The sequence below is a fragment of the Pleurodeles waltl genome, chromosome 1_2 (genome assembly GCF_031143425.1).
Source record: "Pleurodeles waltl isolate 20211129_DDA chromosome 1_2, aPleWal1.hap1.20221129, whole genome shotgun sequence".
NCBI classification, from domain to species: Eukaryota; Metazoa; Chordata; class Amphibia; order Caudata; family Salamandridae; genus Pleurodeles; species Pleurodeles waltl.
In genome coordinates this window covers 186,640,203-186,712,291 of record NC_090437.1, presented here as the reverse complement: position 1 = coordinate 186,712,291, position 72,089 = coordinate 186,640,203, and positions in this window count along the sequence as shown.

Genomic DNA, 72,089 nt, shown 5'->3' with positions numbered 1-72,089 from the left:
TTCCTTGGAAATGAAAAGAAAAGATTCCTTGGAATCCAGATTTGTAGATAGGGCCCAGTGCTCCCTCACATGCATGCATACTTTTTTACTATTTTTATTATTAATATTCCCCCCCACGTCACGCACCACCCCACCCCTTTTAGCCCCCACAAGCTGCAACTGTTTGGAACTTAGTTCCACCTCAGGATGTGGTAACTCCACTAATCTTATGGCTGATTGCAAATGTTGTGTCCCATGTGATAATTACCCATAAATCCAACACCAAATTGTTTTGAACACATCACGCAATAATTATCGCCTATTCTGAATTTTTGAGGAGTGTCATGTGCATTTCAGTGCTTATTGAATTAAAATACAGATATCCCAGTAAATATTGCCCATTTCCACCATATTAAATTCCTCAGTTTTGACTTGCTGAAAAGTTAATGAAGGGTGTGAGCTTTATCACACTGGTAATTACCAGGCACACTAAACAGTGCACCACTTCTAATTGCGATTTCTTATCACACAGGTGTTTGCACAGTAATGCAAATTGAAATAGCCAGTTGGAATCAGACTGTGTGTCTTTAATGACATAACTGGTCAAATGTTCAAAACAACAGGAGCAGAACAAGCCTATGTGTTCACTCTGTGTGGAAAAAGTCCAAATTTATTGGAAAATACCTTTTGAATATATTTTCAAATGCCTAAACAAGATTTTCTACTTGAGTCTTAGGCCCTGATTTATACTTTCTGGTGCAAATCTGCACTAACGCAGTTTTGCATGAAAAAGATTAGCACCGACTTGTGCCATTTCTGTGCACCAGCCGGGCACCATATTTATAGAACGGGGCAAGTCAGTGCAAAGGGTAGGCAAGCATAAAAAAAATGACGTTAGTCGGGTGGGGTTGGAAGTATGGAAGAAGGAAATTTTGCACCAAAAAGTGACGTTAGGCAGTGAGAGTAAAAAAAATGACTCTAACCTTCCTAGAGTCATTTTCTGACACAAAACTATCCATACCACATGGCTCCTGTCTTAGAAAAGACAGGAGTCATGCCCACTGCCCCAATGGCCAACACAGGGACCAGGGTACCCTGGGCATGGCCATTGCACCCAGTAAGGGGCTCATTTCAGGGCCCCCAATGGCACTTTGAAAAATAAAATAAAATACTTACCCATGCTTACCTGTAATGGGGTCCCCCATCCTCCGCTGTGCCTGTGGTGTGGGTGGGGGCGTTCCTGGGCCTGGGGAAGGCACCTGTGGGCTTATTTCATGGTGTTCTACCATGGAAATAGGCCCACAGGTCCCCCAATGCCTGCCCTGACCCAGGCGTTAAAAAATGGTGCAAAGCCAGCTTTGCACCATTTTTTGCCCCTCCTGTGCGTGATTTTGGCACGGGATAAATATGGCGCTAAGGCCATAGAGTCATGTTTTGCATGGGAATGCCTACTTTGCATCTCATTAATGCCAAATAGGTTTACATGTCCAAAAATGACTTTAACTCCATAAATTTGGCGCGGGCGAGTCTGGTGCCAAAGTATAACAATGGAGGTAGTTTTGCACCAAATTTGCGTTATAAAAAATGACGCAAATTTGGCGCAAAGCAAGTATAAATATGTCCCTTAATATCTTAGGGATGAATGTGGGCATGATCAACGTGTCCTTCAGTAGATAAAACTACCATATATTCAGTTTATGTGCTGCATATTATCATTGCTGAAAATCACCTGAGTGCCACATTTCTAACCTAAGCGCAATGTAAAGAAGTCTTTCTAGGTTATGCCTGCATAGAACAAGCAATCACATTGTGTTGGGGAAACAAAACCATCAGCAACTCACCCTGCATATAAAAATGCAACACATATTTTTGAGACTCGTTCTTCTTTCCCCGGTTATCATTTTTTAGGTCGAGCGTAAGCGTTCGACCTCTTGTATACTTTTAGTATATTTCTTACGGCTTAAAGCGATTTCATTTGTTGGTTACAGTGTATTTTAAATATTCTTGCTCGCTAGTGGTCAGTTTTGCCATTTTCGACCTGCTTTTTCTGTTTCAGAGCAGTGACCAACTATTGTATTATTCCACTTTGGTTTCTTTATCTTTTGCTGTGATGGACTTTTTTTTGTTATATCTTTGTTGCTGCCTTTTCACTGTGGGTGTTTTTGGCTGGCGGCTGCCTGTTTTATTGCAGCATTCTGTTCCTTCTACTACCTCCTATGTCACTGAAATTAGTTTTGGATTTATTCCAGTGCTGTATTTTTTACCTCCGGCTCCTAAAATAAGCTTATTTTACAAAAGAAACACATGGTTGTTTAGCTCACTGCTCACAAAAGCCACAATATACCCTTTCTGGTAGAATGTAGCTAAACCTAGAAGCAATGATGTGAAACTTGCTTTGCCTCGCAGAGTCTCTCTCTCCAGGGCCCATCTCTGCCAGCACCCAGGACATCGCACACAGTGCATTGCTTATCTCCTTTATTGGGGCCATAATTTTTCTCAGGCTGTTTCTGCTATTGTTAACTTCATTAGAGCTTTGTTGAAATGTGAGGCAAGAACTCTTGCAAGACTTTTCATTCTGTTAAAATAAAAAGAAAATGCTTTTCCTGCCTCATTTTCCAATTTCTGTTTAGACGTTTCTGATGTCATTAGCCACCAGTGACCATCAAAACATGGCAGGAAAAGATGAAATTATGAGACAGGGTTGACTAATTTATGTTGCAAGAAAAATCCAGTTCTGAATTCACAATACCAATAGATCCAACTCAAGAAAATGCAAGACCTATTGCATTGCAAATGCTTTTTATTTTCTTCTGGTTCTCTGTTTTCTGGTCCTTTCTAAATGTTACTTCCTGACATCATTTGTTTCCACCTCTCCTGTCTGGTCCTCTAAGTTATTTTCCCAAGTTCTTTAACAGTTGTACAGATGAGAAATGGCCATAAAGATGTAACTAAAATGTTCTCTTGTTTTCTTTTATTCTATTATGTTATTAATGTATTCCATGTTTCTCTCCTACACCATAGATGGTGCATTGCTGTGCTACACAATTAGTGACATTGGGGGTGGGATGAGTGAAAAACACAAAGGGCTCAGGAGGCATGGGTTATTTCCTGCCTTTAGTCATATGAATCAGACATTCCATCTTTTGCAGAGGACTGAAGAATCATAACACACATTATAAATAAGACATGGTTGACATCTGTGAAAAAATAGTTTACTGATTGATGGTGGTGAAACCCTTCTCAAGCAGCAACTGCAAATCTTCTCACGGTGAAGTCAAAGCAAACCCTGAATTAATCTGGGGTCAACGCTCGGGTAGCTTGGCACAGAGTAGTCAGGCCTAACTCAGAGACAATGTGCAAAGTATTTGTGCAACACTCCAAACAGTAACACTGAGAAAACACACCACAGAAGGACGTCACAACAGATTCAGAAACATAGAGTAATCCTTAATAAATAAAAAAAGACCATGTAGGAAAGTACCCACTTTCTTGGTATGGTTACCCCTTTTTCTGCCTAATGTCAGTGTGCTTGAATGTGTTCTTTGGGATCCTGCTAACCAGGACCCCAGTGATTATGCTTGCTCTCCAAAAACTCTGTATTTCATCCCACAATTGGCACACTGGTACCCCATTATAAGTCCTTAGTATACGGTACTGAGGTACCCAGGGCACTGGGGTTCCAGGGGATCCCTATGGGCTGCAGCATATATTTTGCCACCCATAGGGAGCCCAAGCAAAGGGCTCTGAAGGACTGTCATTGCAGCCTGCGTGAAAAGGTGCAAGCACCCTTTCACTGCCACTTTTCATTGCACCAGGTCACTTATAAGTCACTCTTATTGCAGGCCTTCTAGCCCAGAGGGTAGGGTGCAAAGTACCTGTGTGTGAGGGTTCCCCTACACTACCAAGGGCGCCCCCACAAACTCCAGGCCCATTGTCCTGGACTTCATGAGTGCGGGGACACCATTTTACGCGTGTACTGGATATAGTTCAATACCTATGTCCAGCTACATAATGATAACTCTGAACTTAGGCATGTTTGGTATCAAATATGTTGGAATCATACCCCAATGCTTTTTCAAGCATTGGTTGTATGATCCCATGCATGCTGGGGGCTCCTTAGAGGACCTCCAGTATTGCGGTTACAGCCTTCTGAGGGTTTCCAGGCTGCTGCCACCTCCCAGCCAGGTTTTGCCCTCCTGTTGCTTGAGAAGCTAAAGCCTAGGAAGGCAAAACAAAGGATTTCCCTTGGGAGAGTGGTGTTACAACTTCTCCCTTTGAAAATAGGTGTTACAGGCTTGGGAGGGGTAGCGTCCCCAACCCACTGGTAATGCTTTCTAGGGCACAATTGGTACCCTCCTTGCATAAACCAGTCTACACTGATTCAGGGACTCACAGTCTCTGCTCTGGTGTGAAACTGGACAAAGGAAAGGGGAGTGAACACTCCCCTGTTCTTCACCACCCCAAGGGTGGTGCTCACAGCTCCTCCAGAGGGTTTCTGGGTTTTGCCAACTTGGATTCAAGGTTGGCAGGGAACTCTGGGAGCATCTGAGTGGCCATTTCCAGCAGGTGACATCATAGCCCCCTCTTGATAGGTGGTCACCCAGCTAGGTGACTGATCCCTCTTTCAGGACTATTTAGGGTCTCTCTCTCTTGGGTGTTTTCTCAGATTCAAATGGCAAGACTCCAGCAGGATTCCTCTGCAACCTCCACTTCGACTTCTGACCGACGAAACTGCATCTGAACACCCCAGGACCCGACAATCTGCAACAAAGAAGCAAGACACCTCCTGCAACATTGTATCCATGGCTCCTTCCAGAAACTGCAACATTTCCCTGTTCGTGAATCCTAGGAGGACAGCCTGTATTCAGCCTGCACCAGAAGGAAGAAGGAATCTCCCTTAGAGTAAAGGAGTATCTTCACTGCTTCTGCAGGCACCACCTGCAATGACGACAGGTTGCGTGGATCCCCTTTCCTGCTGAGCTGCATGGATCCTGCATCACGAGTGGTGGACTGAAGTGGTCCTGATGGTTTTCTTTTCCAGTTGTCCAACTTGGATGGAGGAAAGCCCTTACCTGTCCACGCAGGACAGTACCCCTGTGCACTGCGTCCTTTGCAGCTGCCAAGGCTTGTTGGCATCTTTTCCAAGAGTTATTCAGGCTTCTTGAAGCTGCTGCCCCCAGCACTCCATCCTGTGACGCACAGCTCCCTGAGTGGTTCTCCAGGAGCATGGGATCACTTTTTGTAGTGCTGCGTGGGCTCCTTCTTTGACTTTTGTGTCGCCGTCCTGTGGGACTCCTGTTGGTGCTGCCTGTGCTTCTGTGGGGTCTCTGTGTTGCTGAGGGCCCCTCTGACTTACCCTCCTGGGTAGAGTCCACCTGAGCCTTCCTGGTCCCCGGCAGCTCCACTTTTTGCTAACCCTGAGTTTTCCGAAGACACAAACTTGACTGCAATCCTCCTTCCAGCATGGGATATCACCTGCATCCTACGGGAACTCGACTTCATCTTCTTGGGTGTAGTGCTGACTCTTCTTCCTCACCGTCAACTCACCTCTTGCACCTTCAGTCTGGTGGGTACGGGCTCCTGCCCTTCCTGGACTCTGCTGTGCTTTTGGACTTGGTCCCCTTCTTCCACAGGTCCTCTTGTCCAGGAATCCACTGTTGGTGTCTTGCAGTCTCTTCTGGGTTTTGCATTCTTCTTCTTTTCTTCCAAGAGCGTGTTCTGGGGATTTTACAGTGACTTACTCCTGCTTTCCTGGTCGCTGGGGTGGGTTGTGGTACTTACCTTTGGGCTTTCATAGTACTTCCAACTCCCCTCTACACACCACACTTACCTAGATGGGGGACCGACTCTCACATTCCATTTTTTTTGTATATGGCCTGTGCCCACCCCTGCCTCAGGACTATTTCTCTCTATTGTGATTTTCACTAATTGCACGGTTTTCTAACTGTTTTTGTGCCTATTTCTCCATTCTAGTACATATAATTTGTGTATTACTTACCTCCTAAGGGAGTTTAGCCTCTATGGTATTTTTGGTATTTGTGCCACCAAAATAAAGTACCTTTATTTTTGTAACACTGAGTGTTTTTTGGTTCATGTGTGTAAGTATGTGACTACATTGGTACTGCATGAGCTTTGCTAGAGATTTTACTGTGGATATCAGGTTGAGCTGGACCATGACAAAGTCACAAGTTCAGGCTGACTGCAATGGAGTGTGGACTGGCTACAGGAACCCATTTAGGCTTGTTGAACAAAGTACCTTAAATCCTGGTTTGCGGAGCATTGTGAGGATCCATGTCAAATATGCGTCATGCAGTCGAAGCAATGCCTCAGTTCCAAGATACGGCGAGGCTGTGATGCGAGGTCATCATCATTGTCAAGTATCCCAATGATGAGGGCTTGCGGTGAGAAGTCCAGCTTCGAGGACGCATCACGCAGTTGGGGTGATGCATCAATTCTGAGGAGTTGCAAGGCTTCGATGTGGAGTCCGGCGTCATCGCCGAGGCTCACATTGACAAGGGATGCTTGGGCTCATGATGAGGATGCATTGCACAGCAGCGGATTAGATGAGGTGACAAACTGCGATGAGATGCATGCTTGGCAGCAGTACCGATACGTTCAGCAGCAGTGATGCTTCAGTTCTGCTCAGGGTTTGCACTGCGCAGCAAAGGAGATGTGTTGGTTCCACTGGACACACAGAGCCTGGCAGAGCACCATATGTCCACTTCTAATGGTCCAGGACTGGTGTGGCACCGCTTGGCAGGGTAGACTCGCAGATGGTGGAGTCCATGTGCTGGGGTCGACATTGTTAGAGCCTCCTGTTCCTGAGGCTCAACAAAGATGGCCAGCCAACTAGCCCTTAGAGTCACTCTGGTGGTCCTGGGTTCAAGATGCAGATTCAGCCCTTCTCATGGCAGCAGGCGGCAGGTCAGAGTGGCAGGGCAGCGATCCTTCAGGGCAGCAGTCCAGCAGAGTATCAACCCTTTCAGCAGCACAGCAGTCCTTCTTACTGGCAGAGTATCCACAGATCCAGAAGTGTATTGAAGGGGTGGTGTCTGAGGTCCAATATTTACACCTGGTGCCCTTCCTCTGGAAGGTGGGAGGAGTTTCTGTAAATTCCCTTTGAAGTCCCCAGATATCCTGCCTTCCTTGCACTAGCTCTAGACTAACTACACGGGGTATGCAGTCTTTTGTGTAGAGGCAGGACACTGCATAATCAAGTGTAAGTACGGCTGGGCCCAGCTCCACCCTTCCATCATGCCAGTGGTGGCCCATTAGGGCACACCTTATCTCCTTACTGCAGAGGTCTCCAAACTATTTAATGCCGCGCCCCCCCAGTTGAAAAATAAAAATCATTGGGCCCCCCTCAGAATTTTTCACAATTATTTTATAAACATGGCAATGTTTAAATATGTCTAAACCTATTTAACATTGCACTTAGGTACTGTTACCTTTTTAAAACTGCAATAACATCCTCCTGCTTAAAATAAAGGCCTGTTATCTGTATAATATTTAGTTTGGCCAGAATCTGGGGCCCCCCCTGGGATCACTTCAGGCCCCCCTAGGGGGGCCCGCCCCCCAGTTTGAAGACCTCTGCCTTACTGTGTGTGGCTGTCTAGGAGGAATAACCAAAGCCCAAATGTCAGTTACAGCTAGTCTTGTGACCCAGGGACAGGCTACAGGCACTAAATGGCTAAGGCGGGGAAATGCAAACTTTCTAAAAGCAGCAGTTTCTTAAATTGTAATTTAAAATCCGACCTTGCCATGAGAGAAGACTTCTCATTACAATTGTAAAGTTACCAAATATGAACTGGTTTCCTGCTCCCATTTAGAACTTACAGTTTATTAAATGTGATAAGGTAACTCCAATGTTATCATATGGGAAAGGTTGATCTTGCGGTAGTGAAAAAAAAATCTACGAGTTTTTCACTACCAGGAAATGTAAAACTTAAAATTACATGTCCTACTTTTTAAATACACTGCACCCTGTTTAAAACTGCACACACAGGCTGCAATAGCAGGCCTGAGGCAAGTTGAAAAGGGTACTTAAGTCGGTGTCACACAATGTGCTACCGGTCTGTTTGTAGCATGTAATTCACATGCCATGGGTATATGTAGTACCACTTTACTAGGAACTTATAAGTAAACGATATAAGCCAATTGCGATAAGCCAAGGCTACCATGTTTTAAGAGTGAGCACGTGCACTTTAGCACTGGTCAGTAGTGGTAAATTATGGACAGTCATAAAACCAGCAAAAATGGGATCAGCAACAAATAGCGGAGGAAGGGAAAAAGTTTGGGTGAAAACCACCTTAGGAATGGCAGGACTGACAAAATCTAAAAGATGCTCATCATTTCATGTATCCTCCTTTACTCTGCAATCAGTTGTTTGGTGCACAGTGGGATATTTAGCTAAGCCCCCACTTAGCAATAAGAGGCATCTGTCATCACATTCATTTGCCACATGTCACTCATTTCATATGTAGTTTAGCCAATGTACTAAGGAACATGATCACTTCAGTGGTGTGGTGTGAGATGATGTCAGGGTGGAGCAAGCCCTTAGATTTGTTTTCATTGTGACTGACAGTTCTTGGGTGACTTTGAAAAACATAGGTGGCTGCATAAATAAGTGATAGAAATTGGGTCTCTAGTTGGCAGAGGTTTGCACCATGTCCAAGTAGGGACTATAATCCTAGTCGGGGCAAGTAAGATACACACTAAAATTTACTTGTGCTCACCCTCTGGTAGCTTGGCACAGAGCAGTCAGGTTAAACTAAACAGGCAATGTATAAAGTATTTGTGCACACAGAGTAACACAGTGAAAACACCACATAAGGACTCCACACTAGTTTAGAAAAATAGCCAATATGTATCTGAGTCAAACAAGACAAAAATGTCAAAAATCTAACATACACAAGTCAGGTTATGAACTGTCAAAGATGGAATCAAAACGCAGTGCTTCGAACGCAGTAGCTCCACTGGACTGAGGCAAATCCAAAACGTTCAGTCCGACTGCGATGGCGCGTAGGCCGGATACAGGAGCTATGCAGACTTTTTGACAGTACCTTGGTTGCGTTGATGGTCGGTGACGATGCGCTGATCCAAGGAGTTAATGTGTCGCACTTGCAGGCGATGCGTCATTTCCTGATTGAGATGTTATTGATGTATCGCTGTCCAGAATAAATGAGTCCAGGTTCCGATGCGTTGGTGCTGAATCGGCCAAGCCAGGGCTGTGCTGTAAGTTTGGGTCCCTGTGCAGTGCAGTCAGTGACTGGTGTCTGTGGCTTTGGTGCCGGCGTTTCTGCAGAGGGATGCGTTGGTTCCAAGTGGAGCGCAGGTGTCGGTGCATTAATTCTTTGGGTACAGCACCACACTTGCCACCAACGGCCCAGAACTGGATTTAGCACCACTTGGGAGAGCAGGACTCACGGAAGAGGGGTTTGGGTGCTGATAACAAGATGCAGGTGACGTTTATTATGTCCCTGAGACTTCAGAAATAGGAGGCATGATCAGACAGGCCCTTGGAGAAACTTTTGATTGCAGGATGTAGAGATTTAAGTCCAGTCCTCTCACTCCCAGGTGAGAAACAGCAGGCAGCAAGCCAACACAAAAAAGCAAACAGCAATGTGGCAGTCCCTCCTGGTAACACAGAAGTCCTTCTTCCTGGTAGAACGTCCTCAGTCTAGAAGTGTTCTGAGAGTATGTTGTTAGAGTCACAGAATGTATACCCAAAAAGCCCTGTGAGGTAGGGGTAACTTTGCCAAAGTGCAGCAGAATCCCTTTCAACTCTGCCCCGGCTCCAGACTACCAGCAGGGGGTAATCAGTCTTTTGTGTGAGGGCAGGACCAGGTGCATATTCAGAGACAGGCTAAGGAACAGAATGGTTAAAGTAAGAAAATGCCTAATTTCTAAAAGTAATTGTAATTGTATTAGAGGTCAGTGCAAGGGGAAAGTAACCTTGACTTCCACGGAATATAATCAACTTAAAAAGAATTCGAAAAGATCTCTATGTACCATAAATGTAAAACAAACTAAATTTATTTTTCACATATAATATTAATTCAGATGTTTTTTCGGTATAAATCTTGTAATAACATATAATTTTTAGTAACAGAGTATCATATTTTAGATTTGTTTAGGTAGGTGCTCCTAAAAAACAGTGAAAGTGCTAAAGTGCATGTGGGTGACGGTGATATATACAAGTAGTGCAGAGTGTGGTTGTACGAAAAATATGGACTCCCAGTAGCTCCTACAATCCAGGAAGCCATTAAGTGTCACAAAATGTCTTTATATTTATCTCATCCACTCTTTGTAAATGTGTCGACGTTTCGACCCCGTAATCAGGTGAGTCATGGAGGGATCATCATCAGGACAAGAGTAATTGCATTGGAAGCACCTAAATTCCAGTGTAGGGAATAAATCAGGTGAGGGGGGAAATCTTCAGGAAATGAAGTCCCGGAGTCTGGGTATCTCTACTGGTCTGTGATTTCGTAGAACTAGGGGAGCCAAGGATCTTTGTTATCTGTTGCTCGGGAGGCTTAATGGATTGAATGTTCCAACAATCCGGAGGCTAAAAATAGCCAAGGAGCGCCGATTGCATCCAGGCACTGGTAATTTGGTATAATGTGCAGCTACCGCAGTAGTCAGCAGGCCGTCTTACTCGGCCAGATATCGGAGTGCCCGGGTCAGGGAAACTCGATAGTTGCACTTTAGCACTTTCACTGTTTTTTAGGAGCACCTACCTAAACAAATGTAAAATATGATACTCTGTTACTAAAAATGATATGTTATTACAAGACTTATACCGAAAAAACATATGAATTAATATTATGTGTGAAAAATAAATCTAGTTTGTTTTACATTTCTGGTACATAGAGATCTTTTCTAATTCTTTTTAAGATGGTTATATTCCGTGGAAGTCTAGGTTACTTTCCCCTTGCACTGACCTCTAATACAATTACATGTATTACCCTGGTCATGAGGGTTAGTGGGCACTTGCCTCATTGTGTTACTTAATTTCTAAAAGTGGCATTTTTAGACCCGCAATTTAAAAATCACATTCACCAAAAGATATATTTTTGCATAGCGAGACCAGACACCAAACTCCACATTTCTATCTCTTCCCAATTGGAAATTACGCTTGAAAGATGTTTCAAGGCAACCCCAATGTTAGCCTATGGGAGAGATAGTCCTTGCAATAGTGAAAAAAATGAGTTTGAGCATTTTTCACTATCCAGACATGTTAAACTTAAAAGTACATGCCCAACTTTTTAAATACACTGCACCGTGCCCTAGGGGCTAACTAGGCATACCTTAGGGGTGATTTACATGTCATAAAGAGGAAGGTTTAGGCCTGGCAAGTAGGTACACTTGTCAGGTCAAAATGGCAGTTTAAATTGCACACACTAGCTCTGTAGGGGCAGGCCTGAGATGTCTGAAAGGTTATGGTAGTGGGTGGCACAATCAATGCTGCAGGCCCACTGGTAGCCTTTGAATTACAGGCTCAGGGCACACATAGTGCACTTTACTAGGGACTTACCAGTAAATCAAATATGACAATTGGGTAGAATCCAATGTCATCAGGTTTTAGACGCAGAGCACATGCATTTTAGCACTGGTCAGCAGTGAAAAAGTACACAGAGTCTAAAAGTCAGCAATAACGAAGTTCAGCAAACAGTAAAAACATGAGGTCAAAAAGCAAAAAGTCAGGGGAAAACGCCAAAAGATGCCAGGTCCAACAATAAGGAACATTATATGTTTAATAAGTTTTATCTGTATGTGGCTGCGCTGGTAACTCAGTCATCATTTCACTTTTCCTTCTATATGTTCAGTCACTGTGACCATTAAAGTAGAGGTACTGTAACGTTTAGAAATGCATGTTTTGCTTAACGTTTTTGAAGGTTTTATAGCAACACATATACAAAAAACTACTGTGATGCGTTTCTACATTTTTCTGCATCTTATCTTTGACAACTTCAGCAGTAGTAGACAGATGGGCTAGTGGAATCTATATTTATCGGTTGCCCTCTCCTCTCCAAGTACCGGAACTAGGTGTTGTCACATTGGCTACTAATACCTAATCTCAAATGTGTCATTTCTAATACACCCTGTGCAGAAAGGTGCGTTCCCTGTGGCATTCTCACGCGATGCTGCTTTGGCTCAGCTCGAGCTGTGTGCCTGTTCATGCCTTTAACCAGTAGCATAGCAAGGATGTCATTGGCCCTGTGCGAGCAAGGATAATTGTCCCTTTGGCTGCTGTTGGGGTAGTGATTAGAGCTATTATCAGGGTCACGGGGCCCCTTAGAGCTCTGGGCCCGGGCCCTTATGCCTCTATACTTGCTGCACCAATGGTAGTTATGCCCTTGCCTATAACCAGCGTACTCGAATTATGCGATTCTATGGTTGTGGCATTTCCACATAATTATGGATTTAACATGTTTCCTCCTTAACCCATTGTCTACTGCATAATCTGCAGACTTTAACCAAAAGATGTGTTTTAGCGTCATTAAAATATACTAAAAAACAGTGACACGTTTTCCTGTACTGTGGAAGGCCCTTCGGAAACGTTGAGTAGTCATCTTTCAGTTGCATATTGCAGTATTTTGTTGTTAAACTAGTAATAAGGACATTAAACATTTGCACAGACAGTGTCACCATTTGTGAAAAGTATAAAATAATGAAGTAACACTGTCACAAAATGTGCTGCATTTTTGAGGTTTCTTGCTGCTTAGCTTAGTCAACCTTTTCGCATAATATGTTCCATCCATGCCCCATAATTCCTGCCGCCCTGAATATAATTTAGAAATTCTCCTAGTTAATGCTTGAGCATTAGACAGAACAAGTCAGAAACACGCAATCCCTGCTTACTGTTTTCCATGTGTATGTGCAATCTGCAGGTCAGGCGTTAACTCAGAAAAATGTAGTTATTAGTATTAGACACTTCAAGGGATAATAAGCAGGCGAGCCATCGCAGCGCTTCAGGATACGCCCCTGGAGCTTTAACTACACTTTCAAACCTAAAAACGATTTCCCAGGAACAGCTACACACAGACGAAATGTTGTTTCCAAGCTATAAGCATCACTGCCAATAAACTGCACTGCCTTGAAGGGTGGAGATCACTTTTGAATTTCTGGGCTGCTTGCATATTCAGCAGCACCCTCGGATGACCACAAGCTTGATACGGTAGAAAAAGAAATCTGTGTGAAACGGTGATTCTTGAAAGCTATTGAGACATAGCAGAGGTCTCGGGAGCTGTATTTAACAAACACTAGCTGCTGACAAGATACAAATTCGCCAATTTTAAGGCGCTGAGATTTGAGGCACGCCACCTAAATCTGCATCTCCGCTGACCGTGGCATCAGCTGAGACCCAATTAGGATGGCTTGGTGTGCCCAATTAGGGGAGCATTGTTCTCATGATTGGAAACCACCTAATTGAGTTTTGTTCCTCTGTCTGTGTTTTTGCTGCTCCGCCAGTCTGCAAATACCATTGCGGTTGCCAGGGATGTAAAATGCTTTGCTAATTGGGCATACAATGCCCTCTTAATTGGGTATCAGCTGAGACCAGTCTTTTCAAGGGACTAGGCAGGGAAATTTGGCAAAGGCAAGCCTGCCTTTTTTGTTATTTGCATCCCATGAAATGCAGCGACCCTGTGATGCAGTTATGTTTAATAACTAAGGGGCGGCGCCATTTGCATGCCTCCTTCAAAAAAGTCTAGGTCACGTGCCATCGTGATGGCGCTGCAAGTAGATGAAAGGAATAAAACACTGGCCCAGGGAAATAACACCAGACTCCCTTACGTTTTCAGTGAACCAATACTAAAAGTGGCATTTCAGCCAAGACTTTCTGAAGACTGTTGTACTGAAAACATGTTTGAGTGGCCTCTTAATTCCGCTGGGGTCGGTTCTGGGAGATACTGCCCCCATCCCAAATTATGATCTCAGTAGTAACTCTGCAAATCAGAATGATTTCACTTTGAGATTTCTTTTCCTGATAACAGCCAAAATATTGAGCTGAAATACTAGGGGAAATGAGGAATAACTATGGGAAACGGGTGAAGTAATACCAGTCGGTTCCAATATAATTTATCGTTTCGAATAGGTCCCTTATGGTGCCACTCCTAATATCCAGTAACATTTCTCCAGGAGTTGTCGGTGTCCCCCCGTATTGGTATCTCCATGGCGTGGAATTAATGGCCAACCAAGGGGGCATCAGAGGGGCTTAACGGAGGCACTTGCAGCCCTTGCGGTGCGGAGGGGGGCAACCATTTAGTGGGCTCCCAGTCCTTCACTGAGCCCCATTGAATCCAACAACCAATGAATATCTGTGATATAATGAAGACTCATGGGCCCCTCATTACATTCTGCGGAACCCCATCATTTGGCGTTTCTCCACGGGAGCATGAGGACGGAAGGGGTATTTCTGTTTTACAAATAATGCACGTTGCTATGCTGAGCTGTCTTCTGACAACCAATATTTGGTCATTTCAATGCGTCTGGGTTCTATACAGGAGTACCTTGCACGGCATCTGTAACACATATGCCAAAGTGCAAAAATACATATTCAAATAGTGCCCTTAACATCTTAATGCAAACGTTATCACACCACTAAAATTTAGACATATTTTTATATAAGAAGACTAACTCTTTTGCAAATAATAGTAACAGAAAAATAAAATGTGCTATGTGGGATTCCATTGAGGCCATATTTATACTTTTTAGCGCCGCATTTGCGCCATTTTTTTACGCAAAAGCAGAGCAAACACAATATATAATTGTATTTTGTAAGTTGGCGCCACTTTTGCATAAAAAAATGACGCAAATGCGGCACAAAAAAAGTATAAATATGGGCCTGAATGCGTTCTCGTAGCCTTATTTTTTAATTCCCCAGATATCTGAGGGTCAGTGAGTTAATCTGTTACTGATAAAGTGGTATAATATGCCAGAGAGAAGATCAAAAGCTGGGAAGGCCAAATCACAGAAAAGTCAATGTCTCTTAAATTTCAGTTTTTGTCTGTCAGCTTGTTGGTTTTTTTTCAGTAAAAAGAGAATCAGATGACACCGACAGGCTAGTGTACCAACAAAATCTTTCTTAATAATTGAGTACAAATCTGTACCTTGGCAGTGGTAGACCACACCAATGAAATTCAACGCCCGCAGATTTGGCACTCCCTCAATTAGTGTGACTATTAAATTTGCACATGCCTATTACTACCTTTAAAATGTAGTTTATAATTACATTCTCAATTTGCCCATAAAAGTTAAGGATTTGTCCGCAGAAAAGCAATCTCTGAGCATTAAACCCAAAAATGAGACCTGTGCCCCCAAAAATAGGTCCACAGATGCTTCCGTTGCACAAGGAGGGTATTGAAAACACACGACAGCCAGTTTGAGGGTAGAGAGACAACGAGGAAGGGCTGCATGAAATTCAGCAACTGGCAAAATCAAGAGTTTTAAGAAACATATACTTCACCTCAGTGGCAGCAGGTGACATTTGAAAGTGGTGGGACGTAAGGTTCTGGATGAGTGTCCGGTGGCAAGTGAGCCCAACTGTCACAAGAGGGTTTCAGGGGGTTCTCCCCCTGCAAACATTTTGAAAAAAGGAGTGGGCAAATGCTGCATTTTCAAGCAGATTTGAGAAAGAAAGAAGCTTAATAAGGCAATTGTTAGAATATAGTTATATAGTGCTGTCAGGTAGTGAATGTGACATGAACTACTGCCCGATCCATGACCACCTTGCAAACAAATTATTTTATTTATGTACATTTATTTTGTTTAGCTTTGTGATGCACAAACACAGACTTCCATTGCGGCATAGCTTGGTGAGTAAGATTAGGGGGTTTGAGCTTCATGTTTTCCAACAATCACACTGGTATATCATGTTAAAATATATTATGCGACAAGCAGGGGGCAGTGGAAATGGAGAGGAGTGTGGATTGATAGGAAAACTAAGTGAGAGAATTTTTTTTTTTAAATAACTAACATTTGTTAGGACATTCAAAACAGAGAGAGGGAGACAGTGTGTGCATGTTTTGTCTGTGTGTACGTAAAAAATGCTGGTGAAATCAGACACCTCACCATACCCGACTGAAAGCCCTTGTATTCAACTATTTGGATTGGGACTGCCTATGTGTGTGATTTTGTATTTTTGTTGATGTGTACCGCTGCACTGGATTCACCCCTAGTGACAGAGAGTGAAACCCCAGGTGGCGAGGTAGATACAGAATTAGCACCAAAGTTACCATAGATGTTTATGTGCTTACATTCAACTTAGGACAATTCTAGGAGCTGCCTGGGATATGCGAGCATTTGAGCATAGCCACCTAATGTGTGTGAATTATAACATGGAGAAGTGTGGCAACAGTTGTTGCAAAGTCTGAGGTCCAGGGCTCGGAGTTTGGTGGTGGCATGTCTGCGTGAGTCAGGATTACAAAGGTTCCTCATGCTAGCCACAGTACAGGCAGGGGTCGGCACAGATGGACTTGCCTATGGCGTGCCAGCTATGGCCCCACTGTGTGCGTTCACTGCACAGCCACGGTGCGACCTCCATTAATTAGGTCCTGGGAGAAGGAAGGGGCGCTGGGTAGTGGTTGACGGGGCTGGCGGGAGGCAGTAAGCACGTTGATAGAGACGGCAAAATGGGTGGCAAAACGGGCATGAAAGCAGCGGAACATTAGAAGGAGACAAATGAGGTAAAAAACAGAGAAAGCTAGGCAACACAAAATACAAAGTATAGAAAGCAGGAAACCATGGAAGCAGGCAAAAATGGCAGAGATGGCAAGCAGCAGAAGCAGGAGACCTGCTACTTGGGGCTTCAGGGACGTGCTCCCTCTATCATTTCTTCTTACTTATGTATATATGTTCTCAGCGTAGGAATTCAGTGCATTAAAGTCATAGAATTATTCCATTGCCCCATCATTGCACATGTATATATTTAGGTCTTGAACCTCATCTAAAAGAATTCACATTTAAGAAATTTGAAACATGGTTGCGAATTTTGCAGACTATTGTGAAATCAGTAGCTACAGTATACCATGGTTCTAGGGATACAGATAAAGGTCGCAGTTATCCAATAGGTTTCGATATAAAGAGGTTTTTGAGCATAGATTGGTCTCCGTAAACCAAGTTTGGTAAAATGTTTGTTCATTGCACAGATTCTATAATTTTTTTTATTAAGAGGTAATGCATGCCACTCTTTGATCATAGTTTGAGTTAACGCTCTATAGTTGATGCATTGCCAGAGATCTCAATATTTATTCAGAACAAAGAATAAGTGTGCTGCCACTAGTGATTAAGAACATACAGTAAACCCATTTTGTAAATTCTCTTCCAATAACGCCTTCAGAATCTCCTTCTTATTCTTAGACAATGAATAAATGTATCCAAAGGGTACAACATTGCCTGGTACTATTGGTATAGCACAATCATAATCTTGAAGCAGGCAAGAGACAACAAACCTAGTGCTTACAAAAACTGTTACATACACATGCGTGCTGAAGTGGCATTGTAGTGGCATTAGCCTCTTTTAAATGGCAAGCAGCATTGGGTGCTTTTAGTTCTTCTGCAGAAGACCATTAGCGTTTTGAAGCATAACAATGATGAAGGCAAAACGGTGATGATAATGGTATTGTTCTGCTAGCTGAATTGGCAAGGATTGTGCCTCTTCAGCAACAGAATTCCAAAAATCACAGTGTAGCTTGGAGAGGCTTTTAAATCAAAAGAGAATATTTCTGTACGGTCACTAAAGAGATCTAGAGTGGAGATCAAGGCCCTCATTACGAGCCTGGCGGTCTATGACCGACAGGCTCGTGGTTGGCGGGAGGGCGGGAGCACCGCCGACAGCCTGGCGGTGCCCCTTAGGGCATTCTGACCGCGGCGCTTTGGCCGCGGTCAGTGCAGGAAAACCGGCGGTCTCCCGCCGGTTTTCCGCTGCCCGTCAGAATCCTCCAAGGCGGCGCAGCATGCTGCGCCGCCTTGGGGATTCTGACACCCCCTACCGCCATCCTGTTCCTGGCGGTTCGCCCGCCAGGAACAGGATGGCGGTAGGGGGTGTCGCGGGGCCCCTGGGGGCCCCTGCAGTGCCCATGCCAATGGCATGGGCACTGCAGGGGCCCCCGTAAGAGGGCCCCGCTTGTATTTCACTGTCTGCATAGCAGACAGTGAAATACGCGACGGGTGCAGTAGCACCCGTCGCACCTTCCCACTCCGCCGGCTCGATTACGAGCCGGCTTCATGGTGGGAAGGTCATTTTCCCCTGGGCTGGCGGGCGGCCTTTTGAAGGCCGCCCGCCAGCCCAAGGGAAAACTCAAAATACCCGCCGCGGTCTTACGACCGCGGTACGGTATTTTGGCGGCTCCCGCCAGGCGCGCGGTCACCGCGTCCGGCGGGAGTCGTAATGACCCCCCAAATGTCCTTCACTACTCCTTTGGCCAACATCATATCATCAACAGTCTAGACGATTTCAATTGTCTTCTTATCTTTCTTAGGGATGTTATTTTTAATCACCCAATCATGATTGATAAACCACCTCACAGGCACCACTGGACAATAGCACACAAAAATCAATAGTCTTTTAATCTTCAATTCTCAATCTAATTTGCACAAGAAACACATAACTCTTTGAGAAACTGATCGAAAATCCAAAAAATGGAAGCCAACTAACCTCTGAGCTTGTCTCTTTCATAGTGGCGTGGCTCCTGTCTATATCCCTTTGAAGATGTATAGGGAAAGCACGGATTAAATATCCAAAAGTGCTGCAATAAAAGTACAAACTAGCTTATTATCACAATTCTTCTAATTTTTCAGCCAATGGACCTCTGGATGCCCCTACTTGCGGAGGTTCTTCTTGAGGGGAAAAGTTGATGTTGTTTTCTAGGGCCATATGTACGAACACTTTTTCCCATAGACACAGAATGGGTAAAAACCTTTTCTACATCTGGCCCCTAATTCTTTAAACAGAAAGACTCTTTCAAGGTTTGAAAAACTCAATTCAAGCTTTCTTTTTCCATTTCATCTCTCTCAAAGTTTATATTCAATTAACAAATCTATGTCAATAAGTTTAGAAATAAAGTAGAAAGATGAGTACAAACAAATTCATTCTTGACCTTCTCTTTTGATCTATGTTGAAATAACACAGTTTGGGCTCACTCAACACAAGTAGTTTCAGAAGGAAGTTGCCAAAAATTAGGCACTTCAGTCAGTACATCCATACTTTCTTGTTGAATATCCCAAAAACCTCCTCAGCAGAATGCTCAACATCAGGACTTTCAAATATCCTCTTGACGGGAAGTTGAAAGGTAGTATAACTTTTCAGACATGGGTCAGAAACAGTTACTAAAGGCGTAGCCAAAGTTAAAGCAGGTCAACTAAGACAATAATTTAAATATACCACATTTACTCTATCATGAAAAAACTTTGCATAATGTTAAAAAAGAAATGCAAGAAAACTCTTATTTCCTTCTTGATTGCCCAAAGTATGGGCAACTAATCCCAGTACCCGTGGTGGTACCCTGAATTTAATATATACATGAAAGGTGTCAAATGTCTGTTTAAGAGGGTCCTAATTGGAAGAAAAATGCCACAAACAGAAAAAAACCTTGGCAATATGAATATTTCTTGTTTGAAGTTGAATATTTTTAACAGATTTGGAAAGCAATACCTGAAAACGGTCCTGCTGACAGAGAGGCAAAACAGTCTAGCATAATCTTCTAGGCTGAAGAAGCCAACAGCTGCAGAAAAAGTCAAAATCAGGGACAAAAATATCTAAGGTGGGCAATGAATGTAACAAAGTTAAGGGACTCAAAAGTTTTGTGATGCATCCTTTTTAGATCTAAGTTCTTTTATGTATTAGCAGAAGAGGAAATTACTTCACAGGAAAATAATGAGACACCCTCTTGAACAAGGAACTCTGGAAGTACAAACTAGGAAGATGGCCATCTTGGTTAGGAATAAACATAAATGTACCCATACCCGCCATCAGAGGAAAATGGTGTTGTCCATGCATGTCAGACACAAGAAGTTAGATTGAAAGCCCAAATTCCTGACCTTGAGCCATTTGTTGCTCAGACCACCAACACCTTCCTGTAAACTCTTAGCCAAACATCCTTAGAATTCACAGAGTGGCCTGCTGCCAGCAGATACCCTCAATGGCTGCCACAAGTATGCCAAACCCTACCCAGAGACCTGATTGAAGTAGATGGGGATTCCTTCCTGCACATCAAGTGAGCTACCTCTGCAATGTCCAGTTAGTTCTGTCGGCAGATGTAACAGGGGGCAATTGACAGATGATACAATTTGAGTCGGTTTTACGCTGGTGGGGAGAAAGTTGAATCTCATTTTAATAGACTATTCATTGGCAGGCTCTTGAGAAGGTCAGTCTGCTTTGTTATCATTTCACCCTCTTGAAAAGCACAAAAAGTTGTGTCTTATGTGATAATTTGAGCCACTGAATATAGGAAGTGCTGTAAATTAAGAGAAGGGGGTGCTAGCCTGGGAATTTTACAAGAATGAATTCAGAATTTCCACCAATCTCTGATGATTTACCTCTCTAACTTGATGCTTTCACCATTTGAAAGTCAGTAAACTGCAGAACACTGGTGTCAAGCCCACTGGCCTGTATCCAACCGAGCTGCTACAGGAATGGTGCGGCGTACACCTTTTTCCTATTTTGTCGAAAGAACAGAACATAGTGGTCTACTGCCCAGCTCCATCAACAATGTGGCAGAAAGGAGAATTGGGAGGAGAGGAACAGAAGGTTTCAGCATAAGTTTGATTGCATCTGGAGTGTCACCGTCTGATTATGATAATCTGGATGGGGACTTTAAAAATCCTCAGAGTAATAAGCAGATAAACACATCTGACAACCTTAAACACTTTTCCTTGAGTCTTGACATCTTTAGGAGAGACCAGGAGAAAGCTATTTAGCTTACTGAAGAGATTTGATAAATATTTGATTTCCCAAGGACCAAGCCAGGGTGATGAGGCTATTTTATAAAGGCGCATGCCTGGTCCGCAACATTTCCTAGTTTGCCTCACCCGAAATGCAGAGGTATTCTAAGCTCTTGCGGGACAGCAGAAATCTGATATTCAGCTTAATGAAGCCTTGCTAGATCTTGGCTCTTAGTCGTGCTCAGACAAGGATATTGAGCTTCAAAAAAGGGACATAACCCCAACACACTGCAAAAGAGAAACAAGCATTTTCAATGTAACGGGTCTCGGATTTGCTCGAGTTAGAGGTATTAGCGTTGTAAAGAAAAAAAAACACAGCGCAATCACACTATGTAAAATACAGCGCAATCACGCTGGGTGGAAAATAAACAGATAAAGTAGTCCAGACCCCAGGCTGAAAACATCGATCATCGTATGTTTTTAGTAGTTTACTGGTGCTGTGTAGGTGGGCTAAACACCGGAAAAGGCATGACGTATGCATGCCTTTCACAAATGAAAGCAAGTGGATTTTAAAAGGCAAGCCCACAAACCAATGTAAGTGACTGAAGTGACATGGGCGTGGTTTGAAGCCCAAAGAGAGATTCCAGAATGGACGGAGCACTTTGCGCTCGCCCATAAAAAGATGGTTAAGTGAGCAGAGATTTACTGGAGACAGGCTTGAGATCTCTTGAGGGCATGCTGGTACAATCTGAGGCCTTGGCAGTGATCTCTGAGGATCAACTGGGAGAGTTTAAGGACCAGCTGGCAGAGCAAGCTATAATTTTACTGCATGTGTTGTTGCACTTAAGTGTTGCAAACAATACCGCTTGTCAGAACTATGTGCTCTTTGCTTAACTGACAGGTCTAAGAAGGCTATATGCGAAAATGCGCTATTTCTTTTAAACTACAGGTGAGGCCAAGCAACCATTAGGCCAACCTTTTAATATCATGAACTGTGTCTTCCCAGCAGCCCAGCCGTTGAAAGGGCAGCTGCTGCACTCGGCGTCTGGAGGCCACAGATGGCTGCTCTGACAGCCCCTTGAGAATTCAGCTCCTGGAAGCGGTCCTTATCTCTCCTTCACTCGCCCTGTCTTCTACCCTTCTGTGAGGGAGAAGCAATAACAAACTACCAGGCCGAAGTTTCACTTCCCTCAGCCTGAGAGGTGCACAGGAAGTTTAGGTTAACTGTGACGAGAAGGAAGATCACGTTACCGAAAGTGTAGCTGTGTAAAACAGCTCATGTTTGCATTAGACTGTCACCGCAGAGCCCCGTTGCTTCTTCCCTCTCACGTGGGAGGTAGGCAAATGTATTTGATAAGTTAAGCATCTCTAGACTGTCCATCCTACAAATAGGCTAAAACTATAGAACTAGACCCAAATTGAGCTACGGGCCTAAAGCTGTATCAAATGCATCTGAAATTGATTGTTATGTTTAAAAAACAGTTTTCACAAAATGTATTGTTGCATGAAGCCCGTACCATATGCAATAAGTTGTGTTTACAATCCCCTCACATAAGGACCTGGAGAGGCCTGGACTAAAACGGTTACTGTTTGACCGCTGCCACCCTTTGGCACAAATGGAGGATTTTGGTATCCCAGTCAATCAGTTGCATCTGAGACACTCTCGGTGATTCCACAATACAAAGGCATCTACACATCATTCATTTCGACAAAAGTGAGCTTGGCACCAGAGGCATTTCAGCTTCCCTGCTAATTCGCCCACCTTTGCACACTTGTGCTATTTACAGCAGTGCTGGGAAGGAGATTTGGGCTATTAGTAGTAAACCATTGTTTTCTCCCTGAGTGCCAAAGCATGAATATCTAGAGTTTAGGGAGCCTACCAAAGGATCGCTGAGTGATTTACAAAGGCGTGTCTTACGTTAATGTTACAAAGTGGTGCGCTAAGCCACAAGCAGCCAGATAAATACACAAATATACATAACATACTCCATTCAGCAATATTCTTGGGGCTCAGGCAACTTTGCAATTGTTTCTTCAAAACATAAATACTTCTTGACAGGAACATTACTCTAAAAAGATCTACCACAAACTGGTGGCCCCACCTATATGCAACAAAATAATCTATTGTACTATTTATTTAACACTGCATTCCTTGTGTCTTTATTTCTTGCATTATTTTAGACTCTTATTGAGTGAGATGTTCACCACCAAGATGGTTTCTTGCTGAGCCCTAAGACGGTGAAACAAAGATAGCAAGATCACATCTATTGCAGCTGGAAGAGCCAGATTTCTGTGGCCTTGTGAAAGTCATGTAGTGGGTGATTTTCCAATCCTGTAAAATGAGGCGGTCCGAATGTTCCAAAGCAGGAGGAGACGGAGGATGGATAAACTAAGGTTGTAACATTGATATTTAGTTGCAGACATAATGAATAATTCAGAGACCAGAATTGTACTTGTTTAACTTCTTAAGGTCTGTGGAGAGTGGTAAAGGCTGATTACTTTTCTTGAGGTTGAAGTGAAGGAGTGTTATTCTTCTAATTTCTCAGTATCAAATCGAAAGAAGATAGCGTTTGAGGAAGGGATAGTTCTGGTTGGCTGAGGCAAGGCCCTAGCCAGGCAGAACCTACCTCCTGTCAGGGATGGGTGAATACTCTTACTGTATACTGTACTGGGTAGCTTGGCATAGAGTAGTCATGCTTATCACACGGGCAATGTGTAAAGCACTGGCAAGGAACTCTTACACAATAAATACACTGTCACAAAAGGGACTTCACACGTTGCGTTTGTGAAGAAGATTTGTATTCAACGCACACATTAACTAACATGATATGTAAATCATGTACTTCTGGGCATAAATCACGTTTGGAAATATCACTAGCAGTACTAGGCCCAACGTGTTAAAACGACATCAGCAATATGTACACTTGGGAAAATTCCTATTTTCCCTCCCAACACCTTCATGTGGTGCAAAACGTTGTCAGCACGAGACCCACCCTAGCAATTATTCCCACTCAATACCACACAGTTATAGGGTGCACCCCGGTTCACAATAATAGCAGCAATGTGTACACACTGAAAATTACAGCACTTTTAAATAAAGTTGTGGGCCTTTACCACATGGGTAGAAACCAATGTCAATCGTGAAAATCTTTGGCAAGGAAACAATGTGTACGGCAGCACTGCTGCGCGGTGCCGTTGATCACAGGCAGTCACTCCCACACACTCACTCCAAACCGCTACCTGGTGCCACAGATATCAGGCAGGCTTGTATAGCACACACTTGCACACACTCCCTCTCAACACCCTAATACAGTGCAAGGATATCCGGCAAGTCAGTTGTTACTGTACTCACAGTCCCCATGGGCCCAAACCCTCTCCACCCTTCAACCAACCCCTACTATCCCACCCCCACAGGCTGGAGATGAAAGAAACCTTTCCCTGGTACTAGGCTGATCGCAGCCTGGTTCACACGCTTTCAGGGTCCCGGGGGAAAGGTGGGGGAATAAATAGATAACAGACTCAACATGCAGCAATCGACAAATGGAGGTTTGGCCCCTTCTCCTCTGGAAGTTCACTCAAAGGTCTCTGCACTGTGCCATCCAGCATGGGCCCTATTCTGCCAAGCATGAAGAGACGGTCACTGTAGGAATCATGCAGTTCTCAATACTGCCCAGGAAAACTAGGCTCTCCAGTACACAAATCCACTTCCCCACGCCCTTGAAAATGGGGCACAATGTCTGGTGTGTAATGAATTGGGTCGCACCAGACAATTCTGAACGCACACAAATAGTTACAATTCCATACCTCCCTGGAATGAGGCCCTCTGAGGATCACAACCTGTGAATTGGACACTGAACGCAATGAGCATGCAGTCGGCGTGTCGCACAAGTGAAATGTGGCATAATCTGGACTCGCAGTTGGACACTTTCCTTAGGTGCTCCAGGATGACCCACTGGTAATTTTTGTACCTGGCTCCCAGATTAGTTACCAAGGAACAACTGTGGGTCTCTAAATTACAAACAAATGTAAGGTCGCTGAATGATGACATTGCTTGGGGCCAAGTTACAGCAGGAAGAGGAGGTGAACCTCTGTCTGCACCCCCCTAATGTGTTGACATTCCACATAGTTCTGGGTATGGTACATATTGTGGTTGAACAATCTCTTTACCTTGGAATGTACATCCAAGGCCTCTCTATCTCCTTTGCTGATTCTGTTTCCTCTGTTCAACATGCCCTAAACATGTTATCAGTGACCAATGATCCATTCACTTCATCATCTTATGTATATTCCATCTAACCATGCCCTTAACCACTAATTAAGATTTCAACACGGTACAGACTTTTTCCCATATATCCATATTTACCCCTGAATTAGGGTGTGAGCTGTCCCTATTATGAAGGGTCCGAGTATCTCATTTGTGTTTGATATAGGATGCGCTACTATTCATGATATCACATCCACATTGTTTTTTCCAACATCTTGCAGATTAATGACTTTTGCCCCCGTCCCTTCTGTGTTTTTCAGCTTCCTAGATATCTGTCCTTGAAGTCCACTATAGAGCGGCAGAATTGCAGCCTGGCAATTAATTAGCTGCCTTATTTTGGCTGGGGTCCTTGAGGGAACACACCTCATGTTCCATCTGGGTCCACCATATTTGAAGGTTGACGGTTCAGTTTGTTCCACTACGGATGGGCAGAATCACGTCCAGGGCACTAAGTAGCCACCTTATTTTGGGTGGGGCCCTTGAGGGAACTCACCTCATGTTCTATCTGGGGCTGCCATATTGGAAGGTTGGCAGTCTAGTTGTTAAGCGTTCTTTTACGTGTAATTGGTTCCGAGCAACACACGCTCTTCCATCACAAATGAGCTGACTTCACTGAGATCGATAAAATTCTGACCCCAGGCAGGCGAAAGACAGGTTGATTGGTGGGAGTGACACTTTGGATTAGCAAGTAACATTCTGGTTTAAAGGCAGCATGAGGGGCAAACACGCTTTTTGACATAGCTTTTTACAGAGCAATACACCATGACTCTTATGTTTATCTTTTCAGAGTGTGTAAACGCGCACCCCCCCCTGGAAGATCTATGGCATATGATCCCATTCTCTAATTTGTACATGTCTTTGTGTGCTAAATGTTGTTTCTGTGTTGTGCATTTCAGTGTGTAGGTATCACTGTGTGCTGTCACCCTTTTCAATATTGATGGTAGTAACCATGTGTGACTTTCACATTTTGGGGCTTATATTAGTGTATAAGGCATAACATTTATGTGCATTCATGCAAGATACTGCCATGTGATGATGAATTAATACTCAATTTATGTTTTACAGGTACAATTCTGAAGCTCACCGATGAGGTGTAGTATGGTTATGTATTAACACATCAGGGGTGTTTATTGGCACATTTCCCACATAAGAAGTGGCACCAGGGAGACACTCTTGGTCCTGATAAGAAGCTGAGGGGTAGGCCTGAAACATGTAGACTCCACATAAGAGGAAGGCAGGTCCATTGATCACCCATCTTCCAGTTCCCCCATTTTTAACCATACCTCCGCTAGGGGAAATATTAAAACATTAGTTTACTTAGGAAGCAGGTATTTTTACTATATCCCTATTATACACCATCATAGTGGTTCACATATAAAGTGCTCCCACGTAGTTCATCAGTCGTAGTATGCCCCCTTCTGTAGTGGAACGGGAAGGACCCAATGATGAAGCATGCCACCAATGGATAATCCTGGTGGGTGAGGGTTTTCTAAAGGAACTAATCAGAGATTCTTCCTTGAGGATTAACCTTGTAGATAAGGGATAGGCTTTTGTTTGGCTCTGGGTACTTATATATTTATGCACTATACCACAAACAGAGGTCTTTAAAGAAGACTTCAGTTAGGATGGAAAGCTGCAGCTGCACTATACTACCAACAGAGGTCTTCACAGAACAGTACAATGGAGATGGAGATGGAAAGCTGAAGTCGGATTACATTACCAACAGAGGCCCTCACGGCAGAGATCATTGGGGCTGGAAAGCAGTTTGCACCATACTACCAACAAAAGTCCAAGAGAAGAGTACAATGGCATCTCATTCCTTCCTCGGTGTATACTTGTTAGACCTCACACCCTTAGTGTGGCATTCCCCAAACATTTTGCCTTCACTCCTTGATTTTTGCTGAACTCATTTTTGTTGTCATTAGGACTCTGTGCACTTTACCCTGCTAACCAATGATAAAATGTTTGTGTTCCCTCCTTCAACATGGTAAAATTGGACTACACCTAATTGGCCCATTTAATTTACTTCTAAGTCCCCAGTAAATGGTACTACGTGTACCCAGGGCCTGTAACATAAATGCTACGAGTGAGCAGCACCACTCATTGTGCCATACACTAATGTAGCCCTTTAAAATGTGTCTTGGACCTGCCACTGCGGATTGTATTGCAATTCTAAATGGCATTTACTTCCTTTTTAATACATAAATTCCCCTCCTTGAGTTAGGCCCTAAAGACTTACAGGTCAGGGTACAGGGCATTTATGTGTCATGGCAGCAAAATACTCCAAAAGTCGCTTTTTTGCTGCTGTAAGGCTGTCTCTGCCATAGGCTAAGACTGGATAACTTTATTTTAATTAATAAGAGCTAACTTCAGATTGGAAGCAGATAGAGAAATGATGTTTACAATCAAATTAATTGTTTTTTAAAATCATCGTTAATGGTAAAGTCTAACTTTGGATTATAACTGAAAATGTCACTTTTAGAAAGTTGGCATTTTCCTGTTCCAAAGTTTCTGAAGCATTTCTAGGACTTTCCAGCTGCCTGGGCCTGTTAATCAAGCCCTCATCAAGAATGTGTATTGGGCCCAGACAGTGAACATTGGGACCAGGGTGTATCTGGGAGAAGGGCTTCCTGGCAGGATGGGGACAAGCTGCACCCTGCCCTGTTACATTTCAGAGGACATTTCCCACAGCACACATAAAGGAACGTAACACCAGGCCTTCCCAGTCGTTTGTCAATCTAGACAGTTTGGAACCAGGGAAGTGGAAGAACTGACCAGAACCAGTTTTGGGGGTCAGTCAGGGAGTACCCTCACACAGATGCTGGCAACAGGAATAAAAGTATGACCATCCAAGCCACTCATCAGAGTGTAAGTTACTACTAAAACAAAGTACTGGGTCTAGCACTGCACTTGTTCAACCACTAATACTGCAACTCCCTTCTTCTATAGAACATAATGGAGGAGGGGGCTCAAAATAAAATCCCATTGGAATTTTAAATTGAATTAAATTATTTTAAACAGTTACAAATATGAATAAATATAATTGAATGTTCTAAAAGTATATAAAAAGTACATACTTTTTATTCACTTATAAAATGTTTTAACACCCTATCTTGAATTTAAAAATTAATGTACCAATAATTTATAATAATATCATAAAACTACATTAATTATACACATCACTTTCATTATTTTTAATGCATAATAAAACATATCTAGTATCCTTCAATGGAAATTTCTTTTTTAATTTAAACTTCAGAAAAATAGTTTTAATATAAGCAAATTTTTTGTAATTATTTTTTAGTTATTTGTTTTTACAATTTTCCCTATACCTCATCATGGTGCATTGTACCTCCATTATTTTCAGTGGAAAGGTGTTGCAGTACGATTGTTTTCCCCCGCCATGTGTGGTGATGAAATTTCTACCTTTTTTTTCAATAGTAATATACAGATTTTGTGAATAAGCAAAAAGTATTAAACTCATTCAAAAGTGCAACTTACTCAAAAGTGTAAGTTGCTTTTGGGAATAAGGCCCTTGCGTTAAATCTTACAACTCAATTACTTTGGCCTTTCTTTGGGAATGTATGTCGGAAAGATGCCTGCCGGAACAACGGATGCCTGAACAACGAGGTCGGAACAACAACCTCGTTGTTACCACCAATGCCTTTACCACGAATGCCTTAACAACGATTTTTCATTGTAAAGGCATTCATGGTAAAGGCATTAGTGTTAGGCATCCATTGTTCCTGCATGCATCCCCCCTGGCCCCTCACCATCACCCCTAACAATTACCGCAAATCCCCCACCCCCCTAAAACCACACCAACCCCCCACTCATGCCCCTAAAACTACCCCGCCCCTAAAACTGACCCCCACCCTACCCCCAAAACCTAAAACAACCCCAACCCCCACCCTGAAACCTAAAGTACCCCACCCCTAAAACTACTCCAAGACCCCACCCTGACCCTAAACCTAAACCCCCCAACCCCCTACCCTGCCCCTAAAATTACCCGACACCCCCAACCCACCCCTAAAACCTAAAACTCCAACCCCCCACCAACGCCCCCACCCGACCCTGAAACTGACCCCCACCCTACCCCAAAACCTAAAACAACCCCAACCCCCACCCCATCCCTGAAACCTAAAGTACCCCAACCCCCACCCCTAAAACTACTCCGAGCCCCCACTCTGCCTCTAAACCTAAACCCCCCAACCCCACACCCCACCCCTAAAATTACCCGACCCCCAAACCCACCCCTAAAACCTAAAACCCCAACCCCTGCCCCCCTAAAACTGAAAATACCCTGACCCCCAACCCTGCCCCTAAAACTACTCCGAGCCCCCCACCGTGCCCCTAAACCTAAATCCCCCCAACCCCCACCCTGCCCCTAAAACTGACCCCCACCCTACCCCCAAAACCTAAAACAACCCCAACCCCCACCCCCACCCTGAAACCTAAAGTACCCCACCCCTAAAACTACTCCAAGCCCCCACCCTGCCCCTAAACCTAAACCCCCAACCCTGCCCCTAAAATTACCCGACCCCCCCAACCCACCCCTAAAACCTAAAACTCCAACCCCCCACCAACGCCCGACCCTGAAACTGACCCCCACCCTACGCCAAAACCTAAAACAACCCCAACCCCACCCCATCCCTGAAACCTAAAGTACCCCAACCCCCACCCCTAAAACTACTCCGAGCCCCCCACCCTGCCTCTAAACCTAAACCCCCCAACCCCTCACCCCACCCCTAAAATTACCCGACCCCCCAACCCACCCCTAAAACCTAAAACCCCAACCCCTGCCCCCCTAAAACTGAAAATACCCCAACCCCCAACCCTGCCCCTAAAACTACTCTGAGCCCCCCACCCTGCCCCTAAACCTAAATCCCCCCAACCCCCACCCTGCCCCGAAAATTACCCGACCCCACAACCCACCACTAAAACCTAAAACCCCCAACCCTCCACCCCACCCCCTAAAACTGAAAATACCCTGACCCCCCACCCCGCCCCTAAAACTAAAACCCCAACCCCCCACCCCCGGCCCTAAACCTAAAACCCTTACCCCCCACCCCCGCCCCCTGCCCTAAAACAGAAAATACCCCAACCCCCCACCCCCGGCCCTAAACCTAAAACCCCGACCCCCACCCACCGCCCCTCACCCCTAAAACAGAAAATACCCCGACCCTCCACCCCCAGCCCTAAACCTAAAACCATGATCCCCCACCCCTCCCCTAAAACAGAAAATACCCTGACCCCCCCACACGGCCCTAAACCTAAAACCCTGCCCCCCCCCACCCGCCCCTAAAACAGAAAATACCCCGACCCCCCACCCCTGGCCCTAAACATAAAACCCCGACCCCCGCCCCTAAAACAGATAATACCCCGACCCCCCCCACCACTGGCCCTAAACCTAAAACCCCAACCCCCCCCATCCCCGTCCCCCGCCCCTAAAACAGAAAATATCCTGACCCCCCACCTCCGGCCCTAAACCTGAAACCCCCATCCTGCCCCTAAAACAGAAACTACCCCGACCCCCCATCCCCGGCCCTTAACCTAAAATCCCGACCCCCCACACTAAAACAGAAAATACCCGACCCCCCCCACCCCGCCCCACTTACCTGAGTCGTCGTCTCGTCCCGTCGTCCTCCTCAGCCGACTCCCTTGTTTGTGCCTTAACCACACATGTGCGTTGTTCAGCACATGCGTGATTAAGGCACAAAACAACAAAGTTGTGGTTAAGGAAAGCGTTGTTCCACTTTCGTTAACCAGGACTTCGTTGTTCCGGAGTCGGCCTTAAGGGCATTTCCCTTTATTTGGTAGCCATGGTGAGGCCATATCAACTTAAACGGGCCAGGCTGTTAATCATGTCATCAATGTGGAAAGTCAAGAGAGACAGTACCTTGTTTTCCTCTTGGCTTCCAAAGAAGCTCAACATCACCTTTTTATCATGACCAGAATGTTCTTAACTCATTTCTAGAGAAGAAAGAAACCTATTTACAATGAAGAAGATCCTTTTGTTGTGTCCTACTGGAAAAGCAGGAGGTGATTCGAGAGGAGCAATATTCATCTTGTGCTCGTAAGAAACAAACCAAGGCCACTGTACATGGTGCCTTTAGAGGATTACAACTTTTGGTGAGCTTGCGTAGACCCCACATTCTGTTCCCCTGGACAGCAGCCCTACCAACGGCCAATATGAACCTGGCGTTATGACCCAATGGTGGACAACAAAATGCGCTGATCTAGAATGCAGATCTGTCTTTGTAGATCTGGGGTAACCTATATCACTCAAAAAGAATGATTTCCCTTTTTCACTCTAAGTCACTAAACTAGTCCCAGTGACTGTGCTGGACAACCGGAACTAAAACGAATTGAAATGCTCATCTAATGTCATCCTTTTCTTGTAGTTATTGTGATTTGATCACTTGACTGAATCCTAATACTAAATGAGGGTGCCCCACTGTCAATGATGAGTGTCAGCCAGCCAATTTGTTATCTATGCCTCTGGAATGCTGTGATCATTGCTAGGTACTAGCAGTAATTCTGTTCAAAGTTGAACCAGTACTTTGTCTTCCATGTTATGCATGTTTGGTGTATGTTTGAAGTATCCAAAATGACTGATAAGTTGTGTTTTTAATTATATATCTCTGTGATCTTGGGGGTGCCTAACAATGGTGCTCCACTTCCTCACCTATCACATCCGTCATCATCCTCTATCCAAAAAAGCTGAATCTGGTTGCTGATCATTTGTGGCCCATAACGCTGCTGACTGCATCTTGGGGGCCGCCTGGGTCTGAGTAGTCACTGCAGCCTGTGCCTCATGTCGGGAGGCCTGAGTAGTGGCTTCTGCCGTGGCCTGAACACCAGTGTTATGTGGAGGGTGCAGCTTGCCTGAGGCAGATTAGGCTGTATCTGAGGGTGCCATCCTACCCAGATGAATTGGAATGTTGTCACAGGTACCGCTGGCGGCCAGCCCTGTGGCCAATAGAGGTGGTAGGGGGCGCATGCCACTTGGACTTCACAGGCAGGGTGCATGGAGCCAGGAGCTGGGCAGAGAGTGCGTCTGGGGGCTCCCAGCCCGTTCCATCCCAGAGAAGGTGGCCAGTTGATGGTGCCTGACTCCCTTTTCTGCTCGAGGAGTGTGGCGGTGTGCATCTGGGGACTTGACAGCTGGATGTGGTGAGAGCTGGAGGGTGCTGTCAGTGACTCGCTGGGATGGGGTCCTTAGGCCCAGATGTATACTCTGTTTGCGCTGAGTTAGTGTCATTTTATTATCCTAATTCAGCGCAAACACAACACCATATTTATATTTTGACACTAGACCTGTTTAGCGTCAAAATATTAGTGTTACTGTCATTTTTTTGAATGCGTGAAGCCTCCTTGCATCAATGAGATGCAAGGTAGGCGTTTCCGTCCAAAAATTGACTCTAAACCCCTAGCGCCATATTTAACTACCTGGGCAAAAAAAACACACGAATGGGAGGTGGAGCCAAAAAATTACGTAAACTCCGATTTACGTCAAAATTTAACACCTGGGTCAGGGCAGGCATTAAAATGAGGCAAACTCATCTCTACTAAAGGAAAACCCACAGAAGCAACATTACCAACCCACAGGAGAAGATGGAGGTGATACTGATCCAGCTTGCAAGACGACACAGATGACAACAACAACTACAGCAATCACCACCACCACAACGCGGCCCACAAGGGCAGCGCAAATGGCAGGAGAGGGTCTTCAGAACCAGGACAACCCTCCTTGGGCTCAGGACTAGGACATCATAAGGAGCTACAGACTGAACCGGCTACACCACATTGAGCCACTAATCACAGCCAGCCTGCAGACCCCACACAACATACAACCTGTGACAAAGCTGATAGCTGTCCTGCACATGCTGGTAAGTGGCTCATTCCAAACAACGGGTGCCCTAGTTGCTGGTGTCTCACAGCCGTCATTCTCTGCGTTCCTGCCAAAGGTTTTAGATGCTATAATCTCCCATGACACCCCACCACATCAGCTTCTCCACCACCCACCAAAAGCAGCAGGAGACAAAACAGGGGTTCTACCAAATCCATGGCTTCCCGCATGTGCTCATGCAATTAACTGCATCCATGTCCGGCTCGTACCCCCTGCAGCAACAGAGCACCTACACCGGAATTGCAAGCACACACATTCCATTAATGTACAGGCCATAGTGGACCACCGCGGACTATTCATAAACATTTTGACCAAGTATCCTGGGAGTGTCCATGACGCCTTCATATTCCGGCACAGTAGGATCTATCAACAATTCCAGGATGGACAATATGGAAATGGCCTACTTGTGGGTAAGTCAACAAACCCAGCAATATACACACGACACACCAACCCTTTAGGACACACAAGACATACACCACTACATTAACACATGGCCAGGGTAACACAAATGTGCAGGTAACAACACATATGCACCATGCTCTAGTACAGCACAATCAGTGCACACCACAAGCACATACACCCACATGTACGTAACACACACACTACTTGACAGGCACACCACGTGAAGGACAGGTGCAGATATTCACCCTCTGCTAACAGAAGAACAACACAGACCACTAAAAGTGCCCACTGGTTGCCTACTACGTACATGTCAACCACAGTAAATGAAACAAAGAATAGCACAGCCATGGCAATGGCATACACCATGCTTATGTTATGTAAGTCTCATATAGGCACAGATCCCTCAAATCATGCTGTGCAAGTCACTGCCAGAACAAACATCAGACACCAGACAACTGCTGCCTATACCAACTACATCTCATCAGCACATACCTGACTTACCTGTAGTGTGCATAGACATCTGCCTGACACATTGCCTCACACACATAGGAATACAAGATCAATGCCCATCACATACCATGTGCTAGATGTGTGATAAGTGGCACCACATCTACTGTAGTGCCACCTCACATGCACCACTTACTGACCCACAACACCATCATGTCTGTACCATAAACAATAAATGGCCCACCATAGGGCAGAGTCACTGTCACACCGTGCAGAGCATAGATGCCATAGTGGGACCCTGTAGGAGAATACAGGACATCACTGACCTCACATGCACTGTGCCAAGGGACACATTAGCTTAGTAGCTGAGCTTCATCCCATATCCTGCACTGTGCATGTATTGACAGTATAAGTGCTGAATTATGTGTTGGAAGATAGAAGAGACATTGGTAGTTATGTTGATCATCCTGAAATAATGGGATACACACCCTTGGATACCTGATGGCTGCCACAAACATTAGCTGCCATTATGGATCATCAAGGGACCTATGTAAAAGCCCACAGTGCCATTGTCACGGACTGCACTATATGTACAGCTTGGCAGATGACTATTTTTTTAATGACTTGAAGCCACATTGTAAATCGGCCACCCTCCCATGCAGTATGTAGCGTGGAAGGGGTGTTCAATGTGTTGTTGCAGGTCTGTCACCACAAGCTACATAGCATGATGATGCTGACTCAGATGTAGGTGTCACCTAAAACCTGAGGCAGTGCCGACATCAAACACCACCCCAGGGGTGCCGTTTGCAGGTTGCAATAAAGAGTAGACTGTGCTTTGAACTCATGTGATTGTGCCACCAATACATGCCATATACTGCTGCACACACAGAAAGAGACAGTTGTCCATCAAAACAGCGTATGTATAGGGCGGTGTCCCTCCCTGCACAGATACATCCACCTCCACAGAGCAGCTAGCCAAGTACCCTAGTTCAAGGTTGGTAGAGGAGGTGCACGGCTGCATATGAGCAACTGGCACAGAGGACAACAAAGGGTTGTCCAGTAACATGTCACACATAGGGCATTCTTGCATAGTCAAAATGTTGGATGACAGTGCTGCCAATTTTGGAGACGTGTTGTGCATTGTCACTTGCCCATTTCAATGGGCCTAAGTGTAGCACATCATTTGGAATGACACATGTCAAAATGGATGGGATGTCCAGGCTCTGTAGTGCTACCATGTTGCCACCACATCTGATCCCATTGTGTTGTGAGGATGTGTCATGTCCCCTCTAGTGATAGCACTCTGATATAAAGGTGCACTACACAATGCATGGTACATACATACTGACCATCAGTTAGGAATCCAAATCATATGTCCCAGGTCCCTGAGCCAAACACAAGATTGTCATGACCAACAGCCCAGTGCTGAGAAGACCTTACACAAGGCCAGGAACTTACACCATACCACAAACACATATGAGTCGCAGCCAACTTAAAATATCAACTGCCATGCTACATGACAAACCTGTTGCAAGCCTTAACAACAACTTACTCCTTTAGTCTTTTGCAGTGGATCAGGGTTATGGCATACAGGCATGGGTAATGACCCCATTTCCCAAACCAAGCACAGCCGAAGAGTGTGCATATAATGAGGGACTTCAGAGGATACAAACTATTGTGGAGAGGACATTTGGCATCCTGAAGTCAAGATTCAGGTGTCTGGACATCACAGGGGACAGCCTCCTATATGCCCCACACATTGTCTGCAAGATCATAATGACATGTGCTATCCTGCACAACATATGAGTGCGGATGAACGTCCCCTTGTATGAGTAGGTTGATGACCTGCCTGAGGAGGAGAAGGAGGATGGTGGTGAAGAAAATGAGGGGGAACAGCACAACACAGCTGCTGGGATACGCCGCAGACTGCACATAGTTGATAGCTTCTTCACTTAAAAATCACTTAACTCACCTTGTACATTTTGTCAATAAACACCTCACTTATTCACACAATCCTGCTTTGGTCTCCTCAATCTCCACAACATAAACCTCAGGATTGTGAGTCTAACCTCAGTGAGCATGTTACAAATACTAATCAGATAAGTACTGTTGCAACATCACATATGATGCGTAAGATTGTACTGCTACCGTCACACACATCGCAAATAGCCTCATCACTTGAACGTGACAACTGAGGGACACAGTCTATGGACCACATATGAATTACATCCATGTTGCCAACTTGTACAACAATAGCTCAACACACACAACTACAACATGTCCAAATAGTAGGTAAACAAGGGACCCACACACGAGGCAGTGGATGTCAAAATTTTGAAAGACAGTAATGTGTGACAAGGGGGGACATCATTGGTAACAATGGTCATGATTAGCCCAGGTATGACAAGCAATGGAAGAATTTGGGCCTGTGCAGTACATCCACGGTAATCAGTCCTGCCACTGCCAAGGGGCCCAATCCTGACACAGGATACACATGACCTCACACTTTGCACAGATACATCGTTGGAATGCACATCAGAATGGATGAGAACATATGCAGCTAGAGCTGCAGGTCCACCGCACAAAAACAAGAACCATTGCTAAATGTAATGACTATAATCAAACATTTGTGGACAAAACATAATATGGGTAGAATGTAAGCCGAGCGTGTCAATCACAGTATGTACCAAATATGTATACATGTCAGACATATGTGTAGTCCACACACAAGTCACCATAAACTCACAATCTACATACGGAGACAGTTGTTGTGCAACATTTCCTAGGTAGCATTTATCAGCCCTCATCAACAATGCCTCAGCGGTGTATGTCCTCTTAAATGTTTTGCTCTGTAAGACAAATACACACATCACATCAGTAAACACAGTTCGCAGTCACAAATCAGAACTATTGCATTGTACTGACTGCCATACATATGTGGATACACTGTTGTTACACATGCATACATATGCAACTATTTGCATGCTGTTGACTCTAACACACACATCAGCTTAACAGACCAATCACACCCTCATCACGTTGTTGCATGGACTACCACATGTGGCCATACACAATATGCCACACTACTGCATAGCCCATTTCATTTGTATGTTGATACAGGGTGCATCCATAGACAATGAAACAAAATCACACATTCAGGAAATGAGTCAAACAAATTGATGCACATGCGTCTAAAACATCCGTGAATGCAAAGTACATGACCCATGGGCCCTTAGCTTGAATTCCACCTTTGCACTCTTCTCAATGCTCATTTTCTGTTAATTCGACACATAAAGGTAACTCGTCAATAAAAATAGGATAATGCAACCAAAATACTCGCACAAATATCACGTGTCAGATAAATACACACTTAGCAGAAAACGTGACGCATGGGGACAGGAAGTGATGTAATAGGAAATCCTGTTTACAGGCATGGTACAGTGGGTGTACTTTCACTTTCTCTTTAAAGTCTGTGCTCTTTTGACAGTGTGGTTGTGTCCCGGAGTTGGAGGTGTGATTTTCCTGCGTTGTGTATCTTGTGGTCTCCCTCCTGTCATGTTTTTTTCTATTTTTGACTTTACTTTGTCCCAGTGTCTATAAATTTGTGTGTTTTTTGTCTATAATTGTACTTGTACTGTGCGGTGTCTGTCCGGGATAGTTGTTAAGTTGGGTTAGTTGGGATTATTTATTGGGCCTTAAGTTTCCTTTATGTTCATTTTTTTTTTTTTTGTCGTCAACCTGTACCTGGATAGGATGTCTGGTAGGGGGAGGTTGCCTAAGATGGGAGAGGAGGAGTTGGGTGGCTTTGTGTGGTTGGTAGCCCACTACCTGCCATTGATGTTGGAGATGGGGGGGCCGGGTAATTCAAGGTTACCGGGACGAGGAGCGGCAGCTGCGATGGTGCAAGTTGCTCCGCCAACTGAAGAGGGTATTCGCAGCAGCAGGAATGAGCACCAGCTAAAGCATCGCTGGGCAGATCTGATGGCCAGGGAGCAGGATCTGCTTGATCATCTTGGTGTGGTGATCGGTGGCCCTGTTGGTGAGTCTCTCATTGGCATATTATTAACTTTTCACCGCTCTTGAATGACAGAAGCAGATGTGTTGGAGTGCTGCAGGCAATGCTTGTGGACAAGGTTGAATGCAACCAGAATGAAGTGAAACTGCGCCAGTCTAGGCATAGAGTTCACATGTCCTACCATTTTACCAATGCAGGTCAGATGTCTGGTGAGTCATGCACAACCATCACTAAGTCACATATTTTAGGGGCCATGGTGACACCTGTACCCCGGCATAGTGTCATGCATAATACGCCAAGACACCGCCAACCTACCATATTCCACTGGATCGTGTCAAGCAAGAAGGGAAATGCATGTATAGCGCTACATTGTCATCATTTCACACACATGATCCCTGCCATCATGTTAGCAAAAGGGACTTACCCGCCTTAGGGGGCACTGTAAATGGGCCATTTGATACTATCAGACAACTTTGCCGCATCAGTCATGGATTACTCAATGCATGATCATTGCAGACTAATTATTGAGCCGCATGTCCATCATAAAGTGCCTCTGGGTGCCTTGCAGGACAATCCTGAATACCTGAGTCAATTGTCTTGCAAAGCACCAGGGTAATCTCATACTATGGAGTTCCATCTCCTATAGATTGTCCACATATGGTTGTTGCAGGGTGTAGCACTACATGAGTCTCAGGCCCAGTGTAAATGTGCAGATGTGTGGCTCTCACTCACCTGAGTGTCAGTGTCATTGTGAGTTTGCAGTGGTGTGTTCGTTGCACTGTTTTACACCAGGATAATTTGCCCACTCCTCTAAAATAGTACACACTGTAATATGTTGTCCACTAGTAGTAACAGTGATATGACACTAAGCATGGTTTTCCAATCATATCTTGCAGGTGGACCTTCCCCCTACACCATCGGCGAAGTGGCAAGATTTGAGGACCCAGATGTATCCAGTAAGTGTGATAATGTGTGTCCTGTGTAGTAATAGAGGGTTTGGTGTGAGTGAGTCATGTGTGTTGCACACTATGCTAGATGTGATAAGCTGTCAAATTATCAGATATCAAAGTAAGCTGGATGGTGACATTGTGTCCCATGTAAAGGTCTCCCATGCACGAGCAGAAAGTCATATCCTGTGAAGCTTGTGGTGCTCAATGGGCAGCATCGTGTAAACAATGCCACATGTAGGGCCATATGTGACTAAGAAGTGAAACACTGTGAGAATATTGGCACTGGGACCCACCGTCACAGTGAAGCATCATTTTGAACACAATTTAGTGTATCCCTGTATTGTAATGTATATGTAGGACTGGGTGGGCAATTGTCCCCCAGCATGGTGCTCCATATTTCGTACACCATTTACGTAACACTTATGTGGAATGTAATAGGCATGCATGCAGGTCAAGGCCAGACGGGTGCTGGCATGGATACAGGTGTGTAAGGAATAGTATTGGCAGATCAGGTATTGATGGGTGTCTACACCTGGACACATGAACGCAAATGTGATAGGCCTATGGATACCAGCTTCCTAGTTTGCAGCCCTCCTAACATATGGTCCTCTCCCTGACTCCATGTATGAGTGTACATGCCTTGGTGGATGACCAGGACAGTAGAGATGATGGATTGCATGGCCATCCCCCTGAGGAACAGGGGTAAAGGAACAACAAATTTGTGGGTAGAGAGTAGACGTGATGCTCACAATGTAGGTGACAGTCATATTGATCAGGCTTGCATTTTTACCTATCAATACTGACCCCTTGTGGTCACCAACTGCATCCCGTACTCCCAATAACATGTTCAAGTACCTGGTGATTTATGGTTGAAAATTGACACAGATGATGAGGAATTCTGGGCCTGATTTATGTGAAGTTGACGCTGCCTTTGCATTATTACACATGGCACAAAATTAATGCACATCTAATTAGGTTTGGTTCTTAATCTTGTTGTGCGTAGCTTTGGTGTCAATGTAATGATGCTAAGACAGCATTGTCATTGTATTTATCAGGGCCATTGTCTTTTCCTGAATGTGAGTTGGAGTGCATGTGCAATTAGATGTAGAGTGTAAGCTGATAATCTGTACATACCCCACACAATGCTGACACTGATGGTTGCCTGTTTCAATTTAACAGCTGCCAACATGAACAATGAGGAACTGTGGGCATTTCAGAAGATGGCAGTTTGCTATAGACACATCCTGGCAGTGAAATTTGGGTTCCATTGGATGGCACGTCGCTATCACAGAGAGCAATCCACCAGAATGGCAGGCATTCACCCAAGGGGGATGCACCCTTGCAGTGGCCACAAAGAGAGGACCAAGCTCCACAGCTGTGCAGGGGGGCAATGTCCTACCACCACTACAGCCCCAGATGCTACACCGTCCACGTCTGTACCACAGCCCACACCACCTGCTGCCATGGACATGAACATGATCAGAGATCTACAGAGGGATGTAACACTGGTCCTAAAAAAGTTGGACAGTGTGGAGAAGGAGGTGGCAGCAAACACGAAAAGACTTAAGTTTAACAAAAAAACCTTGAGGGCAAAGCTGTAATTGGCTTTGTGACTGTCACCCAGTTCTGTCCCCTCCCTCCTCATTTGTTTTAATGTTTTATAGTGGGTTTTAGGGGGTTAGTGTCAGGTTAGATTAGGTAGGTTAGTAGTTTGACTAGGATAAGTGGGTTTGGTGGGTGGTTTTTCTACTTTTTACATGTTACTTTGTGGGTTGGTGGGTGGGGGTTCATGTTGAGGCATATATGTGAAAGAAAAAAAAAAGAAGAAAAAAAACACCCAAAAATATATTTCTGTTTAGATATAGTTAGTATATGTATAGTTTAGTATATGTTGTCCTGCATGTGTCTCGTCATACAAGTGGGGTGGGAGGCCAATGTTTAGAGTGTGTTGTTAAATGTGTTAGGTAAGTTTAGCATGGGGTAGTTAGGGTCAGTTGTTGCTTAAGTATAGTTAGGATAGGTTAGGTTAGGATAGGTTTTCTTCATTCTCATTATTTTAGTTTCATTCTCATTAAAAAATCTTTGGGTACGCCCTTACTTTATGTGTCATGTGCTTAGGTCTCAGGGTCTTCCCATGAGTGAAAAGGGAAAATTGTGTGTTGGCCTAAGGATTCCGTTTTGCCTCCAAATCCCTCTATTGACATGTTCATCACCTGTATACAAGTGAGCTGTCACATTGGCAGCTAAGACACATCTACTTGTCTATGCATCTGCCATCCAGTGTACCCACCACTCAAGGTGACCATGTTAACTTTGTACTGGACAGGTAGATGTAGTAATTCAGATGTCATTGTTTGGGTCCTGTGTAGGAATGTTGAGCACTGTGGGACATCTGACAACAGCCTACATGTTATGTCTCTCATGCTAAACTGACCCGTGTCAATTACAGATGAGGTTAAGTACCTCTGTTTCACACCAATGTGTTTTACTGGTACTCCCAGCTGATGATATTTCCCGAGAACTGTTTCACAGCCATTCCTGCTGTATGAAGTGGGTGAAGCATACATGTACTCAGTGAACTGCTTGTAGGGGATGAGACCAGCATTGTTGTTCATGATGTAGGAACCTTGTGCGTAGACATGTTCCAACATAATCCTTCACATCACGTCAAGTGTGACGTAAGCTACACACGTACCTACGCTTTGGTAGTGCCATGCACCATAACACATACACATTTGGACATACCTACATGTACATATGAGGCACATGGGATAGATGGCATTACACATTGCATTGTTACAGGAGACTCGCCTTAGGCCCCAGGCACACTTTGCTGGTAATTGGGCTGCTTATAGGGTACATGCCAGCTAACACCCGGGGGCGGGCGTGTCCTGCTGTTCAGGAGGGGTCTCCCTGTTCACTTACTAGCAGAACTTTGTGACCTACCAGGGCTGGTATGTTATCCTCCAACTGATCATTCACTGGAAGCACCTTACAATTATTAATACATATGAGTCCCACGTTGATGACCCAGATTTTGTTTGGACTGCTTGGAAGTGTTGATTGACCTCAACCCCTGGTAGCATACTTTGCGATGGTGACTTTAACCATGTACTGGATAGACATATGGACTGCTCCAACCCGGTAACCTGTCCTCAGCAAGCTGCAACCAGTGCTTTGTGTGATATTATGGATGTCAATAATTTGCTAGGTATTTGGAGAAGTCGTCATCTTGGGCCTCGTGAGGGCACACACATTTCCACTGCACACCAGTCCTGGGCCAGGCTTGATTACTGGCTGGGCACCATGGATACCTATGGATGGGTTAACAAGGTAGATCACTTACCTCTGACCTTTTCAGACCACTCCCCCGTGCTCCTTACCATTGTACTCTCAGTCTCTCCGCATGCCGATTTTACGTGGACCCTTTCCCCTCAAGCCTTATCAGAGACGTTTGTTCATTGTGATATCTGACATGACATTGTTGAGTTCTTTGGGATTAATGAGGGCACAGTAGAATCTGTGAGCACATTATGGGAAATTTTTACACCCTACCTCAGGGTGATGTGCATCTCTAAGCAGTTTTCGATCCGGAAGTGAATTCGGCAGCAGCTCAAACTCTCAGAGATCTGCCTTCACCAACTAGAATGTGACCTGGAGTCTGCTTATCTGCTTATAGCCTGAGCTTGTTGGTGGAGAGTCAGCCAAAGATAACAAAATATACAGCCCTTGCGGACCGTGAATACCTGCATTCCCACAAATAAGATATTGCGCGCCTATGGGGAGGGTGACCATCCTGGTCGAACACTATCACAATTATTGAAACATAGGCTAGGGCCCTCAGTTGATTCACAACAATGGTACTGCTGTTCATAATGCTGATGATATCATGCGCAAGTTTGCAGAATATTACACGCAGCTATAATCCCGCATATTCACATGATGCAGCCAACTATGCCGCCTATCTTGACCCCCTTACTAAGGCCTGGCTAGAGGGTCCTCACGGAGCATTCTTGGCAGAGCCTATCACCCTATCAGGCAGTGGTTGTCAGACATGGCTCATTGTACTACTCTAGGCTTCCCTCTACTAGTCAGTGCAAGAATATTTGGGAACACCCTCTTAGTTGTATCTGCTGATGCAGACACAACCCTTGCCTGCTGCTTCGACGCATGCTTTGTCGCTTGCTGATGTGATTTTGACCCTTTTTCTATGCTAGGGTGTTTGAGCCTTTCACCTCCAATGTGCGCTTTCTTTAATACAATATGTGTCTATTCTGATATGTATGAATTGTACCATGTATGTCTCTTGACTGCCCTGACGGAACATCCAATGCATTTCATGTTATTAATTGTATTATCTATGGAGCTACAGATAACCATTGTTGCTACACTGTTTTTCTGTTCTGTAATACTCAATAAATAAATATGTTAGAAAAAAACTCTGGGATCCTAAATCATTGAGCCCAGCAAGTAGGGTCTCATCAAAGCCTGCTGATTGTGCTGGTCACCAGTCACTGATTGAAGCAAATGAAGATTAAAATGGTAACCTGCTCTAACGCCAATGAGTGTTTTAATTGGTTGATTTGCTCTCTTTGGAGGGCTATGTCAGCCTGAAAGTTTACATGTATAGGGCAAAATGGTTGTCAGACCTGAATACACATCCAGATTGGTGTGGCTGAATATAGAGTTCATGTGATTGAGTGTTAGTAGTGCATGGAGGTGGAGTAGCTGACGTCTGACATTTCTGAGGTGGTGTAATATCTTGTGCAGTGAAGACTACTAAACTCTTGACCATGAAAGGAACTGTGTATTGAGAAGAGAATGTGTTTGGATGTTTGATGCGGGAAAAATACTATTCTAATGTAAGGTGCTTCAATAACACACAAACCTCCTTATCCTGTTTCCTTCTATGGGTATGGTTACGAGTGGCTCGGTTAATTCCAGCCTGTTCGTAAACCCCTGTTTAAGCCCGGGTCGGAATTACGAGTTTGGTTTTATTTAACACATCCAATAATTATTGATTTTACTGTATCATGCAGATTTTGGTGTGTTAAACACCAAAATCTGCATGTTATTCACCAGAAACTTGTAATAGGTGCTATTTATCGCACCTGATAAATAACAAACTCTGGGATATCGTTATTTACCAGGTGCAATAAATAGCATCTATACTCGGAATCAGGCCCTATGTGTTTTGACAGAAGGCTGCATAAATCATACAGATATCACAAAAAGATTTGTCTCCAGATGGATTGTCTGTGTACCTTTTCATTTTTGTAATGGACAGTTCCATTTGTATTTTTGGGTCAAGACCATTGCTTTTCATTGTTGCTGGGCAAACATTATCGTTATTCTAGCCATGTACATGGGAGGTGTTAAGGCTTTTCGTCAATAAGAAAATCTCTATTTTGTCTATTTATGAGGCAAAGGCTGTTGCACCTCATTGAATGGTTGATGTTTGCTAGACATAGTGTGATGTTGTTCTGGTTACTCCACCCATCCACAACTTGGACACGGATCTTGATGTCATAAGGATATGTCTGAAACTGTAGGTGGTATTGCTCGATGAGCCAGAGTAGATTAAACATATGAAGTGATCATGAAGAACACTGAGGAATGCTTCACGGTTGTCAAAATGAAAGGAACTTGAGTGGGCTTAGTCAATTTGTATTTGGAGTCTTCAGTTCAGCAGAAATGTGTTGACCAATTGAAGGCCACTGTGTAGGTATTTAAGCAAAACATGGTGATCTACCACGTTATATTCAGCATATAAAACCAGACGTATTGAGATGGTTTGTTTGTCTTCAGACAAAGCAATGATATTATCTTCTCAAACATCCTATATGATGGAATCAAAATCAAACTCTCAAAGGGGCTGCAATCCTGGACACCATTTTTGGAGAAAAACATTGGCTTCCAAATATAAGTATTTGGTCACCTTCATCTTCATGATCTTCTTCTGCAAAGACCCACAAGAAATGGGGCCGTAGTTTGCAGAATCAGATTAAAGAAACTGTTCAGATTGATTGAATAAGGTACAGTACACCCAGTGATGTGAGTGGATGGGCTTTTATGCGTTTTTTGTGATACCTCCAATACACATCTGATTTCAGGTAATGCATGCTGACTTAACATTGCCTTTTGCATTCAGATGATCTTCCTGCAATGTGTAAGACCTAAACACAGAAAACAGGCCAACGTGTGCTTGCATTGCTGTGCTTTTACTAACTCATGCTACCAAGACCAAGAAGGACAATTTCCATTCTCTGGTGCACACATTGTTATTAAGCGCAACTGAGGAGAAGATAGCTACGAGGGAGATGGAGTTGTGTGTTCCATCCTATAGGCGGAAATACGGAAAGTAGCAATTAGCTTCTCCATATACTTTTGAACAAAATGCATTGTTCAAATATCCTTTATGATGATACAGTACCATGCATGAGACAGCCCCTCATTGCTCCATTGAACACCATGCCTAGATAAGGTGTATCAGGTATTGGCGCAGCCGCAGAGTTAGACAAACAGAATGGTTTTTTGAACTTCGGCTTCAAGCTTAAAGGCACCATAAGGTAGGCCGGGAGGTATTGTGTGACTTGGCATATTAGCATATTAATGTATAACTAAAACAGACTCAACCATGCCGTTTGAAGGCTGGTTACAATCAATTTAGGTCAAGCTTGTAGTGGAGGGATATGGAATGAAATATGATCATATCATATTTGACCTTTGCCCTAATCTCCATAATTGCCTCCGGGTTGTTTATAATATTTAAATCATATTAATGCTCGAGATTTGTACACAAATAGTGTACAATAAAAAATCACAGTAAAGTAATTAATTGTGTGTACTGATTTAAGGGGATTGGAGTGGATCTCTACATATGCCATGTGTGAAAAAGAGAGATTTATCTGACTCTAAAAGCACCTCTCTACTCAAGCTAAACTGAAAGGTTAAACACCTGCCAGTTCTCCTTTTCTCAAAAAAGGCTAAATCTCGTTTGCGGGGCTAAGAGGGATCTACTATGTATGACCCCAATAAAATTTGAGGTAACACAAACAGCAGGGTGGCACACCACGAAGGTGAAAACGTACATTGTACATTAGGTTTATTAAATAATGTTTTGTTTACCTATGATCACATCTACAAGCAAAGAAAAGGTTAAAAACATTTTCTGCAGAAACTAGAAATTTGGTAGTAAGTAACTCAGTCTACTCGGCAATGCTTGTATTTATTTAGTATGCATTCATTGGGTTTACAGGACTTGCTATAGGACTATAAAACAACATCATTACCACCCAGGGGCACTAAAGTTTTGATAACAAGGATAAAGGCAGAGGTGAAAAGCAAGTCTGAACCCTTAAAAAAGGAACTCAAAGGGCAAGTTTCGATCTTTCACATTTGAACAAATAGGATACGCAGGTGTAGGAAAATGAGAGCAGTCCAGTAGGCATCTGTGTAGTGGGCCACAAATTGAGTGAAAAACAAGTATTTTCTGGCTTCTTTTGAGTGTCTTGAATTAGTTTTCATGTCTTACGGGAAGATTGAACCTTGAGCATGGAGAGATCTTCCACCAAGAACTTTTAAGTGTGGGGCAGAGCAAGGCTATGGAGGGGTTAATGTGTTTTAATTGTGATCTCTTTAATATTTCACCTCTTATTGAGTGCTTACCTTGTAACTCTTGAGGAATTATAACACACATCAAAACTACATTGAATCACCACATGTTAAATTATTTATTTCATCGATGCAATGTATACCGAAAGTAATTGTTTTATTTTATGCTTTCACTTTGGAAAGCTTTTTTAATGTTTCAGTCATGAATGAAAATGCAAGCTAAACCTATTGAATTTGCCAATGCCTGTTGCTAGTTAATGGCCATACAACATACAAAATCAAGTGACGGGCCAGGAGTATTTGCCATAAAAATTAGACAAAGCAAAACTGCATTTTTTCTCGAGGCCTTAATGTGCAGGGTATCTTCCTAACACATGGTGTGAATGCTGCTTGCCAGTGTTTTCATATTAGGGCCCTTTATATTTGTAACAGGATAAGATAACCTAACTGTTCCTTCATGTATCCCCGATGAGCATAATTTTAGACTATTTTGTTGTCTGATCCAGACATTAGCAGCACAGTGGCTGCTTGCTAATGGAAAAGCGACCAATGAAAGCAGGTGAGTCGACATATACTGTTCAGCAAGAAACTGAAATTAATGAACATTCACCTCATTAGGCATCCCTGTCTTGGATGTCCAGTAGGTAATAAGGCCTAAACAGTGGCAGCTGACGTCCAGGTGCATGGCTTTTAAAGGCTATATAACTTAAGCAAGTTTGCATAACCAGTATTCTAACTTGTCAATTGTTACATCTTCCAACTTCCTTAACAAAACAGTAATAATGGAAATTCCACTGGAAAAAATAAAAAATGCAAAGAGAAATAGGGCGGTAGCATCAAAGGCTGCACAATTTACTCCTCACAACTGTAACCCCCAATGACAGCTTTGACTACAAAAAAACTGAGATATTGTCAACAGAAATCTCTTTTTATATCATATGGCCAACACCGCCCAAAAAGTTAAGATACCTTGGGGCCAACATTTGTATGTGTTCTCACTCAAAGTCAGGTGATTACAGTTTACAAGAGCGGGCGGGCTAGCAGTAACAAAACATGAAATCTGGCCAAAATACAAGCAGGCTTATCATGGATGGTTTCTCTTGAACCACTTGCACGTGTGGGGATCTGGTCATTGAATTATAGGTGTGCAGTGGAATAAGAAGCACATTTCTACTAGTTAAAAAATGGCAACAAACCTGGTTTGAAGCCAACAGTGTGATGTGAAATCTAAATGTAACCAAATGGTATGTTCTCCCAAACAGTTCAGTCTGTGGGTAAACCCCTTTGTGACAGCCACTGGATCCAGTAGAAACCATGTGTTAGTGGTCTACTGGACTTCCCATCTTGATGCCTAGTAGAACAGAACAGAACGTCTGGCTATATAAAAACGTTTAGAACATACATGTGCATGTTAAAATGCATGTGCTTCTAGAGTGTAGGCAGTGTGGGCAAATACAATAAAATGTTTCCTTGGGGTTTCATGCAGCCTACCCGACTTCCAAAACATTCCCTTCAGTCTGAGCGGCATTGATATTCATGCTTGCTTCATGAAACCCCTTTATTTTAGTCAGTTATGAATATGAATGTCTAATTTGACTGCTGATGAACAGAGAGGGGAGAATCTAAATTAAAACTTTAAATACCGCCATTTAATTACCCAAATGGTTTGGACTGTGTTAAAGCGGGCCTGGGATTATTCGGTTTTTTTTTCAATTTATTTTAATGCTTCCTCCACAAACGCTGATGGATTCCCTGGCCCATTGCTGCCACTGATGAACTATATGAAGATAAATGACATTATGGTAAACTCCACTTAATGACACATTTTTAATTTTCCGAACACAGACGCGTTTTCTGGCCATCGAATGAATGCTGATTACCCGAAGATCCAAAATAACATAACTCTTAATTTCCAAACATAATAGAAAAGAAATCGTGCAGATTAATGATGCTATTTAATTTTTTTAAATCTATATTTATCCAGCCACTGCTGCCCCTAAGGAAACCGTTCACAAAATAAATCTGAAATCGAAAAGTTAATAGGTTATTACATTATTTGAGGACAAGCTCCTGTGGTTTAGTGTGAGGACAGCAAGAAAAAAATCTAAATCCAGTTTTCCGTCATGATTTAACTATGAACGCAGCAGCACGGAGGAAACACATCAGTGCTTAGGTTGTGCTTAGTTTTGAGGGACGGCGCTTATTTTTCCGTGGAAAGCATTTACTGCCAGCAAAAGGCACATATGGGGAAGACGGCGGAAGAGAAAAACAAAAAAAGCGTCACAATGGGAGAAAGCAGAAAGCTGCAAGAGTGAGCTGTAGGGGCAGGGAGTGGATGTAAATGGATTGAAGATGCCCGAGATTACTTCAAGATTATGCTGTCTCGGTATTCCGTGTTGGCACATTTAATTGCAGCAGCCGCCTGTTCGAGAGGAGGGCTTCGAGCACCAGCACGTTTTTATTTACAAATTAAGCACTGAAGCACAAGGTAGATTTTGGAGTATTTTATAAATCACCCCTCGTTGCTACTGCAGAATAACAGCAAGAGGCACGACCAGGGCAGGACAAATTCCAATAGAAAGGAAGTGTGTGTATGTGAAGGGGGGTGTAGGGGGGGGGGAGGGCTAGGAGGAGCATAGTGCTTCCAGAAAATGTCTTTCTGAAACACAAGTAAAGGGAGCTGGAGAAGATGTAAGACTTTGTTTGAGCTCCCAACCCTTACTCACCTTATCTTTTACTTTCCCTGCTGTCTCTATATTTACACTACGAATCCCTTAACTTTCATGGAACATTGGTGAAAACGTCTGGCTTTATGCTATTTCTCTGTTTCTCAGTTTTCACACTTTACAATTTAAACACAGTTTAACTCCACGGACCCTTATTCTGTACATTGAATTATGTTGCAGTCAACTAAACGTATTCTCCACAAAAAAAATAAAGAAATAAAATGCGCGGAGTGTGTGTGCCAAGTTCCTGAGAGACGCTTGCTGTGAAAGGTTAACGCACGGCGCTCTAGTCCAGTGAGGGAGGGTGAGTTAATCTACAGTTTCGGATCTCCACATGGATTTTTCATTCGAAAATGTACCCTTTTCGGCTTCATTCTCGGGCAGGTTTACTGTCGTTTTGGATCAGCGCTTAGATTTTTGTATTGCATTGGGGAAATGCCTTTTTTCGCCTCGTCTCGGGCAGCGATGCAGCAGGAATGTGTGTCTGACTTGTTCAATAAAACATTCTTAGGAGCAAAAACGGATTATCCGTAATCCTTGAGCTGCCCTCTCACACCAGCAAGAAAGTGGCAGCTCAGAGAGCGGATGCGCACAGACTCGGGCTGCTGTTGACACTCCCACCGTGGCTCTGAAGGAACTTCTATCCCACTTTAATTTGGGGGATTTCATAACGCATTCATTGGTTCAACATTGGTATTTGAAGTGTCTGCACAATTCTTTGAGAAAACTGTTACATCGTACACATTTTTTCGATGTACTTAATTTTTGTAGACAAAAGTAACCAAACCATTAAAGAACTCCTTGTTCATTAATTATTTTTGTTCTCCTCAGGTCGGCATCGAACACAGATGCTCTCCAACTGAGTGTTGTGACCAGCAATGGAGACGACGTTTGGCTGAGAGCGAGATGCCTATAGAAACAATCGTGGCGTGCTCTTGAAAATTGACAAAGCCCCCGACGGCCCAGCGGTTACAAAAACAAAGCAATTACAGCAGAAGTGGCTGGGGGCTGTTTGAAAACATGGTTCCTTCCACGGGACGGCCACTTTAGAGTTCTCAGAACTAAAAATAGGAACAGTTGATTCAAATAAGTCAAGTGGCATTCTAGCAGCATGATCATACACTTGATTAAGAAAGGAATGTTTAATTTATATTGATAATCTAAAAGATTTGATGTTTTTTTCATATTTTAGAAACTATATTGATGAGGGTTTTACTTACTTTGATACTAATGCTGTCAACCAAAGTGCATAGTAGTATTGGTGTCACCTTTGCAAAAATACTGCCATGGCCTTGTACCCACTGCCACATATTCCTGTAGACCCTCAGAACTATGCAGATAATCTTTGATTTTAGGACTCTCAACTATTTTGCATCCTTTCAAAGTAAGTCTTGCAGCTGATGAGTCTCCTAAGAACAGTTGGGCGCTAATCTATGAACATACTCTAGTTAACATGACAAGTGTGCACTACTCACAAGCACACTCAAAGTCAGGTACCTGAGACTACTACTGTATAATCTGGTGACACCAATTGATTGCAAATTCTATGTTGGCTGCATTTGTGTTGTACCTTCTACAACTAGTGAAGCATCACAGCTCTTTTTTGGTCTGGTTGTGCTGCTTAAATGCTTCCACGATTTCCATGAAAGAGTCATGTGTGCTTGTTTGATGTATAAGGTCATTAGAGATAGTTAAGTGTCTAGTTTAATAATGGTTACAATTGTTTAATAGGAAAGTATTATGAGTTTCATCCTGTTCAAGATATTTGTGGTGTGTATGGAAGGGTGTGGCTATGAAGCACCCCTACAAATCCTTTGTACAAAAAATGTACAAATTAAGCACTAAAAATAAGTGCTGAGTAAATGTGGTAAAACACCCTTTTTCGAGGAGTCACTCTTTGAGCTGAACCCTGGTTGGAAACCTGAGTGTACGTTTTATGCGGAGTCTGCCAACAATGAACTATAAAGGAGGCAAAATGCTTCAAAAATGTTGTTTCTTCCTAACAATGCTTCTCTTAAAACATGTTCAGTTAAAATCCAATATCTATTTGATGTCATTTTGAGGAATTTAAAACTGCTGGGGAACACTGGAGTGGTTTCTAGCAGTACAAATGCATCAGTTAAATAATGTGGGGCACAGCTGAAGCTGAAGTAACAAGAAAGCCAATAAAGAGGCAAAAGATGCCCTGTGATGTGACATCAAAACATAATTTTGACATCTTTATATAAATAAACACAGTAAACAAAAAAGCAGTTTTAGAATGTAAATTTGTCCTAAAGTTATAGACGTCTTCATATGCTTTTTTAAACTTTATTCCCTTTTTAAACGTAATTACTATTAATGTTCCATATCCCAGAAAATCACAGAAAGTTGAAAATCGACTACAGAAGGTTGCACTCATGAGGAGCAAGGCTTTTGAAATGACGGAGTACTCAAATTCTCGTTCTTCAAATTCGGTGAGGGAGATTGCTCCAACATAGCTAACACTGCTGTGTTAATATGCATTGACCAGTTCTATGCACAACTTTACTTCTTCTCTATAAAACTGTCCACAGAAAACATAGTAAATACTTTTCCCACTATCAATTTTACAGAACAATATATTCATAATGCTTGTATTTTTAACAGTTGAGTACTGTAATATTTTGAGGACGAGGTTAACAATTCAAGTCTGATATCTACTGTTTTGATATGTTGATTTGTAATTCTATACAATAGTAGCACTTCCACTGAAAGCAATTCTGGGCTTGAAACTAATTTTACAGTTAAAGAGCTGTCCTGTCCTTTTAATGGAAAAGTAAAGTGGCAAGTCTGCTCAAATAATGTACCATCTGCATTTCTTATTGAATAAAATATATCAAAACATATTAATGCTGTACAATATTATCATCTCATATTTAGGAACACAATAGATAGTGTATATGTAAAGATAACTAAAATGTAATGTGCTATTGTATTACCATTGTTCAGTGTGAGTAGGAGTTCAAGTCCCACAAATGGTGAAGCCAAACTGTTTTACGACTACCCCAGAAAAATGTGACAGTCCGCCCAGTTTGCTTTACTAGATAACCCCCTTTTCTTTCTGAGAGATTTTTTAATTTTACACATATATCTATCTTATCAATTATGCACAGAAGATCACACAAGAATTCCTCTGGACGCTAGTGCAGCGAAGTGCAGGGAGGCCCATTGATTTCAATGGATGTGTCATTTTAACACCTGCTCCTAGTAGGCATTAAAAATGATGGAAAAAATGGTGCAGTGAGATCTTGTAGATTTCACTGCACCATTTGTTCGGGGCTACCTGCGCCGGATCGCTCCCTTTGCACACATTATGCCTGGCACAGGCATAATGTGGTGCAAGGGGGTGTAAAGTGGCGCAATGCATGCATTGAGCCCCTTTGTAGAAATAAGTGACGCTAATGTGGCGCAAGGAGGCGCTAGGGGCTTGTAAATATTCCCTTAAGTGTAATATATAACAGTTCAAGATGCAGTAGGCAGTAACTCACACTTTTTCTGGCATAGGTAGCACATATTTGCATGCTGAGTGGGGATAAATGGAGTTGTTTACTTCCTTATTCCCCTGCTCGTATGCCCATAAAATACATTTTATAATACAAATCTGAAGTAAAGATGGAGGAAAGTCAAGGTAAAGCAGTGCTCACTAGGCCTGAATCCTTGGCACTCCATATTTAAAGATGTGTAAAAACACAGTATGACATGCTGATGCCATATTTGTAGCCTATGTTTTGCCAAAGACGTGCTTAGATTTTTTGCAAACCATGGAAAACGAAATATGGTTTAAAAATAAAACAGGCGATAAACATGCTAGTGATTAGGCATCAAGAGAAGTCCAAGTAACATTTAAATGCTTTATTTACAGTGCAGTTAATACAATTATTTAAACAATTCTGAAAAATATGCTTGATATGTGCAGCGTACTAGCGAATCAAACCCGTTTACATTTCTACAAAAAAGGCACACTACTGACCATTCCAGTTAAATTTTCATGGTACCTGACATTCTGATGCTGAGTTTCTTAGATACTGACCGGTCTGAGTGGACATGTGGGTGACTCTTTCAGTAAAGCAGTATGCAAATGACACCAAAGGTTCATGGCCCTCATTATTGCCTCACCTGGGCATTTGCACTCAATAATAAATCACCAGGGACTATGCATCATGGTGAATCAGTTATAATTGATTGCACTAAGTGCTGTAGACGGCTTAAAATGCACCTTTGTAAGGGAGCAGTCTAAGTGCACGTACATATAATATCAAACCTTCTAAATGTGTTTCCTAAAAACTAACCATTTTAATGTAGATGGTCTGGCTCTCATAGCCCTAAGTTTAAATTCGGCCTATGTATTTGTTCTGGTCTTGTGTAAAACTTATTGCAAGGGGCATTCCAATTATAACATTGCCCTGTTACACCTTGTTGTGGGATTGGCATTTCAGGACTAGGTAATAACAGCTTCCTATTTTTGTTTTAGCTCATGAACTGGAATAGAGAGGGACTCCCATTGTCCATTTTTGCAGTTATACATTTTGTATGTGTCTGCACATTATTGATACAGCTAAAAAATGTAATCTATTTGTTTGTTCTACCCAGACACAGTCACATTATCTATATTGCGGTGTGTTCTTGCACCCTGGATAGGAGTGTCTGCTGCTATAGCAGAGTGCAGCTGTGGAACATTGTGCTTCAACTGGAGCACTGAGAAAGAGCCCAGAGACATACATCTGTGGTTGGCAAGATGTGCTTAGGCATTGCTAAAGTATAGCATCTTTCCAAGTGCAGCTGAAGATGTCGTCGCAGTGCTCTCCCCATAGCCACATGGCCTGGGTTGATGTTCTTCAGACAGCTATGTGTGCTAGCTTTTGATGTTAGTCTGCCTCTAAAGCCTTTCTGTGGAGTACCCCAGGTCCCTAATTTTCTCCCTGAGCTGCCCACCTGCATTGTTCGGCCAGTTCAAAGTTCTGCATCCACCACCCTTTTGTCTCCCTGCAGGAGCAGCATACTGCTGTCACCTGAACACCAGCCCTAGTCCCTCACTCTTCTCACATAGCTCCCTGGTGGCTCTGTTTGATGTTTCAACCCTCCAGCTCCGCCAACATCTTGTCCTTCAGCAGCAGAACATTCAGCTGTCCCCCAATGGCGCCAGACTTGGATCCCAGCTCATCTCCCAGACTTCACTGGCAGCTTTCTTCTGCTGGCCTAACAGACTATCTCCTTGTCACACCACAACAGCTTGCTGCTATACCCCACTGCCACCAGTCCCAGCTCCCCTCTCTTTTCCCCTCCTCTCTCGCCATTATTTTACTCTTGCTGGTATTTTCACACCAACCTTGCACACTGCAGACTCTTCCGTGCAGCTCCAGACTCCTACAGCAGCAGCAACAACAACCTTGTAGAGGAGGACCACTGGCAAGCAGACCTACTTCTGGGTATCTTCCTATTCAGTAAATTGAGCCCCCTAACACACTCCCATGGGAGTAATGCATGTATCGGGGTATGCACGACTTTCCACCTTTTCACTGCATCAACTGTCTCTGTAGAACAGAAGAGTGTCTTCTCAAACTGAATGTATTGTTAATTACTGCTGGCCTCTCCCTCTCGTAGTCCACATCTCCAGACTGCTGGTAGATTTTAGGCGGTTTGCCGTTTTTGTCTCACCTGATATCGACAACTTAATTTCCAAATCACACTCCTTTTTGCCTGAAAATAACAATTCTCTTTGCCTGAAACCTAACTATTCAGCAACTCACATGGACAATCTAAGCTGTACCAGCTTGTCCTAGTAAGAGCACTCTTCTCGCACATCTGACATGTTGAGAGCAGTGATGCTGTGCAGCATGGCTAAAGTTTTAAAAAACAAAAGCAAAAGCCTTTGACATGGCTACCCACATTATTTTGTAGATGTGCACATCATGCATTTGCATGCTTCCAAAAATACAAAAAGAACAGATGATGGACGGAATGTGGAACTAATCAAACATTCCCCGACCAGTCACCGATCTGAGTTTAATCCATCAGTTTTTTTGCTTGCCATGCAATTCCAGTTTGGACCCAGCCATATGCAAATCAATCTTTACCCTGTTCCCCATGGGAACAGCGCAGCCCAAACTGCCAAGCCAGGTCCTCCTGGGACCGGTTTCAGGGAATCACCCATCACAGACCAAACTAGCTTGAATATGGTGGCACAGTGAGCAGGATACCCACGTCTGGGCATACCCTTCTCACTTAGGGTGACAAATGCAAAAAAGAACAGATGAACAGCATGCCTACAAAAATGACACAGGCATGTTTTTTAGTTACTGATATGAGTTTGATCCGTAACTAAAAAGAAAAATCTGCAAAAGCATTTTTTTAGCAGGCAGGCATTGGGGAGCAGAAGAAAATGGGGGACAATGGGGACGATTAGCAAAGCATCAGGAGGGATGGTGGGGAGTGCGGAAGCAGCACAAGAGGGGATATGACAACAATGGGGGGAGGGTGGGATCGAAAGCAATGGGGTTTGTGGAAAACAACATGGAGGACATGGGTGGGTGGAAGCAATGGTGAGAAGCACATGGGTGAGTGCAAGAGGGAGGAGGGCGGGAAGAAGCAGCTGGGCAACCGATCACAGGCAAATGAGTGTGACAAGGAAAGCCAACAAATTGTAAGCTAAGAGCAAGTTCAAAGCCCCTCTATTTTTTTGGTAAGACACAATGGGGGTCATTCCGACCCCGGCGGCCCGGGGTCGGCGGGAGCACAGCCAACAGGCTGGCGGAGCTCCGCAGGGCATTCTGACCACGGCGGTTTGGCCACGGTCAGAAGAGGAAAACCGGCGGTGTCCCGCCGGTTTTCCGATGCCCTGGGAATGCGCCGCCATGGGGGATTCCGACCCCCTCACCGCCATCCTGTTCCTGGCGGTTCCGACCGCCAGGAACAGGATGGCGGTGAGGGGTGTCGTGGGGCCCCTGGGGGCCCCTGCAGTGCCCATGCCAATGGCATGGGCACTGCAGGGGCCCCCGTAAGAGGGCCCCACTTTGAATTTCAGTGTCTGCTTTGCAGACACTGAAATTCGCAACGGGTGCCACTGCACCCGTCGCACACCTTCCACTCCGCCGGCTCCATTCGGAGCCGGCTTCCTCGTGGAAGGGTGTTTCCCACTGGGCTGGCGGGCGGCCTTTTGGCCTTTTGGCGGTCGCCCGCCAGCCCAGTGGGAAACCCAGAATGACTCCCAATATGCCTTGCAACAGACAACACAGACTTAACCTAAAAAGTATCTTCATCGGGTGCTAGAATGAAGTATGCCAATACAATGTGAGCCACAATAGCATCTTGACAGATGGCAGTACGAAATGTACCAATTTACCAACCTCTAATCATAGGGTATTTTCTGGCACTTTGGCTCCTGCTATTGGAGACAAAGCCTGGGAGGTGGTGTGTTATGCTGCAGAAAGAACACAATGCAACATGCAAGGCACATTAAGAACCGGCAGTGTGAATATCAGATTCTAAAGATACCATGCAACAGTTAAGTCACAGGAAATTTTATGCCATGCTGACAGCATTCGCAGAAAGCTGCTCAGCGCCCCTGCAGAAAGCAGAGAGCATAGCATCTGGCAAGGAGAGGGAGGGAAAGCTGTAGAGAGCATTGTGGAGAGGGGCAGAGCAAATATTAGTTTTAACTTGGTCAACGTAATGAAATAGTTATCTTTGTATTTTTTTAAAAGAAAAGGTTACATTTGTCACCTACAATATGCCACAGCCCTGAAGGATTTTGCTAAGCAATTGTAGAGTTTTTTGGCAAGACAATATCACAATTGCATAATCTCTCTCCCGAGCTACAGAGATGATGGTTAGTAAGGAAGCACAAACTTCTTGCTTTAAAAGTTTGTAGTTTTGTTCAGCTACTCATAGATCTTCAAAAGTAGCACATGCAAGGTGTATACCCTTATTTTTCTGTTCTTTAATATATTTCTAGTGCAAAATAAAACAAAATATTTGGTAGATAGTTCTAGCCAAAAGATAATAGATGCATTTTAATATATAGTTTTTTTGTTTTTATTTTAAAAGGTGCTGTAGAAATGGTAATCTAGTGTGTTTTTTGCCCTGCACTGTGCCCTCAGGGCAACATTTTCTCCCATTCAAAATTACTACTTTTCAACCCTTCCTAAAAATAGTTGGGCAATTTATAACTTTCCCCAAATATACCAGGACTGGAGTTAGAACAGTAAATAATCCTCCTGGAATATTTGGGGGAATGTTGCTTTTTCCCCAGATATTCCCGGACTGGAGTTATAATAATAAATTTGACCTTCCCGTGTCCGCCATGCCCACTACTGCCCTGAGGGCACCGCTCAGGTCAAGAAACACAATGAGCTGTAGAAATATGCAGATTGTAACTTTTATATAATTACTGAAGGGGTGTAACTGATAAACATATGCCATACCTATCGCCTCAATTCTTGTCAATGTAAGCTAGAAAAACAGAGCAGAATAAAGAAAAGAAACATTTCCTTTTATTCTTTAGGCTCCTGCATTAATTATGCTCTGTGACCTGATCTGTCTTTCCCCTTGACTGCTGGCAGCAGGAACTGTGAGTCAGAGCTCAACTGTAGAATCGGATGTATTATATTATGATAAGTGCGAAAAACCATACCTGTCAGGAATGCTACATTTGAGCAATACACTGCCAAAGCACCCTCAGTAGAACCTAACTTCTTGTGTCTAATTTGCTAAAAGTCTCACAATGGTGAATTATTGCACAACAAAATGTTTTGCTATCCTATTAAGAACCTTTTGCTAACATTTGGGAAAGGAACTCAAATGGCAACATAAAGCAGTGTACTTTTTTGTTTTCTTAAAAATGCATATATTTCACAGAAATCATGCGTTGCATAAAATGTAGCTGGCCGATATCTTGTACGAAAAATTCACACAAGCCCACACACACCCTGTGATTCCAACAATTAATTTTTGCCTCGAACCCTTTTCGTTTTTGTAAAAACTGTGCAACATTTTGCAATCGTGAAATTTTTAAAAAACACGTGAAAGATAGAATTGCTGAATTTCACCTGCATAATGCAACATTGTCCCAGGTCTACTGAAAATGTTGGGTGATAATCCATTACAGATTCTGTCATGGCGAAAACAAAAAAAGCAGAGGTCACTGCTGATTAATTTTCAATATTAGTAGCTTACCAGTGGCTTCTAGCTTTTAAAAGTGGAAGTCTTTGACTACACAACATTCAGTTCAAAATGCATCTAAGATCTCATAAGACCAACACCTCACCAGGGATCCTTAAGATCAGTCATGCATCTCATGCTGAGGTATCTTTATCTTCAGTGCACACTACACAATCAGTTCTTGTCGGCTGACGGACTAGTGCTTAAAGGACAGATACGTGAACAAGTATTCCTGCCTTTGTTTGCACATGTACAGCTGCATTTCTGTGATTTAGACATCTTTGTTCATGTGTCCTGCTCAGATTAGCTCAAGTGCGCCTATTACATTTTCTGTTAGCTGAAGACATTTGCAAGAAGAGGTCATTAGCGGAGAATATGTCAAAATCAAGCACTGCTTTGAATTAATGATAAATTTAGTTGTGTATATCTTATTAGGGCACAACTTCATAAAATATGCACAAATTGATAGTGTAATACAGACATCTATGCTAGTGGAAAAAGCATCAGTTTTGACCAAAAATAAAATACTTAGAGGAAAACGTCTTCTAAAAGTCATTTTTTTGTTAAAACTTTTTCTGTGCTGATACCTTTTGCTGTGAAGTTGGGCAACTAAAGTATACAAAAAAGTGATGGATGGAATGCTTGAATTAATCTCAACCACTGGTAATTACTTGGTGCCACATCCCCATCCATTGGTATTTTGCATACCATGTCACTGCAGTTTGGACCCAGCTGGATGCAAATCAATCCCAACCCTGCTCCAGTCGAAACCGTCCAGCTCGAACTGCCAAGCAGGTCCTCCCAGGATCTGTTTTGCCTTAGTCATCGGCTCATCAACCACATACAGCTTGGTCCCAGTGACACTTTGCATGGGACCCACATGTGGGCATACTCTTCCAACTTGCAGTGACACACTAAAGTGTACAAAAAAGTGATGGAGGGAATCTGTGAATTAATACCAGCTACTGGTAATTACTGCAGGCCGCATACCAATCCATTATAATTTTGCACACCAAGTCACCTTAGTTTGGACCCAGCTATATGCAAATCAGTCTTCACCCTACTCCAATTAGAACAGTCCAGCCCGAACTGCAAAGCCAGGTCCTCCCTCAACCAGAACACAAGCAAACCAGGACTAGTTTCATCCCTATTAAAGGGCTCATCATCTGCCAAGAACAGCTTGGTTCCAGTTACACAATGTGCTCGGGAACCATGCCAGGGCATACTCACCCCCCTTAGGGTGACACACTAAAGTATATTAAAAAGTGTTGGATAGAAAGCTTCAATCCATAAACTGGTATTTACATGGGCTGCATCCAATCCATTGTTATTTTTTACACCATGTCACCTCGGTTTGGGCCCAGCTATTTGTAAATCAATTATGATCCAGCTCCAAACAGAACAGTCCAGCCCGAACTGCCAAGTCAGGTCCTCCCTGAACTGGAACACAAGCAACCCAGGACTGGTTTCACCTAGCTATGGGCTCAACAGGATACAACTTACAGAGTATGAAAAAGACTGATTTGCATGATTTGAACTCACTGCACCTGGGTCCAGGAGCTGGTTGTTGGGGAGCCATTAACATCCCTGAGGCTCAGATCAGGAGGCCAGCAAACTAGCCCTTTGAGTCACCCTGGGGTCCTGGGTTCAAAATGAAGTTGTAGGTCCAGGTTTTCTTCCCCTGGCAAGAGGGTGGCAGGTCAGCACAGCAGGGTAGCAGTTTCTTTAGAGCAGCAGTCCAACAGATTGGCAGTCCTTGTAGCAGCACAGCAGTCCTTCTTTCTGGCAGAGTATGCACAAGTCCAGAGGTGTATTACAGATTTGGTGTCTGAGATCCTTCTTTCATACACAGTTGGGCTGGAGTGAAGCTTCTAATGGCGTGCCTTTGAAGTGCACAGATGCCCTACCTTCCCTGCCCTGGCTCCAGACTAACTACAGGGATTATGCAGCCCTTTGTCTGGAGACAGGACACAGCCTATTCAAGTGTGAGTGGGGATGTGTCCAGCTCCTCCCTCCCATCCTGCCAGCGATGAACCATCCAGTCACACTTAAGCTCCCACTGAGTGTGGCTGTCTAGGAGGAATAAACAAAGCCCAACTGTCACCAACACCTAGTCATGTGAAACAGAGATAGGCTACAGGCACCAAATGGCCAAGGCAAGAAAACAGCAACTTTCAAAATGTGGCGTTTTCAGAACTGCAATTTAAAATATGAGGATTTTAAATTATAATTCCAGAGACATCAAACATGAACTGGCTATCCCTTCCCATTTGGACATCACACTTATCAAATGTAAGAAGGCAACTCCAATGTTATCCTAAGGGAAAGTAGGCCTTGCATTAATGAAAACAAATGTAAGAGTTTTCCTCCACCAGGAAATGAAACCTTAACAGTACATGTCCTACTTTTTATATACATTGCACTCTGCCCTCTGGCATATCCAGGGCATACTCTAGGGATGACTCATATGTATTAAAAAGGAATGTTTGGGCCTGGCAAAAGGTATACGTTACTTGTCTAACCTTTTAAATACACTGAACCTTGCCCTTGGGGCTGTCCAGTGCCTAACTTAGGAGTCATATAAATATCATTAAAAGGAAGGTTTGGGTCTTGCAAAAGGGTTATTTTGCCAGATGGAAATGGCAGTTTAAACTGCACACACAGGCTCTGTAATGGCAGACCTAAGACATGTTGAAAAGTCTACTTGGGGATGGCACTATCATTGCTGCAGGTCCAGTAGTGCCATTTAATTTATACGCCCTGCACACATGTAGTGCCATTTTATCAGGGGCTTATAAGTAAATTAAATATGCCAACTGGGTATAAGCTAATGTTGCCATGTATAGCTGAGAGAGCAAAAGCACTTTAGCACTGGGTAACAGTGGGAAATTGCACAGAGTTCAGAGGTCAGCAAAAATAAAGTCAGTGAAAATGGAAGTAGTAGGCAAAAAAGTTGGGGGTAAGAACACCCCAAGGCTGGCAAGTTTAACAACCTTTGGCTTTAGTCTATCCAAAAACTTTTCATCTTCACAATGCATGCATGCCACACCCAGGCAAGCATTTGGTATTTCAGAAGGGTTCTGGTTGTTTCTTTTTAATGAGAGAATATGCCCCCCTCAGGGCAAAAGAAAGCAGGCACCTTCAGTTGCAGAGTTGCATTTTTCAGTAAGGTGGTTGCTCAGACCAGTTAAATGCAACTAGTTGCAAAGCTTTCCGCAGGATAGACAAGGAGCAAAATAGCATTAGTAATTCTTACATCTGTTTACCTGGTTACAACACCCCTGATTAAATAATACTCCTGTGCATGTGTATTTTTTGGAATGTTTCCACAAACTATCAATCAATCAGGGACTTGTAAAGCACACTACTCACCCATGAGGGTCTCAAGGCGCTGAGAAGGGGAGGGGAGAGAAGGTAGGGGGTAGAGCGGAAGATGAGGACTTCCGTCTTGTCGGAATTGAGTTTGAGGCAGCTGCTCTTCATCCATTCGGTGATGGCCTTCATTCCTTTGGGGAGGTAGGTGTTGGCGGAGTCCTTGGTGAGGGAGAGGATCAGCTGGGTGTCGTCGGCGTATGAGATGATGTTGAGATCGGGCGATGTTAGTGAGCGGGGCCATGTAGACGTTAAAGAGGGTCGGGCTGAGGGACAAACCCTGAGGTACGCCGCAGATGATTTTGGTGGCCTCCAAGCAGAATGGGGGGAGGTGGACTCTCTGGGTTCTGCCGGTGAGAAATGAGGTGACCCAGATCAGGGCTCTGTCGTGGATTCCAGCATTGCTGAGGCGTGAGCGTAGGGTGTGGTGGCAGACGGTGTTGAATGCGGCCAAGAGGTCCAGGAGGATGAGGGCTGCGGTTTCGCCGCTGTCCAGTATGGTTCTAATGTCATCGGTGGAGGCGATGAGGGCGGTTTCTCTAATGTGGTTGGTGCGGAATCCGGATTGGGAAGGGTCCAGGGTGCGGTTCTCCTCTAGGAAGCGGGTTAGTTGTCTGTTGACGGCCTTCTCAATGACTTTTGCCGAGAAGGAGAGCAGGGAGATAGGCCGGAAGTTCTTGAGGTCCTTTGGGTCCGCCTTGGGTTTTTTGAGGAGGGTGTTGATCTCGGCGTGTTTCCAGCTCTCCGGGACGGTGGCGAGCTAGAAAGAGCTGTTGATGATCTTCCGTAGTTGGGGTGCGATGACTGAGCTTGCTTTGTTGAGGATGTGGTGAGGGCAGGGGTCAGATGGAGAGCCGGAGTGGATGGTGTTCATGATTTTGATGGTGTCATTGACGGGATCCAGGAGAGGAGGAGGTTGGTAGGAGGTGAATCTGTGGTGTTGGTGGTTGCCGGGGGGGGTCTGGGTGCTGAAACTGTTGTGGATGTCTGCAATCTTGCAGTGGAGGTAGAAGGCTCGGGAGTCGGAGAGGTCTTGGGATGGTGGGATGGCGTTGGCATTGGAGCTGGGGTTGGAGAGTTCCTTCACAACGCTGAAAAGCTCCTTGTGGCTGTGTGCGTTGTTGGTGATTCGGTTTTTTAGGCAGTTCTTTTGGTGGCTCGGATGAGTTGGTGTTGTCTGCGGATGGCGTTTTTGAAGGCTGTGTGATTGTCCAGAGTCTGATCTTGGTGCCACTTTCTTTCAAGTCTTCGGCAGCTTTGTTTAGATTCGTGGAGGTCGGTGGTAAACCAGAAGGCCTTTCTGTCAGTGCATCTATTGGAGGGATTCTTGATTGGGGCGAGAGTATTGGCGCAGGTGTTGACCTATTGCCTGAAGTTGCGGCAGCTGCATAAGTGTCAGTGGGGTCGATGGGTGGGTTCTGGGAGAGGGTCGTGATAAGTTGGTCTTCGGTGACCTTGTTCCAACTGCAGTGGGGGATCCGTTGTGAGTGGTGGTATGTTGTGGGTTTCTTGAAGGAGAAGTGGATGCGGAATTAACCAGCCAAATCGCTGCGCCAAATTAAGAACTGCCATGCATCCTCCCTTCACATTTTCAGGGCTCCGTTATGAAGCTACCTTGGTATTTGGCAGATACATCTGCTCCAAGGGGTAATTTGTTGCGTAACATATTACCCACATTATTCCTTTTCCTCAGTTCATTTCTAAAAATTGAGTCCTCTTTCCATGACAATCATTTTACGCCTTGATCGAGTCCCTGGCTTAGTTGCGCAGGGACTCGTATCCTAGCAAGGCGAGCGTCAGTGCGACGCATTCACTTCCAAAGTGCCGGCTTTTTTATCCCGAGCACCGCGGCCTCCCTCATTCATACGGGAGCGCGGCCAGGGGTAGGTCACCCCGTGCGGTTCGGGAGTGAATCAAGTAAGTTGCACGAGACTGCTTTGACGATGTGTTCTCCGAGTGAGTTGCCTGATCACAGTTCGTTCTGACAAGGTCTTTCCGTTTGGACTACAATACACTCACATTTCTCTTGAAGAGAATAACGTTCATTTGAACGTATGCAGTAGTTTGTCTCTCGACTTTGATTGGGAGTTGGGTCTCTCTCTTCCGTTGTTTCCCTGTTTTTCTTGTGTCATATGGCCATCTAATTAGAGTAGAGTGACAGTTTCTTCTGAATATTTTCTGTAATCACTGTCATTATTGCTTTAACAACAGCCGGGGCACTGCAAATAATCCTGATATCCTTTTATATTTAAGGGAGCAATATATATATGTCTTTTTTCCTTCTTTATTTGCAGGACCTGTTGGCACTACAACCATAAGAACTATACAGGGTACTTTTAAATGTGTGTAGCCTCTAATTGGTGGCTGCTCAAGAGGATCAATGTGTCATATCCTAACTTATGCCCTTTGGGCGGTTATTTCTGTTTCTATTTCACTACAGCCATCTATCTTGGAGAAGTGCTACATTAATGGCTTTATGATGTTTTCTGTCTGCCTGACTATTAGTAATTTTACGCCCGGCCAGTGGCTCATGCTGTCCTATGAAGTGTGTTCCTCAAATTGGGAGGGTAAGCAGCTTTCTTTGATGTACATACACTAGTATGGCACCTTTTGCACCATCACTTGATTGCTCACGATTGACACGTTTGTGTTTTACAATATCACTGATGAAATGATCTCAACAACTTATATTTAGACCACAAGTGACCTGTGTTCGTTTGTTTTCAGGGTGACATGTAGGATTAGCACGTTCAAGTTACACCAGATAATGTGTACGTGACTGGAGACATTATAACTGACAGTTGTAGGTTATAGGAGTCTTGACAGTATTGTAATTTGTGGTAGGAGAAGTATGTTATTTTGGTCCTGAAGAAGCGTCAAGGGATCCGGCTGGACCATAGAGATGCAAAACATGTTGACCTTTTTTTCAGGGAAGATCTGGTAGTGCCTCACTTCCTGTGTTTCAATAAGTGTGATTGAGAGTGCCTGATCATTATTTCAGGTGCACTCCCCCGATCGATTTTAATCTTGGCCTGTACCCTACATGGATTAATAAATTTGTTACTCTTAGGCTAGGGTCATGAGCCAATTTTATCTTCTAGTATTTCTCTCCTTTTTTCCCCTCTATTTCTCCAAACTCACTCTTGGGGTTTTGGCATCATCTAGAAAAGATCTCCGGCAAAGTGCTCCCCCAGCGCTGATCTGACGAGGAGCAACTCCGATGATGAAGCATGACACCCATTCGATGTGTGAGGTTTTTTGCTCCTAAATATTAGGACTCCTTTGTACTTTTTCTCCTCTCCCTTTCCTTTTGGAACAGTGTATCATGATTTTTGTTGCATTGTATTAATAGAGGGAGATTATACACTGGACCATTATTTTTCCCTATCCCCCATCTTTATTTGTTCTAAATAGTTAATGAGGGTCAACCCTACTCACCTATAGACTGTGCAGTGAATGGTGGCAATGGAGTGTCAGGGCCAAATTTCTACGATGAAGGATCCCCTCCTGAGATGGTGGGCTCCGGGGAAAGTAAATGTGGGGATGCCAAAAGTGTCTGCTAGCAAGCAGCCATCATAACTGCACCCCACTGCTCCCTCCGGCTCTGCACAAGCGTTGGAGTGCCACGCTGTGATCTATGGCCATGTAGTTTCCGGGCCGTAGTTGGTATTTGATCCAGTGTGGGAGCGGTGAAGGAGACCAGGGATAATCAAGCACCTGCTTATCAAAAGCCTCCACCCAGTCCCCAGTGGCCTCCAGCTGTGTGAACAAATGGGTACGCTGACCATCTGAGATGTGTAATTTGGCAGGGAAGATTAAGGCATATTTATATTCCAACTCTCGCAGTTTCTTCTTCACCTGCACCAATTATGCCCTCTGACGCTAGACTATAAGGCCCTGATTTATACTTTTTTGCGCCGCATTTGCGTAATTTTTTTATGCAAAAGCGGCGTAAACGTACAAAATACAATTGTATTTTGTAAGTTTGCACCGCTTTTGCGTCAAACCATGACGCTAATGCGGCGCACAAAAAGTATAAATTAGGGCCAACGTGTATTATCTAGAAAGAACATCACTTCTGCGTTGCCAAAATGGATGATCCCCTTCTCACAGGCAGCTGTAAGGATCACATCACAGTTGTGACAATTCAATAGTGTCGCAACCATAGGCTGGGGTATGGCACAGTGAAGGAGGTGCTGAGCCAGGACCATATGGGAATGCTCCAGCACAAACTGCAGGGAAAGCTCAGAAGGCGCAATGTCTTCCTTAATCCAGTGTTCAAGGAATGTGACTGGGTCACTCCCCTCTGCTTTCACTGGCTTGCCTATGATCTGTACATTATTGTGGCAGGAGCAGCCCTCCTCATCATCCCGTTTACTCTCCACGATGTATGGTGGTTCTAGAATTTATTGCATTTTGTTTCGCCATATATTGGGTGGAGGGTCACTATTCAGTTATGGCTTGGGTATTGACGTATTTTTTCTGAAAGTTTTTGTTGGTTTTCTCTGACGATTGCCAAGTCATTAGTGAAATAGTCAAATTTTGCCTCAAAGGCTTCCCTAGAGGCAGCAAAGCAATATTTTGTCCAGCTTATTAGTGGGGGAAGCCCAGGAGGAGCAGGGGGCCATCTCCCCAAGGGAGTCTACAGTAGCAGTCATGAAAGCTCTCTGCTGTGAACCAAGGGTCAAGAAAAGGCAGAATACCTGAAGCTGGGAGCCAGGCAGGAAGAATCTCTAGTGATTATGCCTACAACCTTGTTAACCCATGCAAAGTTAGAAAAGTAGGTGGTGAGGAGTATCTCGGGCAGGCCAGAGTCTCAGTGGGGGTAGCCACATAGCCCAGGGCTCAAGGACAGGCATCACCCACATTAATCCTGAGTACATATACGTGGGGAAAGGAGCAGTCCCAACTGTAGCAGTAATGTGGTGCCCACTTTCTGATCCTGGGCCTCCACAATTGATTCAAGCAGAGGGCTCTTTCAACCAGGGCAGCCCATATCATCTAGGGTGAGGGGATGCTTCCCACTTCCAGGTGGCTGAGCCGTCTGGCCCAAACCAAGCAGTTGAAGGCCTACATCACAACTCCATGTAAGGGGCCACTCCCGCAGGCTCTCCAGCCCCAAAACAGGTTCAAAGAACAGGCCTGGCCACAGAGCCACCACTCCAGGGCCTCACAAGTCCCTGCGCTTCTCAGCCACCTTCAAGCATACCAATCCATCCAAGCGCTAGGCTCGATCCGGAGCCACAATCTCCACGTTGCAGGTGTAGAAGCGCAGAGCCATCAGCCTATAACACTGTTGTAGCATCCAGGCGCAGAGCAATGCCTCCACATGAGATGCCTCAGTGTAATGCACTCCCTGGCCCCCAGCCACCGTACTGGATGAAAGTAGGTGATGTGGAGCCGCAGCAGTACAAGGATTCTGGAGGATGGTGGCAGAGTCAAGGAGCTTCCCTAACTCGCGTCCGCCCTGTTCCGTAGTCTGGCCACATCCCCCCTTTCAAGAATTCTAGGCAAGGCTGGTTATTTAGGAGAACCAGATTTTCTTGTGTTCAAGAGGCTTTCAAAAGTTTCTAGGTTCATTACATTAAATGATGACAAACAGGAACCAGTGGTGTGTCCCTGGGTAATGGTAGGACAAATATCAATCCTAGACTTATCCCCTAGAAGTGTCAAGTAAATATTGGCCCTTTTTTGTTTTTTAAGTAGTCAGTCAGTTTGTTGCACTTATCCTAAGGGACCAAGGAAGTAGGGTTTTTGAGGGAGGCATTAGTCAAAGACTTAACAATGGAAATAATTTCCTTGGCCGAATTATGGGCACCTTCTATTTTGTGAGCATAATGAGCAATGCATGCTTTTCTAATGGCTTTATGATAAGGTTTAATCACAGCCTGATAGGTCTTTATGCAATGAAATCCTAGGAGTAGTGCCATGCACATTCCAATACTTTAAAACCATTATTTTAGTATAAATAAATTCCGGCTGGACCAAGGGGATAAGGTGTTAGTCTTAGGTTTACAAGTACTGGTCAAAATTAAAATGTAACACGCTGAAGCGACCTGGGGATTCACTTTATCCTCAGACACCTCAATATTTGGATCTAGAGAGGATTTTGATGAGTTAAGATACTGCAAAATTCTTCATTTAATTGATGCCAGCATCTGGCAACTCACAGAGTGGAAGAAATGTGCAGATGTGCATGTTTAAGTTGTATAGATATGTGGATCACATAGTGGACTGTCTAGGTCATGGGAAGAGGGGTATCAGCTTTCATCATGGCCTGATTAGAAAAGACTGGGTCAACAGTATGTTCTGTCGAGTGAGTGGGCCCTTTAATCAACTGCGTAAACTGAAGACCTTCAAGGTCTTTTCTAGAATTATGCACAGAGATGCAATTCTCATTTTAAGGTGGAGGTTGAGATCACCCATTTCACTGAAGTTAGAAAATCTATGTGCATTAAAGGTAATTACCTCTGAGATGGCTGTTAAGAAATTCTCTCTAGGCCCCAGTGGAATGATCAATGCACTAGAAAGCGCAGAGTTGTTAGCGAGTCCGCTAGAGAAGGTGATTCTTTCACAGTCAGAAATAGATGTCTCCTCCATCACGCAATTAAATTTTGATTTGAAGGCTGTCAAAACACCCCACCCCCACGATCCACACAATTGCAACTCTTGATAAAGTAGCCATCACTAAAGGCCAGAGAAACGTCAGGGCTGGAATTCTCTGTGACCTAGGTTTTTGTGAAGGAACATGGCATCTCGATTATAATCTGCAATAAACCTGATAATTTCCAATTTGTGCATAGAGACAGAGCGACAGTTAAGGTTGAACAACTGAAACCTGTCTTTGTGCAACTCAGTTCCCTTAGTTTTGTCATCACAATGAAGTTCAGTCATAAAGTTACAACTTCTTCAGCCAGAAGACAATTTGGAAATATTAAGACTATGCAAGCAGGATGTTACCTTCTTAGGTGCCATGATCATAGTTGTTTGACCGAAAAAGTTCAGAGTCCCTGGCACCGTTCGGGTATGGACGGTTGCAGATGGGTTTGCCTCTGCTACACACTTGGCACACCTGCTGCAGGCATCCGCTGTGCATCAAAGCATTAGCCCTCTTTTTTTAACAGGTAGGGCTTGAAAGTCAAATTATCGGAGGGACAAAAACACTGCCTGCTAAGTAAAATGTCACTGAGGCATGGAGCAGCTGAATTGGATGAGATGGTGCACAAACAACAACGCTCAGACATACGTAAGGGGTAAAAGGGCCCTTTAATATAACTGATCTGGAAAATGTATTATTAACCTTGGTAAAATGCCTTACAAAACAAACCAACCTCACTAATACATTGAAACCCGCTTAACGCCCAATCCCACCCCTCTAAGAAATCTTATCCCCCTAGAGGTGACCCTTCCCCCCTAATCTTGTACTCAGAATCCTGCACCCTTCTACCCTGCTCTATACCTTCCATTGTTACCGTTGCCTCCGCATCCCTTTAGTCCTTGATCAATATCCCTGACTTCTCTTTGCTCTGCATTTTGGACCCCCTGTCACCCAACAATTGTCTTCTAATCTGGCAATTAGGAAAACCCGCCAGAGTTTTCCTGCCTCACAAAAAAGGGAATCTCAAGCGCCCTGCTCATATTTAATCCCAAAATTCTCTCACCCAAAAGCTAAGCAATTTTGAGGTGCAGCTCTAGAATGGTAAAATTCATTGCCCAATAAAGACAAATGTACTCTGTGCCAAATTTACAATGTTTTGGCGGAGTGCAGCGCTGCAAGCCTTCTTGCGAAGCTGCCCTGCATCTACACAAAATGGCTCAATCCTGTCCTTTTCCCCTGCGTTGGTGCAGATATAGCTGCCGTGCGCCAACAATGCTAGGATGCCTGCGTTGCAGGGATGATTGTTTTTGTGGAGGAAGGTTCACTTTCCTGCACAAAAACAATCCAATAAGGAGTTTTCCTCTTTCTATGTGTGCTGCAAAATGCAGCACACATAGAAGGAGGAAAAATGGGGAGAAACAAAGATATTCCTCCCCATTGCATCACTTCTATGCCACCCCTGGGTGGCATAACATCTTGACGCATTCCCAGGTTTACAAACCTTGAACATGGAAATGCCTCCCCTGCACAAAGTAAGGCAATGCAGCGACTTGCGCTGAGTTGCCTTACTCCGTATCTACAAGGCAATGTAAACACATGCAAAGTGCCTTTGTGTGGCCTTGTAGAGATGGGTCAGCAGCCTGCACCACCAATGCATCAAAAAAGTGATGCATCGGTGGAGCAGGCCATTTGGGCCTCTTTTGCCGATAAAGCAAAACACCATCTTGCACAATTTGTGGATTCCTCAAAATAGAAATGTCCAAAGACCCACAAAAGTCTCTCAATTCCATATTGACCTTTCTCCTGTGCTTTTCAATAGCCCCTTGATTCTTTGCCCCTCACCAATATCTTCTGTGCACTGTCTGTCCTCAAAATGGGAGTACCTGACCCCCGCTCTTTAACCCTTGCTAAATCCATCTTCATAGCCTTCAGCAAACCAATCCCAGATAATGCCACAGGATCGTTCTCCTCAGGATGCACAACTAACAAATCCGGACAAAAACCTGTTGATAATTTCTTAGAAAGCATGCCCAGAAGATCACCCCATCTCATGCCACTTCTACCCCACCACCAAACCACAACTCAAGTTCCGTCCAGTCACAGCTGCCAACAAAAATGCCTTGACTCTGCCTGCTTTGCTGCCCAATGGATCAATGGGTGACCCACTATCCAAACTGTGGAAACGCCGCTGCAGGGCCCCACCACACAATCTGAAAAGAAAAACAAAATGAAACCCAAAGAACATGAAAACGTAAAACCATAGCAGGCACCATTTTATGTCAAATGTCAAGCAAACCTGAATGAACATAGCACTTATAGCATTGAGAACTCCATTGTCCCATGTTCATTATCCCAGTGTCAGTATTGCCTCTTTGGCTTGTTTCCGTAGCAGCTCCTATCTGAAAGGAATGCATGCGATTATCTTTAGGAGACATACCAAACTTACCTAGTGCCAACCTCAATATGGTCAATACCTGGAAATATGTTGGGTTAGACCCATCTTCATGAACAAAAACATAGCGTGCGTCCTTACTGAGAAAACTACAAAAAGAAAACCAACACCCCACAGGACATAACCATCTGAGAATTATTTTTCAACAGCACTTCCTGGCCCCTGCCCAACTGATCCATCTTGGACCATACCCTGATTCCATTGTTGCACACCAGAACAATAGAATTAAGTAAACTATCCTTGCCCCCTCATTCCCAACAGTTTCAAAACTCATAATGCCAAGTGAAACATCCAAACCATACTGAGAGAAAGCAAAGCAACCTCCCAAGGGGAAAAACATATCTCTCTTCCAACTCATCAGTGATGGCTCGCAGTAACTTACCGGAAATCAGTCTTCTTCTGTTTAACCGTGCTCCGCCTTCCTTCGCCCAACCAGTTTCAATCCTTTTGCAAACCTCCCGTTCCATAGGATCATAACGCTATAAATACTTATCATAAAAAGAAATACCTGGCATCTTACCCAATGTTGTCATCGCAGACAGGCCTGCATTAATCTGTGTCATTATAAAACGCACAGCATCCTCTCTCCTTTGCAACAAAACTAAAGGGCTATCACCCTCTGGTGGCAAAATCAAACCAAGACTGAGCATAACTCTTTCGGGTGGACATAGCTAGGGATTTCTCAATCAATTGCAACATCCTCATTATCCCAGCGACCATAGCTCCAATGGCATCTCTGTTTTCATTTTGGCCGCTCCCGGTGCAAGCCCATAGAATCTCTGCCACTGTGGACGAGATAGCGCATCATCTATATCACTATTTACCCCTGGAACATATCTGGCTTTAAACATAATGTTACGTTTTAAACATCCCAAGAGAAAAATCCTCAACAGCTTCAACTCTCTCATTCTGAGCTTTCTGGGCATTCACCAAGCTAACCACAGTTTGATTGTCTACATGAAAGACCACCCTTCTGTTAGTCAGCTTAATTCGCCATAACACCAAAGTTGCCAGCAATGGAAAAAAATCCAAAAAGACAATGCTGTGTTTTGTTGCCAACCATGACTTTGGCCTATGCTTAGCTGCCCAATGGCCATCCCAAAAGATGCCAAAACAGTGTCCGCTGAGGCATCCGAAAAAACGTGCACTAGCCACAATCATTTCTCGTTATTGGACCACATGGTGACACTATTGAAATAGTTAAAAAATGAAATCGACATCTTGAGATCCGCTTGAATGCTGGCACATAGCCTTATCCTGTGATGGGGCAATACTGCACCTTTAACTGCTAAACCAAG